Source organism: Castanea sativa, chromosome 3 (genome assembly GCF_040712315.1).
Source record: "Castanea sativa cultivar Marrone di Chiusa Pesio chromosome 3, ASM4071231v1".
Classification (NCBI taxonomy): domain Eukaryota; kingdom Viridiplantae; phylum Streptophyta; class Magnoliopsida; order Fagales; family Fagaceae; genus Castanea; species Castanea sativa.
In genome coordinates, this window is record NC_134015.1 from 11,914,379 (window position 1) to 11,973,598 (window position 59,220).

Sequence of the window (59,220 nt, forward strand, 5' to 3'; positions counted from 1 at the left end):
TGCAAAGGAGGCATGGACCATTCTCTAGACAACCTATGAAGGAATTAAGGCTGTCAAGTATTCGAAGCCTTTGAGGCTCACTACTAGCTTCGAAGAAATCAAGATGGAGGAGGATGAGTCATTTGATGAGTTCTATGCCAGGCTCAAGGACATAGTGAACTCAGCTTTCAATCTTGGGGAAACCATTTCCGAACCCAAGATTGTGAGAAAGGTGCTCAGATCTCTACCCGAGAGCTTTCATGCCAAGATTACCGCCATTGAGAAATCAAAGGATAGTGACAAGATTCCTTTGACAAATTTTGTTGGAAATCTGCAGACCTATAAGTTGGGTTTGTCTAGGCTAAGGAAGTCAAGCAAGAGCAAGAGCAAGAGCATGGAACTAAAGGCCAAGAGCATGGCACTGAAGGCCAAGAGCAGTGGCACTGATGAGTCTTTCGATGATGAAGATTCTAAAATGAATTCCTACATCACCTAGCAGTTCAAGAAGTTCATGAAGAATGCCAATGCAAAGGGCTTCAACAAGGACCGTAGGTAATCAAGTTCTTCACAGTCTAAGAGCCAAGACAAAGGGAAGAAGGATGCTAGGGATGACCGTCAGTACATTGTTCCCTCAAGACCCAAGTGTTTCGGGTGTCAAGGATTCGTTCACATGGAACAAGAGTGCCCCACTTATCTCAAGTCTATTGGGAAAAGAAAGGCACTTGCTGCTACCTTGAGTGACACCAAACTTGAGGATGATTCCAAAAATAAGGATGACAGAATCCTGAATGCCTTCACTGCCACTGTCAATCCTACTGAAGGGATTGTAGAAAATGTGGATGAAGAAGAAAACTTAATGAAGCCAAAATTTGAGAAGATGGATGAACAAGATGACATCCACACAACCTATGTATAGGAATGGCAACGGGTCGGGTTCGGGCCGGGTTTTTGCATACCCGGACCCGACCCGCGGGCTAAGACCCGGAACCCGGACCCGGCCCGATTATTAATCGGGTTTTTTTCCCGGGGCCCATACCCGCCCCGTCGGGCCCCACGAGTCCCGCGGGCCCCGTTTATCTTCTTAGGCCCAAATCTAGCCTAACAAAAATTTTTTTTTTTTTAAGCCCATTAAATTTTTTCCCTAGATTCAAGCCTATTCAAGCCATTTAACATGGCCCAAATGCCAAAATTTGGCATTTAGGCCACATTATAGGGCAACCAAATCAAACCAAATTATAAGTTAATCATAAATCAATAAATCACAACTAAGATTTTAAATCAACAAATCACTTAAAAAGCTACAAAATAAATCCCACAAGTCTAGGAAATTACAAAATGTCTTATCCTTCAACTAACAAATGAAAAAGACTAAGAAATTCTTAGAAAATGTCTTATCCTCCATAACCGGGTTTTTATCCGGGGCGGGTTTCGGATTTTTTTATAAAACCCGGACCCGACCCGAACCCGCTTCGGGTTTTTTAAAAAAAACCCATACCCGACCCTATTCTTTATCGGGCCGGGTAAAATCCGGCCCATTAGGGTCGGGCCGGGCCGGGTATCCGCGGGCCGGATCTAAATTGCCATCCCTACCTATGTAAAGCTATACAAGGTCTCCGAAAAACATGAGAAGCTGTATAGGTTGGCCATCAAGAAGCTCAGTGATGTGGAGATTGAACGAGAACAACTCTCCACAAAGTTTGATGAAGCAAATCAAACTATTGGAGCACTGAGGTTTGAGAACAATTTCTTAACTGAGAAGACCAAGAAGCTTGAGGCGGAACTGTTCTACGTGAGAGCTCAGTTGGAAAGGACTTCAAGTGCAAAACTTGATGAGATGCTCTGCATGCAAAAATCTGCCTCCGGTCAAACCGGGTTAGGGTATGATTTTTCTTCTCCTAATATTGCTTCTTCTAGTAATACTATTTTTGTTTCTCCTGTTAACAATATTGATTCTGAAAATAATGATGCTAAAACTATGATAGCTAGTGAGAACATAAATAAGGGTATATCTATCTTAGGAGCACCCCCTAAGCTTACTAAGAAAGAAACCAAAAACTCTAGGGCTAAGAAGAGTAATGCTCAAAAGTTTAAAGAAAAGAAACAACATCTCTGTCATCACTATGACGCAGCTGGACATACTCGACTCAATTGCTATAAGTGGTTAGCCACCCAACAGAGCACCAACATGATTTCGTTGGGAACCCAGAATCAACTTCCATCCTCTCTTGCTCCTCTTGGAGATCCCTCAAGGCCCTCATGTTCCTTTTGAACCTGAATGGTTTCAATTCTTCCCCCTCACCACCGGTTCAAGGTTTTGCCCAAAGGAAAGGTTCTTCCATGGTGTGGAAGGAAAAGGGCTCCAAGTGATTTAGTCACTTTTTCTCTCTCTCCCTCTTTTGGTTATGTTTACATTACTTGTTTGTTTTGTTTTCTTATTTTGAGACAATCTAGTTTTTATGCATTGCTTTATTTCACATGTTTTTGTTTGGTTGTTTTTCATTTTTGTTTTTGTTTCTTTTTATTCATAAAAATAAAATAAAAAATTGAAAAATCAGAAAAATACAAAAACAATGTGTGTTTCTGTACATTGGTACTTGTGTACCTTGAATGGCCAATGAAACAAAATTTTCTAAACTTTATATCTTCTGTAGCTTAGATGAGCATCTTTGTGCACAACTAAGCAAGCGAGCTTTGTGGTTCTTGTTTGTGATGAGTAAGATTAAATGATCTCTTGTACTTAACACTCGTATCACTCGTTTTAACAAGAATGACTAAAAAATTCTAAGAAAAATGCATAAATAACCATCTCACCACTGTTTCCCGCCAATCATGAAATAACATCAGTATACTTCAGCATAGCAAAAGTGCAATGTCAAAAAGTTTAACATAATTGAGTATTTCTTTTCTCTTTCTTATATACCCATGTATGATATGCTTAATAAAAGAAAAACATGCAAAGAAAAATCAAAGCAAAAATATCAAAATGCTTTAAAACATGATTGCAAGCGTATATTCTAGGAGATGTGCGAGTTATAGGATGTATCTTGAAGGTGATAGTCCTCATCAAACAGTTATGATCGTGTGTAAGTTAAATTGATTTACTCATATCTCAAATCGTCATAACATAGATACACTTATGCAATCTTGCGATATTTTCACACACACTTATGCAATCTTGCGATATTTTCACACACAACATGCAATATTCTCTGCTACTTTTGATATATGTGCAAGTACAATGTGATTTGTCTATCACAAGGTTTACTTGTGTTGATGCATACTCACTAAACTGTCTTAACTTGTTTTTGAAATATAAAATTGGTTAGATTTGTTGTGTGTGTGTGTGTGTATGTGTTTTGGATCTAAATGCATGACATTTTTTTTTCTTGATTGAGAGATGATTTTGAGAGCTTGAAATGCTGTTTGGATCTTTGGTTGAGTAGCATGCTTGATTGCATTCATATCTGTGTTTTTCTCTTCCTTGAAAAACTATTTTTCAGCAATCTCGATAGCTCATCGATAACTCTCAACAGCTAAGCTATCTATCAAGACCCTTCAACTTTTCTTTATCGCATTCTCAATAGCTCTCGATAGCTAGCTCGATCAATCGAGAAACTTTCTGTCTCCTCGATAGCTACCTCGATCCATTGAGCTTCATTATTGAAAAAGTCTCATCAGATCCTTGATAACTAGTTCGATAGCTAAAAAGCGCATTTTGAAACCTCGATAGCTCTCGATCGATCGAGGTTTATGCAGTTCCTATATATATGCACCTCGAGATTTCAGATCCATTCTCCTCGTTTTCTCTTAACTGCTTTAAGTCTTTTCAACTCCCAAACACCTCTCACTCACTTCAAACTTCATTCTCAAGCTTCCTTTGACCTTAATCTTGTTTTTCTTCACTGGTAAGGTCTTTAATCCCATTCTTCATCATGCATTTCATATGTTTGACCTCACTTTTGAGATTTTTGGAAAGTTTTGAGATTTTTCAAAATCAATGAAGTTTTTGCTCTTTGGGATGGGTTTTGTCAAAATGATCTTTAAACTTCATACATTGCATCACATGTGCATTATAACAATGTTTCATGCATTTTAGATGTGTGTTTACTTTGTTGCTATGTTGTGTTCTGGTAGGTTTGGATTAAGCTAAGCCTATGATGAATTTATTTTATCATGTCACATGTTAATGCATTCTCATGCTCTCTCACTATAACACTATCACAGAGCCTCGTGCTCAATTTTTGTTATTCCTCATCAAGGATCTTACCATAGATTTCCCTTCTCATTTCATACTCTCCCTTGTAGATGTGTATAGGGGCACGGCAATCTATAATAAGCTCATCTTCCCTTCGATTATCACTCAGCTCCTTCGCCATTTTTTTGTCTCCTATCCTGAGTCTTCTCACTTCTCGTTTATGTGTGCCATTGATGCCGCTATTGTTAAGCGGAGTTTTACATAGCTTCGCTCGAGGAGGACTCAGACCGAGACAGCTGCTCCTCTAGCTTCTAACGCTCCATCCCCTCCGCTCCTTCATCTTCAGCGGGTGGAGTGACACTTGAGGCCATCATGGCACAGCTTGTGCTCATGGATGCTCGTCTTAACACACTTAGTGATGAGTTCTGTCAGGTTAACACCCGTGTTGGTCGCATCACACAACGACAGGCTATCATGGGTGGTTTCACTATTGCCTCTTCTCCATCTCCACCGATGTCCAAGGATGAGAGTGACGATGGCTCCAGCAGTGATAATGTTGATGAGGGTGATGATGCTGGCTCGCCTAGTGATGATGAGATTTTTCCTTAATGTACTTATCCTTTGTCACTCGTGACAAAAAGTGGAAGTAGTTGGATATGAGAGTAGTCATACTCATAGAGGGAGGGTTAGTTTACGAGATAGGGGGAGTGTTCATGAGTATTCATATTTTTGGGGGATGTGGTGAGTATTTTGATGTATCTTTTTCTTTCCTCTCTTTTTTAGATGCATTGTTTATGTACCTTAGATCTTGTGATCATATTATGATAGCAAACCTTGTACTTGTTGATATATATACATTTGAGTCGTTATTACAATTCTTTCACCTATTCTTCCATGTATTGTTTCTTTTTTCTCTTTATACACATGTTTCTTATTTACTGTATGCAATCTTTTATTTCTGTCTCACATTGAGATACCTTGATAAATTTTGTTTAAAGTGTTTCAGAAATACAAGTTGTCAAAGTCTACTTGCCATTAACTTTCTTCTTGCAAAGTTTTTCAAGAGTTTGTGTTAGGATAGATTTTATTGCACTTAACAAGTGAGTATGAGTTGAGTGATTTATGACTTCTCTCATATGTTCATTTGTTTGTTGTGGTTTTGTCACGGATTGCCAAAGGGTGAGATTGTTAGGACATATGTGATTTCATGTTAGGAACATATGTCAACATTTTATGTATTAGCTAATCCTTTGACAAAACGTACTTTACTTGTAATTGGGTAGATCTAGGATGTGTTTAATACTTTAAGAAATAAGGTTTCGAGTTCAAGTGTTAAAGCCATGCAAGTCTATCCAAGAATCAAGTGAAGAAGTGCTGGATTTTAAATCTCAACATCTAGTATCTATCGAGGTTTAAAAGCTGCTGAAACCCGTGGCTCGACAACTAGCTCGATATATGGCTATCTATCGAGGTTTATGAAACATAGTTTTTCAAAACTGTTTTTCATTCAATCCGTGAGTATGTGTTTGGGTTTTCTTTTCTCACAACCTTAAACATATATAAGGATTATTTTAAGGGCCGTATGAGGTTACATAGAAAAGAGCATAATTACACAAAAGCATAATTTCACAAGTGTGATAAAAAACCTAGTTTGTGCTAGTTCTTGAAGAAGCTGTTGTGTTTGAACACCATAGAGTTTTGTGACCAAGCAACTTCATGAATTTCATCGTGTGAGTATGTGTGAGTATGTGTTTGGGCTTTCTTTTCTCACAATCCTAAACATATATAAGGATTATTTTAAGGGCCGTATGAGGTTACATAGAAAAGAGCATAATTGCACAAAAGCATAATTTCACAAGTGTGAGCAAAAACCTAGTTTGTGCTAGTTCTTAAAGAAACTGTTGTGTTTGAACACCATAGGGTTTTGTGACCAAGCAACTTCATGAATTTCATCGTGTGATGAACAAAAGAACTTTGCAGTCAACATCCTTCTCAAGTTGGTAATCAAGTCGCGTACTGGGATCCGCGCATCTTTTGGTTAGTCACGTACTGGGAGTCGTGCAATATAAGGAGAGATTGTCACTACAGAACAAATCCAATTGGGTATTGGAGTAAGAGTTCAACTGTAGGTTGGTATAAGGTACTGGGATTCTTCTACTTGTAACCGCTTATTTTGATAATAGTAGATTCTCAAGAGTGGTGACTTTAAAATCACCCGGTGGGGGTTTTTGCCATGTAGGTTTTCTTCATTCGTAAACAAATCACCGTGTCATTTAATTTCCGCTGCATATTTAATTACTTGGTGATTTGTTTGTGCTACTTTGTTCATTGCATGTAATTGAACGTAATTAATTCACTTGGCTAATTAATTGGTTAATTCATCACAATAGGGTTTTTGTTTTTGGCCTATCATATATAAAACAAAAAGTCCCCCAGAGAGGGGAGATTGGAAAAATAGCAGAGAAAAACATGGTAGCGCGAGGAACTAAAACTATAAACAAGTCCCATAGTGATATATTCAAGAACCAATCTCCTCGGACAAGTCCGAGAAGAATTTTCTTTCACAATATCGTGGTTGCCTTCTGTTTTTCCTTACTTCCTTGTTATTTTTGGCCCATAGTGAACATTATCTAACCCATAGAAGCCTAGTCTTACAGCCCGCTCTCTACAAATTCATTGTGTTAAGCTATTGGACTTGGGTCCTCCAATCGTTTGGGCTTAGGCACCAAATCCAGTCCCTACAGTTTCCTATTAAATTGCCATATAACTTTCTGAGGCCTTTTATATATAATATCCATTATTAATTTTGTAGATTTTTTTTCATGTGAGAAAATAATTTAATGGCAAATTTTTAATAAGTTTGAAGGAATACCTAAATTGAATAAATATAAAACTTAGGGAAGAAATTTAACAAAAATAAAATTAGAGGACTAAATGAATTTCAAGCAAACTTAGAGATTGTAATTTTTATTTAAGACAAAAATAAAAATGTTCATACTTAAAATATAAAAGGAAATATATAAAAAAGTGAAGGCGAGAAACACGTTCGCCATGTAAAACGTGAAGAATCTGGCCCATGGTGTTAAAGAGTATGATAATGTAATAATTATATTTTAAATACTATAACTATAATATTTTCACAATATTTCTATAATAAATATTATGGTTACAAGTTATTATTAGTAAGTAAAAAAGTAACTTCAATATTAGGTTCAAATTAGAACTAGTAACAACTTATTACCTTTGTTGTAAAAATATTGTAAAAATATTATAGATATTGCACCTTTTTTTTTTAATGCCATACAACATTACAATTAGCCTTTTAAAATTTAAAAAAAAAAATCAAAAAGTCTTGCAACCATGCCCCGAGGAGGAAAAGAAAAATTGGTCCGCCACTTTAAAAAAAAACCATGAAGATTATAAATGAAGCGTACGGAATTGAATCAAATCAGTCAATCCACACAGCAGACAAATTGCTCAACAGCTCAAGTATGCATTATTGGAGCTCAATGATTTGATTTATATTTCGGGTTGGTAAAAATTATTTTTACCAATTTATTTTAATATTTATTTTTGTCACTATTTATGAGTTTTATTGTAATTTTTGATACTATTCATGAATTTCACTGTACTATTTCAGCTAACTTACAGTATTTTCAGTAAAATAATTTCAATTTCAATAAAATTAGCAGATCTCAAGCCCACCCTTCGTAAATGTAATCAAGGAAAAGGTGTCAAGGTGCCAATATATATTTCATCTAAACGTTAGTTCCATTCTCAGAAATAACACAGACTAATGGATCTAAAGTTGTTGCAATCATTGTGGCAAGAGTCGCATGGAGTACTAGCACATACCCTTCACTTCCTTATTCCACTTCTTCTTCTACCTCTTACCCTTCTCCTTCTGCTTAGACTCAATAGAGTTGGAAATCTCAATTTACCTCCATCCCCACCAAAGCTACCAATAGTTGGTAACCTTCATCAAATAGGCTCACTTTCCCACCGCTCTTTCCAAGCCCTTTCCAACAAGCATGGTCCCTTAATGTTCTTGCACTTAGGTTGTGTTCCAACTCTTGTAGTTTCCTCCCCAAAAATGGTGAAAGAAATGCTGAAGAGCCACGATATTGTCATTGCGAATCGGGCAAGAACAACTGCTGTAGATATCTTTCTCAATGGAAGCACAGACTTGGTGTTTGCACCCTATGGTTAGTATTGGAGAAAAGTTAAAAAGATTTGTGTTCAAGAGCTTTTGAGCCCTGATAGATTTCAATTCTTGAGGGAAGAAGAGGTTGATATTATGATCAAGAAGATACAATGTTCATGTCTAGAAGGAAAACAGGTTAATATAAGTGAGATGTTGCTTTCTGTCTCAAACAACATTGTATTTAGAACTGTTATAGGACAAAGAAATGAAGGACAAGATGGTAAGAGAACGTATGGGGAGTTGTGGATGAGGAAAATGGAGGAATTTGCATGTTTCTGTTTTAGAGACTATTTTCCTTTTTTGGGATGGTTAGATGTGCTTTCAGGTGTAACCTTAAGACAGAAAAGGACTTTTAAAGACATAGATGCATTGTTCAAATTGGTGATTAAGGAGCACAAGGACAAGATGTTGACAACAGATGGTGGCCAGTCCGATAAGAAAAATTTTGTAGAAATTCTCCTCCAGCTTAAAGAAGATGGCATCCTTGACTTTGATCAAAATCAAGACAGCATCAAAGCAATCCTACTACTCTCTCTCTCTCTCTCTCTCTCTCTCTCTCTTCTTTTCCTAGCGCAGTGCAGTCTCAACTCTTTGAAGATTGTTAATGTATGTATAGTATTGTGGGCTTGGCCCAACTAGGTTACTTACTTGTATAGCACACATTGTACTGCACTCATATTTGCTTGTATAGCACTCATATGCCTCCTATATAAAGGCACTAATGTATATTGTTTCAGTGAGAAATACAATACTATTGAATTCAGTATTTCTAACATGGTATCAGAGCCACTACTCTGACCTTTTCTTAGCAGTTTTGTCTTTATTGGTGTAACTCCATTCTTAATATTACTTCCGCTGTCACAACAACTGTCACAGCTTTTTGCCGTTGAACCTTCAAGTCTTCCAGACATCGTCTTTAGGTTCCGGACCTGTAGCAGCCGCCGTTGAGGAGTTCGAACACCGCAAAGACCACTGCCTTTTCCGGCACCGCTGTGAATCTTGCTCCGATAAATTTTCTGAAGGTACCATGAAGATCGTCTTGCTCCAATCTACCCGTTCGTGGAAGCCTCACAGCCATCGGAGACCACACGCGCCTCCACGCACCGCTTAAAGAACCTGCGCTGAAGCTCACGCGCTGTCATCCTTTCAGGATGACGTCATCAGTGCCACGTCAGCCCTAGCTGACGTCAGCATCCAGTCACCTGCTGACGTCAGCGACACGTCATCTTGCTGACATCATCTCAAACCGTTGACCGACCGTTGACCGTTGACTTTTTCCAGAGTTGACTTTTTGCAGCGCAGGTTCTCCTTACTCAGTTTTTCGCATAGATTTCATTTTCGCAGTTTGTTTTTGCATATTGTGTCTCTAAATGGATAAAAATGATGTTTTTCTTCCTCGCCCCATCAATACTGTATTGGAGGGGACTAGGAATTACTTATCTTGGTCTCAAGCTATGCGCAGTTTTCTTAAGGGTCACATGCTCTGGCATTATTGTACTGGTGCAATCACTATTCCTATGAGGGGGCAAGTGAAGAAGATACTGCCTTCCTCAGTCGCATGATTGAATGGGATAGTCACAATCACATGATCCTCACATGGATTCGAAACACTTCCATTCCCTCCATCTCCAATTTGCTGGGCAACTTTGATGATGCGAAATCAGCATGGGATATGTTAGCCAAAAGATACTCTACTACTCACGGATCCATGAAATATCAGTTAGTGGTTGAATTGCATCAACTCAGGCAAGAACCGGGGCAGTCCATCAATGACTACTATGATTAGCTTAGCTTCATTTGAGACCAAATTGACCTTTCTGATCCAACTTAGGCATGCTCAAAAGATGCTCAACAATATGCTACTATTAGAGATGAATTTCGTCTCTATGAGTTCTTGATGTCACTCCACAAGGACTATGAGCCCATTCGAGGTCAGCTTCTTAATCGTAGTCCTCCTCCCTTTCTTGATACTACTGTGAACGAGTTAGTAAGAGAAGAAGCTCGCCTTGCAACTCTTCAAGCCCAGGGTAAGTTTAATGTTCTGGCCCTTACTCCTTCTGCTCCACCCATAGAGCAACCTCAGCACTCAGGTGATCCTTCTGGCTCCAGCAATCGTCGCAGACAGACCAACAAAAAGTTCTGCAACTATTGCAAGCGTCCTGGCCACACTATTGAGACTTGTTACCGTCGCAACAAATCTACTGCTGCAGTTGCTAATACTGAGTCTACTCCGCCAATGCCTCCCATTTCAGCTGAGTCCTAGTCTTCTGGATCCACTATCAACCTCTCACCCACTGAACTACAGGAGATCATAGCTCAGGTTGTTCGTATGGCTGGTAATGCATCTCTTTCCATTGCTCTCTCAGTTTTACCTGGTATGTCTCAAACTTGACTTTTTGATTTTGCCTGTTGCAATCACATGACACCTCACTCGTCCTTATTCTCCAAACTTGACCCTGCTCCACATCCCCTAAATATTCACATAGCTAATGGTTCCAGCATGCATGGGAATAGTCTAGGTTTTGTTTCGACCTCCAACCTCTCTGTTCCTAGGGTCTACCATGTTCCTGACCTATCCTATAATTTGTGTTCTGTGAGACAATTAGCTGAACTAGCTTATCGCCTTATTTTTTACTATTCTGGGAGTATTGTGCAGGATCCGAGGACGGGGCAAAAGCTTGGGACCGGTCCTAGAGTTGGGCGTATGTTTCCCGTGGACAATCTTCATCTTCCACTTGTTGCTCCGGTGTTTGTTGCTGCTGTTGTCGCTGCGGTGTCTTTCTTACCCTCTATCTCACTTTGGCACTCTCGTCTTGGTCATGCACTCTCTTCTCGGGTACAACAGTTAGCTTCTAAGGGTCTATTAGGTTCTGTGTCCAAAGACAATTTTGATTGCACTTCATGCCAGTTAGGAAAATAGCCAGCTTTACCTTTTAATAATAGTGATTCTATTTCTAATAGTATTTTTGAGTTAATTCATTCTGATGTTTGGGGACCTTCTCCTGTTGCTAGTATTGGTAGATCTCGATATTTTATTGTTTTTATCGATGATTATTCTCGTTACAGTTGGATCTTTCCTATGAAATCTTGTTTTGAAATTTTGCCAATATACAGTAACTTTGCAAATATGGTTGAAACCCAATTCTCCAAAAGAATCAAAATTTTTCGTTCTGATAATGCTCGTGAATATACTCAATATGCTTTTCAAGCTCTGTTACACTCCTATGGCACTGTACATCATCTAACCTGTCTAGGTACCTCTCAGCAAAATGGTCGAGCTAAACGAAAACTTCATCATATTCTTGACACTGTTCATGCTCTTCTTCTTTCTACCAAAGTTCCTCCCCCATTCTTGGGTGAAACTTCTCGTCATGCTGTTCACACTATTAACCGCATTCCAAGCACTGTCATCCATAATCAAACTCCGTATGAGCGCCTCTTTGGGTCACCACTGACTATCATCACCTTCGCTCCTTTGGATCTGCTTGTTTCGTTCTTCTTCAGTCTCATGAGCACAACAAACTTGAGCCTCGATCTAGACTTTGTTGTTTCCTTGGTTATGGCGAAACACAAAAGGGGTATCGGTGTTATGATCCTGTCTCTCATCGTCTTCGTGTTTCTCGTAATGTTATCTTCTGGGAACACCGCTTGTTTGTTGAACTCTCTCATTTTTGTTCTTCCCTAACTACCTCATCTGTACTTGAAGTCTTTCTAGAGGAGTCTCGTGTTCCTTCTCCAAATCCTCTTGATGCTCCTTTGGACTTCTCTATTCAACCTCCAGATCTTTTTTATGCCTATTCTAGACAGGTCGAAGATGAACAGATTGATGACGAGCTACCCCAACTTGAGCCTGGGTCCCCCGCTCCTGCTCCGCCTGAAGATCCTCCACTAGACCTTCTACCTCCACAAGACATTCCACCTCGTCACTCAACCCGGGTAAGATCCATTCCTACACATTTACTTGATTATCATTGTTACACTCCCATTGCTACACTCCACGAGCCTCAAACCTATCGTGAGGCCTCCACTGACCCTTTATGGCAGATTGCAATGAAAGAGGAACTTGATGCATTAACCAAAAACCATACTTAGGACCTGGTTACTCTCCCTCCTGGACAGTCTGTGGTTGGTTGTAATTGGATCTACAAGATTAAGACTCGCTCAGATGGGTCCATTGAGCGCTATAAGGCTCGTCTTGTTGCAAAAGGTTTTACACAGGAGTATGGGATTGATTATGAAAAGACTTTTGCTCCAGTTGCTCGCATCTCATCTGTTCGTGCCCTCCTGGCTGTTGCTACTGCTAGAAAATGGGATCTTTTTCAAATAGATGTTAAAAATGCATTCCTTAATGGGGATTTGAGTGAAGAAGTTTACATGCAACCTCCTCTAGGTCTCTCCATTGAATTAAACAAGGTTTGCATCCTTCGACGTGCATTGTATGGTCTTAAACAAGCTCCTCGAGCTTGGTTTGCAGATTTAGCTCTACCATCTTTCGCTTGGGTTACACTACCAATCCTTATGATGCTGCCTTATTTCTTCGTCGTACGGATAAAGGCACCATTTTACTTCTCCTCTATGTGGATGATATGATCATAACTGGTGATGACCTTAGTGGCATACAAGAACTCAAGGATTTTCTCAGTCAACAGTTTGAGATGAAAGATCTTGGACAACTTAGCTATTTCTTGGGTCTTGAAATCACTCGTTCCTCAGATGGTCTTTATATTACTCAAGCTAAGTATGCTTCTGACCTTTTGTCTTGTGCTGAACTCACTAACAGCAAGACTGTTGACACCCCAGTTGAGCTTAATGCGCATCTGACTCCCTCGGGGGGAGGGAAACCATTGTCTAATCCTTCTCTTTACAGACGATTGGTTGGCAGCCTAGTCTATCTCACAGTTACTCGTCCAGACATTTCCTATGTTGTTCATTAGGTCAGCCAGTATTTGTCTGCTCCACAGTCGACTCACTATGCTGCTGTTCTGCGCATTCTTCAATACTTGAATGGCACTCTCTTCCATGGCCTTTTCTACTCAGCTCAGTCTCCTCTTGTACTCCGTGCATTCTCTGATGCTGATTGGGCAGGAGATCCCACTTATCGTAGGTCCACCACTGGCTATTGTTTTCTCCTTGGCTCTTCCTTGATTTCTTGGCGAAGTAAGAAACAAACCTTTGTGGCCCGCTCTAGTACTGAAGCAGAATATCGTGCTCTTGCTGATACCACATATAAGCTCCTTTGGTTACGATGGCTTCTTAAGGACTTAGGTGTGTCTACATCCTCTGCTACTCTTCTTTATTGTGATAATCAAAGTGCCATTCACTTTGCTCACAATGATGTCTTCCATGAACGGACTAAACATATCGAGATTGATTGTCATTTTATCCGTTATCATCTTGTTCATGGTCCTCTCAAGCTCTTCTCTGTCTCCTCTAAAGATCAACTTACAGACATCTTCACCAAGTCCCATCCTAAGGGACGCCTTCGTGATTTAGTTGACAACCTCAAGCTGGTCTCACATCCACCTTAAGGTTGAGGGGGGCTATTAACGTATGTATAGTATTGTGGGCTTGGCCCAACTAGGTTACTTACTTGTATAGCACATATTGTACTACACTCTTACTTGTACTGCACTCATATTTGTTTGTACTGCACTCATATGCATTCTATGTAAAGGCACTCATGTATATTGTTTTAGTGAGAAATACAATACTATTGAATTCAGTATTTCTAACAAAGATGAACCCCTAACCCATTCCTTGAGGTGATTGCAGCCTTTAATCCCCCACACATCGAAATTACATAAAAAATAATCCCTTAGAGTAGCTCTAGAATGTTAAGGATAAATACTTTTACACATACCTCGTTATTGTTACCTAAATGCGAAGTTGTGTGAATTTTTTTTTAACTAAGATCATGACTTCAAATGTAACTTAAAAGTTTCAATCTCTTGATCTCATAAGGCCTTATACAAACCACAAGTATCGATTCTTCCACCATACCACTTAGATAATGACCTAAGGTCCTTATATACATATCTCATAGTGTAGAAATTTTAATTAGGCTTCAAACATTAGCCAATAAATAAAAATTATCCCTTTACTCTTCTAATGTTGTGCACTCTGTTTAGCGCATTCTTATTCCCCAAAACAAGAAGGTAAACCCACTCCTTTCTCAAACTATTAAAATAAAAATTCAAAATTAATAGTTTCCCAAACAAAACAGTGATTATCTCTACGAATGACTACTTACCTTTCATTTCCATTTCTTGTTGGCTTTCCCTTTACCTTTCTTTTTTTTTTTTTTTTAAATTTAATCTTTTTGTTGCTGAGCTTAACTTTGATTTTTTCTTTTCTTTTTCTTTTTGTATTATTCACTTTGTTTTTCTTTCACATATAAACTTAATTTATTACGTCAGATTAGGCAGCCACCTGAATGCTGCATGTTCAAGTACGGCAAAGTAGGTCCCTTGTTTTTGTCGTATGTAATTGATTAAAGGATAGGTGAATGGATTGATAAAGATTAGAGAGCTTTTTCTTTTTTTATTTAATCTAGACCATACCCTTTTGTGTGATTGCATTGCTATAATTCTGACATGGTAGAATATTGAGTTGTAGATTTATGTAAATATGACAAATAATTAATCACATTCTATTATATAAGATAATTATTAAAAATTTGTGTGATAAAATATGTGGCTTTAGAATTACTTTTTTATTTTTATTGACTTCTATCTACACTTGTTTTTATTGGTAGCCCTTTTTTCTTATAATAAAGATTTTAACCAAATCTTAATGTCTGTGTGAAAATCACTAAATATATAAATATAAAATATAAATAGTTTATAATTTGCATTCGTCATTCATTGAGTATGGTGAATTAGTTCTTACTTGTACAAAGTTTAGAGTATAAGCCTATAAGGTGATTCTGTTAGTTAATAAAGTCACAATTGCGCTTTTTATAAACCGGGTTTTATTGTTCTATACTTTAATATTTCTTTTATTCTAGTTAAATTACTTTTTTTTTAAATATAGTTTTTTAAAAGAAGTTTTACAAATAAATGAAAATTCTCTAATTAAAGTACTAAATTTTATTAAAAGGCTAGCTTCTTTTATAAATACATGTATTGCTTACGAAATGTTACTAACAATATTTGTTATAATTACTTCAAAGTTTATCAAAATTAAAATTGATAAAATTTTATTTAAGATAAAATATGTCACCAAAAATATTATGTGATTTAGTTATATTATCAATTGAGATTAAAATATTAGCTAAACTTAATTAGAATTTTTGTATCTCAAAAAGCAATAAGAAGATATTTTAACAAAAAAAAAACTATAAAAAAAGAACTATATAAATTGCAACTCATTAATACTTAAATATAAGAAAATATCCTACATAAAATTTTCTCCTTAGGCAACAAAATACATCAAATCGGCCCTACAAACGACTAAACCAAGCGTTAGGTTTATTCATACACATACACATACAGACAAATATAGACTTAAGCTTTTTATTTGGTCTGAAATTCAGGATATGTTTGTGGGATCAACTAATACTTCCATAACAATAATGGAGTGGGCAATGGCAGAGCTCATGAAAAAACCAAATATCATGAAAAAAGTACAATAAGAGGTCAGAGAAGTGGTTGGAAGGAAATCAAAGAATGTCAATCAAATGTGCTACTTAAAATGTATCGTCAAGGAGACACTTCAATTACATTATCCTGTTCCATTCTTGGTTCCTAGAGAAATATCTGCAAATGCTAAACTTGGTGGCTATGACATTCCTTGTAAAACAAGAGTGTATGCCAATTCTTGGGCCATTCAAAGAGACCCCAAATTCTGGGACAGGGCTGAGGAGTTCCTTCCAGAGAGATTCAATGCTAATAATAGCAATCCGATTGATTTTATAGGCCAAGGCTTTCAATATATCTCATTTGGAGGTGGAAGAAGGATATGCCCTGGTATGTCATCTGGACTTAAATCAGTTGGGTATGTTCTTGCCAACCTCTTATATTGGTTTGATTGGAAGTTTCCTGGTAGTGCAATAGGAGAGGAGTTGGACATGAGTGAGGTATTTGGGCTTAGTATTCATAAGAAAGTTCGTCTTTATCTTGCCGCAACTCCTTACTATTCTTAAACCTATGAGTCTATAGATGTTTGTGAGCTACTAAGCTTCAAGTATCAGTCTAGTTGCCATGTTCTTGTATAAATCTTTTACTTTTCACGAAATTATGTATTCTTGTATTGCTAAATAGCTTTTGGAGCTAATATATATTAGAATAAAGGTTCCAAATATATTAAAAAGCTTCATTTAGGTTAAAATTGTCACAATAGTAGTAGTCCTTTCCGCATGGAACCACAACAAAAGTATTTTTTCAACACTGAGAAAAATACCTTTTATAAGCAAGAAATGAGAGGAATTCTCAATTCAATCCACAGTATAAATCCACAAATATCTTGACATGAGTAATTACATGACCATAAAGAATAATGTTTTTTGGAGCAATAATTGATAGCTTTGTTGAAAATATATATATATATATATATATATATATATATATATATATATATATTTCTCTTACACTCATTTGATATCCATTGTTTTACTTAATATCCATAATTGAAGCATTAATGTATACCTTTTAAAAGGTAAAATGGTAATGTCCACAATTGAGGAATGAAAGGTTATGGCTGCACTATTGGCAAGGGGTTCTCCAATTTTTGTTAGTGAAGAAACTGAGATTTTGGCTTGTCGTAGGGCGATATGTTTTGCTATCAAAGCTAGGTTCAGGAAACAGGTTATCAAAGGCAATAATGTTTTTGTAATGAGAGCTCTCTCAAGGTCTGATAAGTAGTTTTCTCAGCTTAGACATATTCTACAAGTTTAGGGGCTTCTTAGTTAGTAATGTTTGATGTGAAGCTAATTCTGTTGCTTACATTTTAGCTCGTTATATGTGACTATGATATTGTTTGGTGGGAGGATTCTCCACCTCTCGCCGAGAAGTCTATTTTTTTATTTAGCTCATTTACTTTAAATAAAATCCAATTTTGTTTTCCCAAAAAAAAAAACATAAAAGTGGATGTAAAAAAGTGGAAATGAGAGAATAATATTCCCAAATATGTTACATAGTGATTGCATCCTCGTGAATATATTTTATAATAGAAGACAGAGTTTCTTAAAGCCAAACTTCCTCTCAAGGCCGGTTGTATGCCTTTGGCTAACGCATGTACAACTTTAATCTAGTGAGTACGTATTGGAAAGTAATCTGTTTAAATTGTTGATATTCAATAGGGTGATCACAACTTTACAACATAACAATGATGCATCCTCATACAATCTTACTAAATTTTCTACTTTATCTCCTAGACCTAGAGTAATAATGGTGATAATTTTTCATAAAGTTGATTTCAACAATGAATATATATATATGACTCTACCAAGGGTAAAAAGTCGTGTTTGTTTCTAACTTTAAACTCTTAAGAAGGAAATAAATCATTCCTGAAAAGAATGTCTTTTTTTTTTTTTTTTGACCAGTAAAATCAAGTTTTTTTTTTTATCTTTAATGAGAATTGTGTCATCATAACCTTCTATTTAGGATTTATTTATTTTTAATTGTATCACACAGGGCGCATACATTAATAGTGTAATATGGGATGGAATCATAGGCCGAGCTATTAAAGGCTCAAGACAAGCCTAAAATGAATTTTTAAGTCTACACAGGGACCCTTGCACAAAACAGCTTCCCCTATTTTTCCAAAATATTGGGCCCAAAATTTTTAACATATTGAAATCTGTCACAACACCAAACATGCATAGAAGCTCAATTAAATTTGCCGCGCAAATTGGGCTTGAAGGCCCAAGAAGCCCAAACCTCAATTCATCTAAGGACCGGGCCTAAAGCCTGTTGTGCTCCTCAAGAAAGCCCAAATTCCTTCGCTACATAAAATAAGCAACCCAAGGGGCTCATGGTGTCTACCCAAGGACTAAAAAAAACTGTTCATAACACTGTTTATGAGCTTATTAAAATTATATAATATTTGTTACTTTTTGTGTGTATATAATGTAGGCTTACATGTACAAAGTAAACATATAACTATCCTTTAAAAAAAATTTTAAATTTTTTTTTTTTTTAAATCTCAAACAAATTTGGTGAACTTGAAAAAAAAAAAAAAAGGGAAAAAGGCAAGTTACTAAACCAAAATACGGTTCATAACACTATTTATGAGCTTATTCGCTCGTTTTATATATAGAAAAAAGAGCAAAAATCGATGACTAAAAAAAAAAAAAAAGCGATGAACAGTACATATTGAACAAACCAAAAGTACTTTAGCTTTTACACATTCACCCAACAAGTGTCACAAGATTTTCACAAAACATTTATTTTCAGTTGTGGTTAGTCACAGTTTCATATTTTATTATTTTATTTTGACTTATAAGAAATTGACATCTCAATAATTGGAAAAATATTGTAAAATTTGTTGTGTCAGTATAACAATATATATGCGGGTCCTTATTAAATGTACATAATATTTACTACTTTTTGTGTATATACAATGTAAGCTTACATTACAAGTACAAAGTAAACATATAAAGATCCTAAATAAAAAAATAAAATAAAGCTCAAACCAAGTTGGTGAATTTGAAGAAAAAAAAAGAGGGAAATACTGTTCATATAACAATATATATGCTGGTTCTTATAAATATTTAAAAGAAAAAAAATACAAACGGAATACAAAAAAAAACGTTGTAGCTACTGTAGTTACAGTGCCACTTGAACAAACAAAAGTGACACTGTAGCAACTGTTCAAAACTTTTTAAAAAATAAAAATAAAAATAAAGACTCAATAAACAAAATGTGTACTGTAGAGCTTTTAAATGTATATAATATTTGCTTCTTTTTATACGTATATAATGTAAGTTTACATTACAAGTACAAAGTAAACATATAAAAATCCTTCAAAAAAAATTTAAAAAAAAAAAAAAAAACTCAAACCAAGTTGGTGAACTTGAAGAAAAAAAAAAAGGAGAAAAAGACAAGTCACTAAACCAAAAATACTATTCACAATACTATTCATGAGTCTATTCACTTTTTTATATATAGAAAAAAGAGCACAAATCGATAATTAAAAAAAACGATAAACAGTACGTAGTTTTTACACATTTTCTAACAAGTGTCACAATATTTTCACAAAATATTTATTTTCAGTTATGATTGATCACAGTTTTATATTTTATTATTTTATTTTGACTTATAAAAAATTGACATCTCAATAATTATAAAAATATTGTGAAATTTATCATGTCAGTGTAATAATATATATGCAGATTCTTATAAATATTTTTTAAAAAAAGTACGAACGGAAGACTTAAAAAAATAATTAGTTGTAGCTATTGTAGCTATAGTGCCGGCAGAACAAACCAAAGTGGCGCACTGTTTAAAACTTGAAAAAAAAAATATATAGGACAAAAAAAAGGACTCAATAAACCAAAAGTGCCACTGTAGGGGGCATTGACTCTACAGCTCAAGTATGCATTATTGGAACTCAATGATTTGATCTATATTTCATGAAAGTAATAGAAGAAAAGGTGTCAAGGTGCCAATATATATTTCACCTAAACGTTAGTTCCAGTCTCAGAAATAACACAGTAGTGGTAATGGATCTAAAATTGTTGCAGTCATTGTGGCAAGAGTCGCATGGAGTACTAGCACATACCCTTCACTTCCTTATTCCTCTTCTTCTTCTGCCTCTTTTCCTTCTCCTTCTGCTTAGACTCAATAGAGGTGGAAATCTCAATTTACCTCCATCCCCACCAAAGCTACCAATAGTTGGTAACCTTCATCAACTAGGCTCACTTCCCCACCGCTCTTTCCAAGCCCTTTCCAACAAGCATGGTCCCTTAATGTTCTTGCACTTAGGCTGTGTTCCAACACTCGTAGTTTCCTCCCCAGAAATGGTAAAAGAAATGCTGAAGAGCCATGATATTGTCTTTGCGAATCGAGCAAGAACAACTGCTGTAGATATCTTTTTCAATGGAAGCACAGACTTGGCGTTTGCACCCTATGGTGAGTATTGGAGAAAAGTTAAAAAGATTTGTGTTCAAGAGCTTTTGAGCCCTGATAGAGTGCAATCATTTCAATTCTTGAGGGAAGAAGAGGTTGATATTATGATCAAGAAGATACAATGTTCATGTCTAGAAGGAAAACAGGTTAATATAAGTGAGATGTTACTCACTGTCTCAAACAACATCGTGTTTAGAACTGTTATAGGACAAAGAAATGAAGGAGAAGATGGTAAGAGAAGGTATGGGGAGTTGTGGATGAGGGTAATGGAGGAATTTGCATGTTTTAGTTTTAGAGACTATTTTCCTTTATTGGGATGGTTAGATGTGCTTACAGGTATGACCTCAAAACTGAAAAGGACTTTCAAAGAAATAGATGCATTATTCGAATTGGTGATTAAGGAGCACAAGGACAAGGTGTTGACAACAGATGGTGGCCAGTCCAATAAGAAAAATTTTGTAGAAATTCTCCTCCAGCTTAAAGATGGCTTGCTTGACTTCGATCTAAATCAAGACAGCATCAAAGCAATCCTACTGGTCTCTCTCTCTCTCTCTCTCTCTCTCTCTATACAAAACAGTGATCATCTCTAAAACCACTTGTAGCAGTGGAGCTAAAATACTATATAGCTATTTTAACTCTACCAAAACACAAAAATAACCATATAGTAGTAGAAGTAAAGCTATTTATTTTTAGCTTTATTCTATGGATGTGCACTATAGCTTAGAGTTAAAATTAAAATAAAAAATTATTCTGTGCCTGGTTGTGTGTGTGGCTGTGATGGTTATGTGTCGTGAATATATTATTTTATTGTAGTAGATATTTTATTTTATTGTGATGTTTATATTATTTTATTGTGTTGAAAGCTAAAATAGATTCACAACTGTAACATGTGTGTAGGTAATTAAAATAGATAAAGTAATTTTTTGTAGTGTCAAATAACTAAATTTTTAAGTCCACATATAAAATGGTATATTCTCTCTTCATTTTGATTCTGAAAAAAATAAGCAGTAAAAATTTTGTTTCAGTTTTTTTTAGGTGCTCGGTGCTCCTCAACCACTTCTTACCTTTCATTTCCATTCTTGTTGGCTTTCCCTTTACCTTTCTTTTTTCTTTTTTATTTAAATTTAATCTTTTTGTTGCTGAGCTTGGCTTTGATTTTTCTTTTTCTTTTTCTTTTTATAGTATTCACTTTGTTTTTCTTTCACATATAAACTTAATTTATCACGTCAGATTAGGCTGCAGCCACCTGAATGCTGCATGTTCAAGTACTGCAAAGTAGGTCCCTTGTTTTTGTGGTATGTATTTGATTAAAGGATAGGTGAATGGATTGATAAAGATTAGAGAGCTTTTTTAAAAAAAATAAATAATAAAATCTAGAATATACCCTTTTGTGCGCTTGCATTGCTATAACTCTGATGTGATAGAATATTGAGTAGTAAATTTATGTAAAAGTGACAAATAATTAATTACATTCTACCTCATAAGATAATTATTGAAAATTTGTGTGATAAAGAGTGTGGTCTTAAAATTACTTTTTTTTTTTTTTCTTTACTTCTGTCTGCACTTGGTTTTATTGGTAGCCCATTTTTCTTATAATAAAGATTTTAATCAAATCTAAATGTCTGTGAAAATCACTAAATATATAAATATAAAATATAAATAGTTTATAATTTGTATTCGTAATTCATTGAGTATGGTGAATTAGTTTTTACTTATACAAGTTTAGAGTATAAGCCTATAAGGTGATTCTATTATTTAATAAAGCCACAATTGTGCTTTTTATAAACCCATTTTTTATTGTTCTATACTTTAATATTTCTTTTATTCTAGTTAAATTACAATTTTTCTTGTAAATATAGTTTTTTAAAAGAAGTTTTACAAATAAATGAAAATTCTCTTATTAAAGTACTAATTTTTATTAAAAGGCTAGCTTCTTTTATAAATACATGTATTGCTTACAAAATGTTACTAACAATATATGTCACAAAAAATATTACGTGATTTAGTCATATTATCAATTAAGAATAAAATATTAGCTGAACTTAATTAGAATTTTTGTATCTCAAAAATCAATAAGAAGATATTTTAACAAAAAAAAAAACTATAAAAAAAACTAAATAAATTGCAATTAATTAATAGTTAAATATAAGAAAATATCCTACTTAAAATTTTCTCCTTAGGCAACAAAATACATCAAATCAGCCCTACAAACGACTAGACCAAGCGTTAGATTTATACATATACACACACATACAAACAAATATAGACTAAAGCTTTTTATTTGGTCTGAAATTCAGGATATGTTTGTGGGATCAACTGATACTTCCATAACAACAATGGTGTGGGCAATGGCAGAGTTCATGAAAAAACCAAATATCATGAAGAAAGCACAAGAAGAGGTCAGACAAGTGGTTGGAAGGAAATCAAAGGTGGTTGTAAATGATGTCAATCAAATGTGCTACTTAAAATGTATCGTGAAGGAGTCACTTCGATTACATCCTCCTTTGCCATTAATTCCTAGAGAAACATCTGCAAATGCTAAACTTGGTGGCTATGACATTCCTTGTAAAACAAGAGTGTATGTCAATTCTTGGGCCATTCAAAGAGACCCCAAATTCTGGGACAAGGCTGAGGAGTTCCTTCCAGAGAGATTCAATGCTAATAATAGCAATCCGATTGATTTTATAGGCGAAGACTTTCAATATATCCCATTTGGAGGTGGAAGAAGGGTATGCCCTGGTATGTCATCTGGACTTAAATCAGTTGAGTATGTTCTTGCCAACCTCTTATATTGGTTTGATTGGGATTTTCCTGGTAGTGCAATAGGAGAGGAGTTGGACATGAGTGAGGTATTTGGGCTTAGTATTCATAAGAAAGTCCCTCTTTATCTTGCTGCAACTCCTTACTATCCTTAAACCTATGAGTCTATAGATGTTTGTGAGCTACTAAGCTTCAAGTCTCAGTGTAGTTGTCATGTTCTTGTTTAAATCTTTTACTTTTCATGAAATTATGTATTCTTGTATTGCTAAATAGCTTTTGGAGCTAATATATACTAGAATAAAGGTTCCAAATATATTAAAGAAAGCTTCATTTAGGTTAAACTTGTCACAATAGTAGTAGTCTTTTCCACATGGAAGCACAACAAAAGTATATTTTCAATACTGAGAAAAATACCTTATACAAGTAAGAAATGAGAGGAATTCTCAATTCAATCCACAGTATAAATCCACAAATATCTTGACATGAGTAATTACATGACCATAAAGCATAATGTTTTTTGGAGCAATAATTGATAGCTTTGTTGCAAAAAGAAAAAAAATGAAAAAAAAATCTCTTCCACTCATTTTATATCCATTGTTTTACTTAATATCCATAATTGAAGCATTAATGTACACATTTTAAAAGTTAAAATGGTGGTAATGTCCACAATTGAGGCATGAAAGGTTCTGGCTGCACTATTGGCAAGGGGTTCTCCAATTTTTGTTAGTGAAGAAACTGAGATTTTGGCTTGTCGTAGGGCGATATGTTTTGCTATTGAAGCTGGGTTCAAGGTACTGGTTATCAAAGGTGATAATGTTTTTGTAATGAGAGCTCTCTCAAGGTTCGATAAGCAGTTTTCTCAAGTTAGACATATTCTACAAGTTTCGGTGCTTCTCAGTTAGTAATGTTTGATGTGAGGCTAATTCTATAGCTCACATTTTAGCTCGTTATATGTGACTAATGATATTGTTTGGTGGGAGGATTCTCCACCTCTTACAGGGAAGTCTCTTTTTTTATTTAGCTTATTTACTTTAAATAAAATCCAATTTTGTTTTCCCCCAAAAAAAAAAAAGTGGACGTAAAAAAGTGGACACAAGAGAATAATATTCTCAAATATGTTACATAATTATTGCATCCTCGAGAATATATTTCATAATAGAAGATGGAGTTTCGTAAAGCCAAACTTCCTCTCAAGGCCGGTTGTATGCCTTTGGCTAACGGATGTGCAACTTTAATTTATCTAGTGGGTACGTATTGGAAAGTAATCCGTTTAAACTATTGATATTCTACAGGGTGATCACAAATTTACAACATAACAATGATGCATCCTTCATATAGTCATACTAAATTTTCTACTTTATCTCCTAGACCCAGAGTAATAATGATGATAATTTTTCATAAAGTTAATTTCAACAATGAATGTGTGTGTGTGTGTGACTCTACCAGGGTTAAAAAGTTGTGTTTGTTTCTAACTTTGAACTTTTAAGAAGGAAATAAATCATTCCTGAAAAGAATGTCTTTTTTTTTTTTGACCAGTAAAACCATGTTTTTGGTTATCTTTAATGAGAATTGTGTCTTCATAACCTTCTGTAGGGGTATTGGGCCCAGTAATTTATAATGGACGGCCCAACAAGGTCTTTTGGGCTAGAAACCCAAATCCGAAAACATCAAAATAATCGTGGAGTATTTAAGTGTCCCATACTGTCCGAGGAGTAGATTTGTCCTCGGAATGTTAAGCCGAGGATATACAGTATACGTGAAGGACAGTAGAAAGAGCGGTGGAATGTCTAAAGTAATATTTGTATCCACACTTGAGAAATACTATTAGAAACTATCCTCGGAAGCAGTCCGAGGAGGAATTCTCAATCTTACTCTTTGCAAACGATTCTTTGTTTTGTCCATTGGGCCCAAAGCCTGTTCTTTTTGTGATTGTCTAAAGCCATCCTTGAAATCTAAATTATAAACCCATCCTCTACAAATTCATTGTGAAGAAAGGCCTTTCAAGCCCATTTTCCTCCTAGTCGTGGTTTGGGAACTTGAATTGTGTCCTTACAATTGGCGCCGTCTGTGGGAATTTAGTCTTCAAGGAAGTTTAGGACATCATGGTAGGGTCAGGACCACAACGCAGTGCAGAGTCCGTGGGCTCTCAGCGTGAGGATCACTCCTTGCATCCTGATCACGGAGAGAACCGAGAAGGAAGTGTACATACTACACACACCATCAGAAGTGCAAGTCATTCGCAAGGAGGAAGCAGAGCTCCTTATGAAAGAAATGACAGGGCCATGCAGAAGGAGATTGACGACCTAAAGAGGAGATTGCGTCACGAAAGGCGAAGGAGAACTCCTCCAGTCTCTGACCCCTCTTCGGAGGGATCCGAGGATAACCATTATGGGCAGAGATCCAGAACTCCCCCAGGAGCATATGTCTCTGCCGAAGAAGACAATCTGCATGGGGGGCGCAGCAGGAACTACCCCCCTAGGGGCTTAGGAAATGACGCAATGGGAAGAGCATTACACCAAATCTCCAGATCACCCTTCGCGCGCAGATTGGAAGAAGGAAGGTTGCCTCTGCCGCTTCACACAACCGGCCTTCACTCTTTACAATGGTCGACGGATCCCGTGGAGCACGTAAGCCATTTCAGCCGGATGGCAAGGCATTCCAGAATGAAACTTTGTTATGCAAGATTTTTCCTTCTAGCCTAGGGCCCGTAGCCATGAGATGGTTTGACGGCTTAAAGGCAGCTCCATTGATTCTTTCAAAGAGCTTACTAGAGCATTCGGTTCTCGCTTTATCACGTGCATAGAGTTCCTCGTCCATTGGATTCTTTACTATCCATGGCCATGAGGGAAGGGAAAACCCTCGAAAACGTATTCGGACCGATATTGGGAAATGTTCAACGAAATCGACGGAGACTTTGACGACGTAGCCATAAGGACCTTCAAGGTCGGCCTACCAACGGAGCATGACTTGAGGAAATCCTTGACGAAGAAGCCTCGTAAGAAGCGTACGTCGACCGATGGATCGCATCGACGAGTACAAAAGGGTTGAGGAAGATCAACAGGAAAAGGCAAGGCGAAGGTTATCCCACAAGAAAGGAGGGATTTCGTGTCGGACCGATACAACAACAATAGGCCTACGCGGGATTTTTCCGCAAGGCCGGTCACATACCCCCACAAGTGGTCAACACCGTCTTCGGAGCCGGTGCAAAGGAATGTCTGGAGAAAATAAGGCATGAGCCTTTTTTCAAGTGGCCAAATAAAATGGCAGGAGACCCTTTGAGACGCAACCAAAATCTCCACGCCATTATCACCAGGAGAGAGGTCATACCACCGAGGACTGTCGCACTTTGTGGAATCATCTCGGAACAATTGGTTAAAGAGGAAAGCCGAAGCGCTCGTACCAACCCAACGGGCGAGGAAACCAATCAGAGTGGCAAACCACGACGGTCCTTCATCCGTACCTCCTCTAGGTACTATCAATGTCATTTTTGCAAAGACTGGCAGGACTCGCTCACTCCTTTCGTGTAATGTTAGTTGCTCGAACATTTGCCGAGGAGTCACGGGATCAGCCGAAGAGATTAAGGCAAGTATCCTCGCCAAGTCCTAAGTTTCTCCGAAGAGGACAAGATGGGGACCATCCAAGCCTCATGATGATGCCTTAGTGGTAACCCTCGAATAGGGAACTATGATGTAAAGAGGGTAATGGTTGATCAAGGTAGTGGTGCGTATCATGTACCTGACCTATTTAGAGGCTTGAAGTTAAGAGTTGAAGATCTTATGCCATATGACTCACCCTTGATAAGCTTCGAAGGGAGAGTCGTCGTTCCAAAGGGACAGACATCTCCCTGCAATCAGTGTCCGAGGTGGTAGACGTAGATTTCATCGTGGTCGATGCTTATTCTCCCTATACGGCTATTGTGGCAAGACCTTGGCTGCATGCGTTAGGGCTGTTTCCTCAACCTTGCATGTCAAAGTTAAATTTCATTCTCGGAGACCAGGTGGTGGAGTTACTTGGGAGTCAATCTGTGGCTCACTTGCTGTGTTACGCTGATCGCGGCCGACCAACTCCTCACTCGGCTCGGCTAACGAGAGGCATAGCAATCAAAGTCTCTTCCCATAGCCGGGTAGATGAAGCGGTATGTGAAGAATTGGAGAGAATTCTCATGGACAATGATCCCGAGAAGTTCTTCCAGGTTGGAGTTCAATTGCCGCAGAAGAGAAGGCGTAACCGATTCGATTTTTTGAAGAAAAATATGGACGTGTTCGCTGGAACACGTACGAGGCCCCCTGGGGTTGACCGAACTTCATATGTCATCATTTAAGGGTCAATCCAACCGTAGTGCCGAGGAGGCAACCACCTCGAGGTCCTCAAAAGAACATTCCGAAGCCGTAAAGGAGGAAGTGCTCAAACTCAAAGCGGCTCTGGCTATCAAAGAAGTGTTTTATCCCGAATGGTTAGCCCATACGGTGGTGAAGAAGAAGAATGGGAAGTGGAGAGTTTGTGTAGACTTCACATTTAAACAAAGCTTGCCCAAAGGACTCATTCCCGATGCCTCGAATTGATCAATTGGTTGACGCTACTGTTGGACATCCTCGGATGAGTTTTCTTGATGTTTTCCAAGGTTATCACCAGATACCTTTAGCCGTCGAGGACCGAGAAGACCGCATTCGTCACTCCTACGGGAAATTATCATTATAAGGTAATGCCTTTTGGTTTGAAAAACGCAGTGGGCTACCTACCAAAGGATGATGACGAGGATGTTTGAGGCACTAGGAAAACTATTGAGGTATACGTGGACGATATGGTGGTAAAGAGTAAAGAAGTTTCTGCACATCCGGAAGATCTGAGCAACACTTTTCAAGCTAAGAGAGTATAAATTGCGCTCAATGCCTCTAAATGCTCTTTCGGTGTGGGGTAGACAAGTTTCTAGGATATATGGTGACTCACCGGGAATTGAAGTGAATCCCCGCTCGTGTTAAGGCAATAAACAACTTACACCCACCTCGGAATCCTAAAGAAGTGCAAAGGCTCACAGTATGACCGCTCGCTCTCAACCGATTTATATCTCGGTCCGCGGAAGGATGCAGGCCTTTCTTTCAATTATTAAATAAATGGAAGGGTTTTGAATGGACCGAGGAGTGCGCAAGAGCTTTCCAACAACCTAAAAGAATATCTCTCGCGACCACTGGGTATGTCTCAACCGCAGGTTGATGAGATTCGTTTGCATATATTGCGGTGGCTAACCATGCCGTTAGTTTGGTTCTTATCCGAGATGACAATAACATCCGAGACCGGTTTATTATGTAAGCAAATCTCCGTACGAGGCCGAGCCGAGTTATTTGCCACCGGAGAAAGCTATCTTGGCGGTGGTACATGCCGCACGAAGACTTCCCCATTACTTCCAAGCCTCATACGGTTGTTGTTCTTACATAACTCCCTCTTAAATCAATTTCCGAAGTGCAGACATGGGAAGAATTGCCAAATGGGGAACTCGTCCTAGGAGCTTTCGATATCAAGTATATGCCCCGCACCTCTATGAAGGGACAGTCATCGCGACCTTGTGGCGGAATTTTGCCGAGCCTTCGTTGGAAGACTATCAAGAAGGCATGGGTAAAAATCGTAGGCATGATTTCGTGTGAAGTGGCCTCCATTATGGAGCGTCCATGTCGATGGAGCAAGAAAGAGGGGATCGGGTGTCGGACTAGTTTTGATATCCCTGCAGAGGGAATTACCTTTTGAGAAATCTTTGAGATTGGGATTCTCGCCACCAACAACGAAGCAGAGTATGAAGCCGTCCTCGCAGTGGATGAACATGGTTCATAAAATGGGAGGAAGGACGGCTGCGTATGTTCTCGATTCACTATTGGTGGTAGGCCAAGTAGAAGGCAAGCTAGAAGCAAGGGATTCCAGAATTCGAGAATACCTAACCCAGGTCAGGTATATGCAATCTAAATTTGAGTCATTTCTACTATTGCATGTATCCAGATGTGGCAACACCCATGCCGACTCATTAGCCACGCTCGCGACATCCTCGGCACAAAGTCTACCACGAGTTATCCTCGTTGAAGATCTCGTTGAAACCCACTCGGACGGATAGTAACTCCACTCAAATTCTTCAAATTAGGACTGGGCCTAGTTGGATGGATCAAATAGTAACATTTCGAAATGACATCTTGCCTGGAGAAAAGGTCATAAAGCAGAGCATAAAGTTCGCAGGAAAGCCACTCGTTTCTCGGTTATCCGAGGACCAAAATTGTACAAACGTTCCTTTTCGGGACCATATTTACTATGCATACACCCCGAGGCAACGGAGCTACTTTTGGAAGAGTTACACGAAGGATTTGCGAAGTCACACAGGAGGAAGGTCTTTAGCTCACAGGGCCCTTACTCGTGGCTATTGGTGGCCAAATATGCAGAGAGAAGCGCAAGATTATGCAAAGAAATGCGACCAATGTCAAAGGTTCGCTCCAAATATACATCAACCAGTGGAGTCCCGAATCCTCTATCTAGCCCATGGCCTTTTGCCCATGGCTTGGACATTGTTGGACCCTTCCCCAAAGCAACGGGAAACGGACGGTGGCTTCTCGTGGGAAACGATTACTTCACCAAATGGGTTGAAGCTGAGCCATTATCAAACATCGTAGACACTAAGCAAAAAAGTTTGTATGGAAGAATATCGTTACCAAAGTTCGGCATTCCTCTTACTCTCATTTCAGATAACGGTTTACAATTTGATAGCAAAGCCTTTCGGAAATACCGCTGATCTTGGCATTACGAATAGATATTCCACTCCGGCTTATCCCCAAGGAAATGGGCAAGCCGAGGCCGTCAACAAAGTAATAAGCGGACTCAAAAAGAGGTTTGGGTGACGCCAAGGGGACGGGTGGAAGAACTGCCACATGTCTTGTGGACGTCTAGAACTACACCACGAAGATCCACAGAGAAACACCCTTCGCCATGACTTATGGGGCAGAGGCAGGCAATCCCCTTAGAAACTGGGTTCCCAACCCAGAAGAAAAGCTCCTTTATTCTAGATGGCAATGATGATCTGTTAATGAGAAACTTAGACTTAGTTGAGGAACGGCGAGAAAGCGCCATGGTTCAACTAGCTTATTATCAACATAAGCTCAAGCAGGGGTATGATTCTCATGTGAAACTTCGACCTCTTGGACCAGGTGACTTAGTACTAAGGAAAGTTTTTGGGCACGATGAAGAATCCTCGCGTGGGGAAAATTTGGGCCCAACTGGGAAGGTACTTATCGTATTACTTCGGTAGCAGAATAGTGGGCCTACAATCCGGAGGATTTGGACGAAAATGTTGTACAGCAACGTCCCTGGAATGTAAATAATCTACGAAGGTACTATTACTAAATAAAAGGCACTTCGGCCGTTCTTTGTTGTAAACTACATTATATTCGTTATCTTCATTCGTCGAAGTATCAAGCCGAAACTTGGTATGCTTGGATCCTCGACCACATACCTCGTCTAAATTGATATTCTTTACTAAGTGTTAAACGAACCTAAGTTACGTCCGTCCTGGATCACCTCGCTTTGGAAAAATTAACATTTTTAAATTTATTCGTCTAAGTATCAAACCGAAACTTGGTATGCCTGGATCCTCGGACCATATACCTCGTCTAAATTGATATTCTTTACTAAGTGTTAAAACGAACCTAAGTTACGTTCTGGTCCTGGATCACCTACTTTGGGAAAATTAACATTTTTAAATTTATTCATCTAAGTATCAAGCTGAAACTGGCATGCCTGGATCCTGACCACAATACCTCGTCTAAATTGATATTCTTTACTAAGTGTTAGAAACGTAACCTAAGTTACGTCTGTCCTCGGATCACCTACTTTGGAAAAATTAACATTTTAAATTTATTCGACTAAGTATCAAGCCGAAACTTGGTATGCCCTGGATCCTCGACCACATACCTCGTCTAAATTGATATTCTTTACTAAGTGTTAAACAAACCTAAGTTACGTCCGGTCTCGATCACCTACTTTGGGAAAATTAACATTTTTAAAAATTTATTCGACTAAGTATCAAGCTGAAACTTGGTATGCCTGGATCCTCGACCACATACCTCGTCTAAATTGATATTCTTTACTAAGTGTTAAACAACCTAAGTTCCGTGTCCGGTCTCTGGATCACCTACTTTGGGAAAATTAACATTTTTAAATTTATTCGTCTAAGTATCAAGCTGAAACTTGGTATGCCCTCAATCCTACCACATACCTCGTCTAAATTAATATTCTTTACTAAGTGTTAAACAGAACCTAAGTTACGTCTGGTCCTCGGATCACCTACTTTGGGAAAATTAACATTTTTAAATTTATTCGTCTAAGTATCAAGCTGAAGCTTGGTATTGTTGGATCCTCGGATCATTTACTTAGGAAGAATTAATACATCGGATATTTGCATAGACCATATGCCTTATCTTTACATAGTTCAAACTAGAGTTCCAAAACGAAGAAACAAATACTCAAAATGCATCACTTAATGCAGTTCTCGGCATAATTAAGCCTTCCTAGGAGTATCAATTTCAATTCAAGCTGTTGTTAATAACTTTGGTAAAAGACAAAGAGATGATATTTATGGAATGATATGATCAGAACAGAGCAAAAAGTAAGAATCATCCAAACAAGTAAAACAAAACATTCGTGCTTATATTAAATTCAAAGTAAGTACTTTTTCAATCACATTTAGAAATTACACTTAGAGATAAAACAAAATAAAAAAAAATAAAAAAATAAAAAAGGGGAAGGAAGACAGCAGGCATTCATTGTTTCAGCTTGATCTTCAGAGGGCCTTTGGGGTCTTTAGGAGATGGAAGTTGGACCGAGGACTCAACGGCAATTCCTTTGCCTTTGGGATCATCTGTCAAGGGTATTGGATTAGCTTGATCACCCAACTCATCCTTCGAAGATACCTGAAGGTCACTTGAGGGCTGTACGTCTTCAAGCGCCTTTTCTTGTACTGGATCAGCTTACTTAGAAGCATCTTCAAGAAGAGTCGAATCCTCAACCAAATCAGCCCCCTTATCCTCAGATGATCCCTGGGCAACTTCTTGGGCAACTTCAGGAATGGAAGAAGCGCGAATTGCGGGAGGATAGTAACACTCTCTCTCCAAAAGAGTGGAAGAGGCATCAACCCTAGCTTGGGAAAGTGCCTCATTCCACACTTGGAGGCAGTAATGCCTACATACCTCGGGAACCTGAGCCTTGAAGGTTTCAGTGACCTCCTTCACGCCTATATCATAACCGTCTTGTTCGGCTTGGTCCCTTGAGACCTCGGCCTCTTCTTTGCTTTCTAGCTTTTCTTCTCCTCAATGGCTTCTTCTTTGCTCTTGATGGCTTCCTCTTTGGCCTTCACGTACTGCTCGCATCTTTCTTAAGATCCTCTACGAGCCTTCGTGCTACTAAGAGATTATCCTCGGCTTGGCGAAGCATTAAGCATCGATCCTCGGCCCGTTTAGTCGTCGTATTCGTACTCAGCCTCTAAGCCCGCCTTAGCACTCTCAGCCTTAGCCAATTTTGCCGTGACCTCCCTGCAGCTTCTTCTTATGAAGGTCCGAGATCTTTGGGCGGTTTCACGCCCGGATTCCTCGGCCCTCAAAGATTTATAGGAGTTGATGGCAATCTCCTCTCGCCCACTAGCGGCGGATCTGAACGGCCTACGAACAAAACATATAAAAATCAGACATATATATATAGGAAATAAAAACAAAGGCCAAAATTTTAGAGAAAGAAAACTTACCATTGCAAGCTCCTTCTTCAAAGTCATGAAGACGGTATGGTCCCTTTTCTTTCTCACTCAACCATATCCTCTGGGAGTACGCCGCTCCAAAGCATCCGCGACGCATGCAACCGTCCCTTCATCGGAATTCCTAATGGACGCATCCACAGTAATGGCCTCGTCATCCATAGACATATCGTGAGCCATAAAGGGGCGCGCACGGCCACCTATTGGTCGCTCTTCTCTCCGACCTAGTCCGTATAGTGCGGGCCTCGCTTTGCACCCTTTTCCACCCTCGGGCTCCTTGGAAACAGAGCCCTTCCCCGCCTCCACCACTTCCTTTCCTTTCGGCTGATCTCTTTTTCTTTTGAGATCGCCTATGTTGGTGCGTTGGGTTTGGGAGGATAGGAGGAGGAGGAAGCCTAGCTTCGTGGCCTTTGTCGCACCCTTTTTCGAGTCCGAGGGCGCACCTCTTTTGGTGGTTCTTGACTCGGGGCCTTATCATTGCCCTCAAGGACATCCTTTAGACTGGGCTTAGTCTTTCGTTGAATGCCCATAGTGTCAAGTTCTTCGTAGTAGCCTTTAAGATATGGGTAGGAGGTGCCGAGGATGGAAGTTGAATCTTCAGGAGAATAGGTTGATTTTAAAAACCTCAAAATCGTCCTCGAATCCGATACCTCAACTATCTCTTCTTCTTCTTCCTTTACAGTGGAGTGAGAAGGTGCGGCTTCACCAAATGTTAAATTTGTGGAGAAAGGAACTGTGGGAATCCCAACCGGAACAAATTGTGGTGGTTGGATTGGTTGGGTGACCAAGGTGCCTTGAGGAATGGCACCCTCCGTAGCAAAAACCCTCAACAGGAACACCGATCCGAGGAAGACGAGGATCGTGGGCTTTGATCACGCACTTCGGCGCCTGAAAGGCTTTGGATATTGGATTGTAGCCGAGGATCAGATGAGCTCGAGTCGACCGTCGCATGCACAAAAACCTCACTTGTAGGATCCTATCCAACCGTCCGAAGTCAACGAGATTGGGATGACGATCCGCGGCGTGTGGATCCGAGTTGTCCAAGTAAGAGAGGGTAAGAATAAGTAAAAAGACAAGAGGATAATAGTATGTAAAAGAAATTTCACCTCTGGAGTCCCTTCCCTTGTTACAGGGCGAGGCCGTAGTGCCAATTTCCCCTGATATGATCGAAGTCGTTTTTTAGGCCCTTATTTGATTCGGGCGGCATTGAATTAGCCTAACTTACCTCGGGTATCTAGATTTTAGGTAATACTCATCTTTTTTGCTTAGGTAATGGAGGTTGTAAACCCAGTTCACGTCGTGGTGAGTGAGCCCTAAGTTCATCTTCTCATTTAAGGCGTCATGGAACCTAGGATCCTAAAGACATTTGGGGCGCACTTGGGTGGGAGCTAATCTAAAGGCCCTAAAGTAATCCCTAGTCACGGTTCCCATGGGATTTTCATTCCCCCTTCGATGAACGCGATCATCGGGATTACGACTTTCCCGTTTTTCTTTTTGTATAATACTCTTCCTCGTTACAGTACGTAATGTATACATCCGAGGGAATTTTGTAATTAGCCTTAATCTGATCTATTTTTTCGTTAGAATCTACCAGGGAGGCGAACCTGCCCATTCTTTTTTAAAGAAAAGGGGGGTGGGAAGAAAACTAACTACGCCGAGGATGAAAGACACAGTGAAAATGAGAAGACGGGAAGGAAAAGAAACAAAAGAAACAAAAAGTTGATAAGGAGGGGAAAGAGTATTGAAGAACTTACTTTTAAAAGAAGAAAGCACGTCACCTCGGACAGAGTACTTGAGAGAAAGAGAGAGTACGGGGAGATGGAAAGTGTGGCAGGTACGTTATCAGGTTTCTGTAGTGTGAGGAAGTTTGAAGAAAATTAGTATTTATATGTCAAAAGGTGTTTTGAAGCGGGCGAATTCCCGCCTCAACACAGGAATCGCTCTCAACCATTGGATATGTGTCATATCAATGAAACGTGGGGGACATAGAAGCGCCAATAATAAATTCGGGGGCGTTTCGCATACCGAAGCATCGGGAACACGCGATGGGTAATTCAGAAGTTATTTCCGTTAGTAATATTCCAGGATCCTGCAGGGTGAAAAGGTCTTTTAAATCGAGATCCTATTTTCCTCCCGAGGTGAAAGAAAAATAAAGAATCTCGAGGGGCTATTGTAGGGGTATTGGGCCCAGTAATTTATAATGGACGGCCCAACAAGGTCTTTTGGGCTAGAAACCCAAATCCGAAAACATCAAAATAATCGTGGAGTATTTAAGTGTCCCATACCGTCCGAGGAGTAGATTTGTCCTCGGAATGTTAAGCCAAGGATATACAGTATACGTGGAGGACAGTAGAAAGAGCGGTGGAATGTCTAAAGTAAAGCTGCTACTACCGCCCATATATTAAAGACCCTGTAATTGATACGCTGACAATATAGATGGAAGGATGAGACCTGAGTATAGAGCTTGGAACTTGGTCCCAAATCCCAGCGGGCTTTAGGGAAGAATGGATGGGACAAGTATCCAAAAATGAGGGTCGCGGCCATAAAGTGGAAGATGATGAAGAGAAGAGGAGGAGTATAAATAGGAGGGAAGGCATACGAAGAAGAGAGAGGCTTTTTGAGAAAGAAAAAGTGTATAATAATCAATATTTGTATCCACACTTGAGAAATACTATTAGAAACTATCCTCGAAAGCAGTCCGAGGAGGAATTCTCAATCTTACTCTTTGCAAACGATTCTTTGTTTTGTCCATTGGGCCCAAAGCCTGTTCTTTTTGTGATTGTCTAAAGCCATCCTTGAAATCTAAATTATAAACCCATCCTCTACAAATTCATTGTGAAGAAAGGCCTTTCAAGCCCATTTTCCTCCTAGTCATAGTTTGGGAACTTGAATTGTGTCCTTACACCTTCTATTTAAGATTTATTTATTTATTTATTTTTAAATGTACCCCACAGGGCACATACATTAATAGTGTAACATGGGATGGAACCATAGGCCAATCTATTAAAGGCTCAAGACAAGCCCAAAATGAATTTCTAAGTCTACATAGGGACCCTTGCACAAGACAGCTTCCCCTATTTTTCCAAAATATTGGGCCCAAAATTTTTAACAGCTTGAAATCTGTCACAACACCAAACATGCATAGAAGCTCAATTAACTTTGCCGCGCAAATTGGGCTTGAAGGCCCAAGAAGCCCAAACCTTCAATCCATCTAAGGACCGAGCCTCCTGTTGTGTTCCTCAAGAAAGCCCAAATTCCTTCCTTACATAAAATAGGCAACCCAAGGGGCTCATGGTGTCTGCCTAAGGACTAAAAAAAAATGAAAAAAAAAAAAAATTCTTTTCCACTCATTTTAGATCTAGAATTCCTTTTTGCTTTTCGGTTTTTGTCTCAATTTTTTTTTTTCAAATTTTAACAAATTTTTTTTTGGAAAAAAAAGTTTAACTTTTTTTTTTTAATCACACATTTAATATAAAGGAAAAGTTAATTAATGCCCTAATAAGGACATTGGTTTAGGGTATACTTCAAAAAAAAATTATGGGAAAAGAAAAAAATATAATTAGTTTTTTTGATAATTTTTTATATTTCTCATAAAAATTGTGTTAAAATTTTTTATTAAAAATTAGCCTAAAGACACCCATTAAAAGGCCCCGTAATATTAAAGTTATTATATTTTTTCTTATAAACACTATACAAATAAGCTATCACATCAAGATAAAAGATGACTTTAATTCATAATTGAGTCTAACGGTTGTTTTTGAATTATTAATTAACTATTTTAGAAAAAAAAAATTAATACTACTTATAAGACATTTTTTTAAAACTAATAACTTAGACATTGTTAACTGAGGACTTCTTTTTTTTTTTGATAAACTGTTAACTTAGGACTTTGGTAACTTATTCTAGTGGATACCCAATAAAAACTAAAAACCACTCCATCTGCTACCCTACAAAGAGCCACACAAATCAAATTGACACAAATCAAATTGTCCCGCAACAAGAAGCCCAACCAACCAATCTTTCAAAAAAAAAGGCCAACCAACAAAATCGCCTACCTTTTCAGCTTACAAAGACCTCTTAAAATTCCAAAAAATCCTTATACTGTGGGCCCCAAAAAATTTGAATTCTAAAAAAAAGTCCTCCACTCCATCACAAACACCACTTTCTCCCTCTAAAAACACACATCACTATCTCTACTCTAATCATCCACATATATATATTATACATCTCAGATCTCCACCATATAAGCCCTAACAAAACCCTAATCCTCAAATCTTCAATCCCATTTTCCTTTCACCACAGCCTCAGAAAATGGCCAAAAAGAAAGTGACCCATCAACCCAAAGACTCCCAAGAAGAAGCCCCACCTAATCAAAACCAAATCCAAAGCCAAAATCAATCCCAAACCCACCAACCAAAACCCATGGATGACTCTACTACTGAAAAGGTGCAGAGCTTAAAGTCACTCAACTCTCTGCTCCTCAAAGAAACCTTTGAGCGTAGACAGCAGGTTGAGTCCTTGGAGCAGGCCAAGGAGGCTTTGGAATCCGAGTTAACTCGGTCTGTAATGGATAAGAATGTGCTTGAGGCTGAGCTGACTCAGGCCAGTGATGAGAGTATTGGGTTGGAGTTGGAGAAGGTTGTGGTTTGTGCTTTTTGGGAGACCCAGATGGGTGAAATGGGTGTTGGGTTTGATGGGTTGGTGAGAGAGAAGCTTGAGGTTGAGAAATTGAAGAGTGAGAGAGAGGCTGAGATTGGGTTTTTGAAGAAAGAGGTAAATGAGGTGAGGGCTAGTCTTGAAAATGAGAGAGATAGGTTGAGCCGAGTGTGCCGAGAGAGGGATTTGCTTAAGACTGAGATTGATGGTCTGGTTGAGGAGAGAAATGGGTTGAGAGGAAAAGTGGTTGAAAAGGAGAAAAAAGAGAGGAAGATTGAGGAAGAGGTTGGGAAACTGAAGGGAAAATGTGAAGGACTAATGGTGGAGAAGGCGGAGATAGAAAAGGCGGTTGACGTGGTTAAGAGGGAGAAAGAATCAGTTCAGAGGAAATTGGAGGTGTCGGCGAGGTTGATTGAGGGATTGAAGAGGGAGATTGATGGTGTTGAGAGGGAAAAGGGTGAAGTTGAGAGGCAGAGAAGTGTGAAAGAAGTGAAGATTGGTGAATTGGAGAAGGAGGTTGGGGAATTGAATGAGTTCATAATGCAAATGCAGAGGGAGGAGGAAGTTTTGCGTGCTAAGGTTTCGGAGTTGGAGAAGAGGATTGATGAGGCTAAGGATAAGGAAAAGGAGATGGTGATGGAGATTAATTTGTTGGTGGAAGAGAAGAGGGAGAAGCAACAAAATATTGAGAAGTTGAAAGATGAGAGGGATTCTATTCAGAGGGTTTTGGATAGCACTAGTAAGGTATCAGAGGATAGGCAGCAAAGGATTGGGGATTTGATTCAAGAGAAGAATGAGATTGAGGAAGTGAAGCTTAGCCGAGAGAGTGAGATTGTTGTGCTGAATATGGAGGCTGGTAAACTCAGGGATGTAATTTCTACATTACAGGAGTCTTGTAGAAATGAAGAAGAGAAAAACAAACAATTAGTGTCTGAAATTGGTCACTATAGGGATGCTTGTGATCGAGTTACGCTTGAGAGGGATCAGGTGCAAATGGGTTTTGATGAGGAGAAAAAGAAAGTGAAAAACATGGAGGTAGTGGTTTCGGAGATGGAGAAGAGGATTGAAGGTACTGTGGAGGAGTTGGGGCGGGTGAGAAATGAGCGTGAGAATCTGATTGAGAGAAATAAAGCAGTGGACAGCCATGTGGAAGATTTGGTGAAGGAAAAGGATTTGGTGCGCAAGAGCCTTGTTGAGGCCCAACGTGGAATCGACGATTTAAAGGCTAAAATGGAATCAGCGAGCATTAATTCAGAGCGGGCATTGAGTATGGTGAAGAGCACCGCGGCATTGATGTGTGATTCAAGAGATGATAGAGATGGTAAGGAAGAAGTGATTATCAATGGGCAGAAGCTAGAGGAAGAAATTCAGCCATATGCGGCAGAGTTGGATGCCATTAGTAATGCTTTCAAAAACAAGGAGAAGATCGTGGAGGATATGAAGAAACAGGTTGAGTTTCTACAGAACTCTGTGGCAAATGCACATAAGAGGAAGAGTTTCTGGACTGTGGTTTCTTCTGCAACTACAATTTTTGCTGCAGCATCTGTTGCTTATGTTGCAAGAGGACGCTGAATGCCAAACGGTTCAAGTTTTGGTCTTCTGTTATTGGGACCAGATGCTTTTGTATCTTGGATCAACTAATCAAGTCCAGTTGACGAGAAAACTTAATGTCATTTGGGTACTTTCAGACTACTTATGATAATAAAGTGTCTCTTAAAGCAGTTGAAATTACTATCTTGGCAAATTGTTTACTGCTCTTTCGATATATGAAACATCCTCTTATCAGTTTATATGTTACTTTCTTATAATGTTAGCATCTGCTCTTCATATTATGCTTTCTTTTGAGTTTATACTGTTTATTATTCTTCACTGCTCTCCTGCTCCTTGGCTATGTGAGAAATATAAAAAAGAAAACGGAAAAAATGCATGCTAGAAATTTGGTCTGTTCAAATGTAATATGCCATTATACGCATGATTATGAAAGAGGAGGCTACATTATCTTAAGCTACTGGTCAGTTCTTTGAGTTGTATTGTTGTTCAAGTTTCAAATTTTCAATGTTACAATTGGTTAGATTTCCTTCTTGATGCCTTTTTTGGGTCAGTAAGTGGTGTTATTTACAATATATGTATGATGCAATTACTTTTATTGGTTAGCAATGAAAGTACAGAGATTCTAGGTTAGGCATATAGAGAAATTGTCCTGGTATACAATTAGTTGGGATTGTTATAATACATATCCAATAAGAAAATCTAGGATTGTTATAATGGAACTTAAAATTTTGTTCTGTTAGGAGTGTTTTGTACCCTTGGTGCTTTTGTTGCGGTTGCTTTTTTTGCATGTGTCTGTGCTCTTGGAGCTTTCCATTAATAATAACTCTCTCATTCACCCAAAAAAAAAAAAAACTTAAAATTTGGTGAAAAATTCTTCACCTTTTCATCTAGTGTTGAGATATATGCTTTTATGGCTTTAGCCATGCAAACTATGATGTGTGACACAAAACTATGGTATGTTAGAGAATACAGATGTCTCAGGTATCATCAAACAGCTTGCACTTCAGGTACACAATTGGTCGCAACTCTCTTGAATTCTTTCAAGGGTTGTGTTAACGGGCACCGACAGGTGTCCGTTAGTAACAATTTTTTTGTAACTTTATGGCAGCTTTTTGCAACTTTTGACACTTTATTATTTTTTTTTAGTATTTTTTTTTGATAACTTTTTCACTTTTTTTATATAAGATCCATAAAAGGAAACATTAACAAGCACCGTCGGGTGCTTGTTAACATTTCCCTTCTTTCAATTATCTTGTCATACAGTCTATATCTTGTCTGTGTTTTCTCTGTGGGGTTGGGGGGAAGAATAATGACAGACGTTGGAGGACCATGTTTTTTAGCACAAGAGTGTAACTGTTGTGCAGGAATAAATAGGTGTTGATAATATGTTGCCATAAAGATGGATGCTGTCAAACTTGGTTTCACTGTTCTATATGTTAATGAATGCTGCAATATGGATTTTGTCTTATAATTTGATTGAACTGGAGGAGTGTATTTCTTGATTTACAGAAGATCAAAGATGGACTTTCGTCATATGGAATATAGTTGAAACCTCTAATTAAAGTTCTTTTTAGGTGAAAATCCAAATTACATCCTTTAAGTTTTTGGTGGATTTTCATTTAAGCTCTTAAAACTTTAACATTCAAGTTTGTCATTCTATCCATTGCCATTTATAAAATTGATACTATTCACATATGTGATACGATGTCCTTTTATTGGACTTATAGCAATCTTTTAGATGGCAATGAACAGAACAACCAATTTGATAGATATGTTCTTTGTAAGGACTAAATAGCAAAAATTAAACTTGGACGAAAATGACAATTCACTTAAATTTGCGGGTTTAATTTGGATTTTTATCCTTCTTTTATTACAAAGCCTTATGTTCTTTTTTCTTTTTTCATCTGAGTTTGCTACTGCTATCTTGTAGATATCTGCTTGTGTTGTTGTTAGTGCATTTCCAGTAGCCTTTTAGGGTGTTGTTTGGCAGGTTTAGGGCTTGACTGTTGTTTGATGTGTAAGAGAGAGGGTGAAGTAATAACTGGAAGACAAAAGACTTGAGCTAATAACTGGTAGAAAATTGTGGTGGGATAATTATAAAATGCTCCCGAGAGTACTATAAAATAAAAATGTGTATCTTCTTGGTTTCAATTAGCTCTCTGATTACGTAAAAAACCAATTGATGTCTTAGTTTGATGATAAATAGCACAGTCATTAGGAGCGGACACCATTGGTTGAAATTCCAACAAAGAAAAATGCGTATTTTAAATGAATAATGAGTTTTCTCATTGAATTTAATCAGTGAAATTCACTATTATGTAAGAGGAGAAAATATGCACTTATTGTGATAATTATTTATTGTACTCTCGATATATTCTATAGGATCCTATTAATGAGTTCTTAAGGGCACAAGTTAATGCTATTCTTGGTTTTAATTTTGACCTAATATTAAAATTACATTTTTGTCTACTAATAATAGCTTGTTACATAAAATTTATTGACTTAAAAGCACAAATTCATTGTGGTTATGTGTATATTTTTGGATATATGTATAGAGTTTTGACTTTATTTTTTGAAAGTTGTATAAAAACATTATTTAGTAGAGCATAATGCATCTTCTTGACCCTTTGTTCTTAAGGCATTCGTTCCATTGTATAATTACCCATTGTAGCTGAGGCACATAGGCAGAGCAATTTGTGAACATTAAGTTTTTGCAATACCATTATACCTCTATAATCAGCATTTGTTGCTAGTGTTGCAAATAGAGTAACTGGTTCAGTCATCTCTTCTTCTTTTTTCTTTTTTTTCTTTTCTTATAATGTGTAGGCAAGGTTTTAAATTGAACTAATCTACTTATGAATTAATGATGCTATTTTGTGTGTGTAATCTTGTCTAATCTGAAAAGATTGTCTTCTGATTGGTACTGAAATCATAATTATGTTTTCACTTTGGGAAATGCAGGCCGTGTAAGTATTTTAGCATATGGGGGGAAATCCACAAGAATCCAATGGATCTTTAAGCCCTTAAAAAATTGTTGTAAACTTGTAAAATTTCTCTATATGGTAAATGAAATTTTACAACTTTTCTTTAAAAAAAAATAATAATAATAATCTGGGATTTTCAGCATCACATCTTGGTTATCTTGGAACAGATGTAATAGGCATATAGACTATATAGTACCAAGATAATAGCTCCTACTTTCTGCAGTTACCTTTATTGGTAAAAATATTTATTGCATCAAAAAGAAGAAGAAAAAAAAAGGGTCTGAATATGCACACAAATTGTCAAATTGTAGTACTGAATTACTGACAGAGTACCGACAGCTAAATAAAGATATCCTATATAATTGTAAATTCATTGTTCTTCACCATGCAAAGAATTCAGAAATATGTCCTCATTTTCCCTTCTAATAATAAAGAAAAAGAGGAATACAGCTATGTTGTCAATTCAACTGTCACATTTATGTTTCATCAAATTTTGTTATGGCATTATTCCAACTTATAAAGGCTCAAATTCATTAGTCATTACCATATGATGTGGCCCAATTTCCTCTTCAAGTTTAACATATTACAAAACTATATGCTCTACCTTCCAGCTGGATTTTTGTTTTCTTGTTTATTAATTTACAAATGCATTGGTTTATGTAGGTTAAAATACTAAATAATTAAAGAGTCATGTTAATGATTGCCCTTAAGACATTGGTTAACAATCCATTTCAATAAAATTTTAATACCACTTTTATGGAAAATGAAAAAAACTGTCAAAATATTAATTGCTTTATTTTATTTTCCCATAAAAACTTTCTTTAAATGGATTATTAACCAATGACCTTAGGGCATTTGTTAGTATTTCTCATAATTAAAACAACTAAAATATCAAGGATTTTGTTAATGTGTGCCCTAAGGGCACACAATAATTTTCAGTTTTGAAAAAGATTTTCTCGAAAACTGAAAAATATTGGCAGTTTTTTCAATTTTTGAGAAAATATTTCCATAAATAGATAGCTTAATGTGTGCCCTAAGGGCACACATTAACTGGACCCAAGTATCAAATACCAAATAACTTATTAATGCTATAAATGCATGACAAGCAATGCAACTTGGACAGGAGGTAGAAATTTGAACTCAGCCAGCTAGACCAAAAGAAAGGTATATGATATCGGCCCTCAGTCCCAAGCTCTGTTTTTGGCCAGGCAAACCACATATGATATGACCCAAATTTTTATTTTTTCCTTTTATGTAAAACATATGACCCAATTGGACTTGGTTCAGCCAATTTCAGTGTCATCTGATAGCTCATAAATTTTATTAGGAGTAAAAAACAAGGGTCCAATGATGAACACTAACATAAAAACAGCTAATATAGAAAGAAACAGATTAGAAGATCTTGGATGCCTAGGAATGTGATTCTAGTAGAGTTCCAATGTTTGAGATAATCATAGTGATAGAGGTAGACCTAAAGATCTATTTAGGGACACTTAAGTGTCCATATGATATGGCTTAAATTTTGTGACTTATTTAGCTTATCTTCAAAATTTAAACGTGTATTACATTTTAATAAGTGAGGTTTGAATAAATTGTGCCTTGCATAAGTAAAACATTAAAAGGTATATATTAAATCTAATAAGGTGACTTTAAAGTTTTTTTTTTTTTGGTGGATAATTTAATAGTTACAATGGAGAGTAGAGATTTGAACTCTAGATATCTCCGTTGAAAATACTAAGATGTGTCAGTTGAGTTACAAAACTCTTGACTGACTTTAAAATTAAACAAATGAATACTTTGTTTATTCTATTGACCTTTAAATATACTTTTTTATTAACTAAACATAATATTAATTGTAGGGATAATCCTATTTCATCTTAGGCTTTGGAGTTAGCATCATAAATATAATGCATTAACTATGAGAGGACAATTCATAATTAGTTGAAAATTTCGGCCTCTACATTTTTGTAACAAAGGGTACTTCATTGCTTGTTCTTTGTTTCTTTTTTTTTTCTCAGACATTTACCTAATTCATTTCCATTGTTTCTTTTCTTTTTTTGAGAAAAAGTTAAGCAAGTTTCCATTGTTTCCATGGTTGGAAAATTAACATGAATCACTCAACAATATGCTTCCAAGTAAAAATAAATAAAATGGACCTCACAAGTTCATTAAATAGGGCTGCATGTCTTTGTCAAAAGCTTAGCTGTTCGTTACCATTGTACTAATATTCTTTTTATCATTGTGAAAGCAAATCCCAACAGCTTAAAGGGTTAGTTCTCATGTGGCCCCTTAGAGACATCCAAATCCCAACCACCTCTATATTGAGTATTTCTCTTTCAAAGCAAGCCAACTTTTGTATTTATCTAGCATCCCAAGCTCAAACTTACTCATTTAGAACAGGGATTCATTGATTAACAAGGTTAAATCAATCAGATCTATGGCAAGAATAATATTAAATGAGTTTGCTTCCATTCATTAATCAAATTGTATGGATACCCTTTTGGTTTTGAACTGTTATTCTTTGTGTAGGATTTCTACGTGAACAGCTATTTGAATCAATAAACAAAGCCTTCACTCATTAATCTTTGGTTAAAATACTCAGTTCCTGCTCAATATTTGGACCTAATGAAAGCCACACCTTTAATATTTTAGGCATAAGACATTAGATCTTTTATATCACCCTATATAATAATGCCCTTTAGTCAGTTCTTCAAAATAAAATAAACCTACAAGCACCTTCCATTTTTCATTTGAGCTGCAAATGAGTCAGGGTCTTTACTAGCAGCTTGAAACCTAAACACAGATTCAGTTTTATTTATGCTTGTTAAGTTAATTAATAAAGAAAGATCAAAAAGTTTAAACTTGGGTGGACTCGTCAATAATCAAGCCAAGTTTGAACAAAACAAAATTAAACTTAATTAGAAGCCCTGTGAGGAAACTTGCAAACAAAGCAAAATAAAATTGATGACCCAAATAGGAGAAATATAAATATTATGTATAAGCAAATTCATTGTCTCATTTGATATGGCTCATTGAATTCGTTTCTAAACTTCGAATATTTCTATGAGCAGTCAAACTTATGCTCCTTGACATCAAATATTTCACCTAATCATGCTTCTTCTTTTTAATTTTCTTCATTTTTGATACAGCTACCGATTAGTACCAATAGTTAGGCCTATGCTTGAAGATTATAATATAAACTATCAGAATCAAAACAAAGGCAAAAGAACACCACAAGGCATAGGCCATCATTAATTTGGCCAGGAAATATTCGTGGAGGTTGAACCTATGAAGCCACTTTCACATAGTGCATTGATTCAACCAGTATCCTCCCATCCACTGTTCTTAATCTTTAATACAAACAGATCTCAGTCTGCTACCAAGAATTTAGTATCCTTGATAACAGTTGCTCTTGACCAATCACAAGATCTGTTGCCTATACAAAGTTCACACTCCTGTAGAACTGGACAACTCCAATGCTGATTGGAACCCTTTGGAAAGCATAATCAAAATGGTGCCAGATATGGCAGTGGCCTTAGAATTAACATCCTAGCTGAAACAGGCAGCTAGGATTCTATTCCCATTTCCGTCCTGGCATAGGAAACATGAGCCCCCTCTACTTACATCTAGTGGTGCCAGCTGCTTATCTGAGACCTAGGAGCTGCCAGTACTGGTTTTAACATAGGATGTCTCACCAATCCCATTCTTCTCTCACTCTCTGGAAATTTGATTCTGTTGTGACCCAAAAGAGAGATTCCCTACAAATATGAATAGGGTTTTTACTGTGGTTTAGGACAGCGAATGAGTGACAGTACAGTTTTTCCTCTTGTTGAAAACATGAGGCCATGTTTTCATTTCAGCCTGTTTTACTACAGAACTCTTATCACATGTACAATGCACCATCTTATCGCCAGAATGTATCGGGGATTTATATGCTCCATTATCAGTTCCATCAAATAATCAGCAAAACATCAGCAAATCCCACCATTCATGTAATAATGCTAACGAAAAAGCTCCCAAAACCCTCTGTACAGATCTAAAATTTTCCAACCACACAGCAAAGGCTTGAAATAAGTTAATTAACTCGGCCTTGTCTTACTCTTATGTCCCATATCTTGTTCCCCACACAAGCACATTGCTAAAGGATGGACGAGTACATAATTCACGCTTTCATAACATTCAACAAAATATTCAAGGAACATACATAGGGAAGCTTAAGTCGAGCATTATCAATTTTTTAAAAAGGATTCTATTTACAGTTGCCAAGTACACTGTGAAACATGAACACAAACATAGAAAACAACCCAAAAATGATAGGGAAAGTAAAGAATTAAATGACAGAGGAAACAGTAAATAAGCAAACTCTCACAAAGAAGAAATAGTAATAAGCAAACACGTTATATAAACTAGAACATATATATGAACATACAGGATCACAATACCACGGATGTTTTCCCATCCATGTTTATAAGATTAGATATAAATATATATTTATATATAACATTAGCTAGGCACCGATCCCCGGTTGATCGGCCACCAAATGTATACCCCTACACTCCTGTCTTCTCCCTTTCATTGCCAGAAGCCAGAATGGGTAATCTTAAATTTGGTGGGTCTGCTAAACTTAGTCAGGTGGCTCCTGCCGCCATGAAAACTTCATCAAACCAATACCATCAAAGTCCAGACAAAAGGATTTCCACCACAAAAAAACATTCAGGTCGAGCTACATGCTGAACCATACCTCTGCACCCAACAATCAAGCCCAGCATCCACATACAAAGAAGATAACCAGACCCAAGAAGCAGAATCCTAATACCACGATGAATAAAACAGTAAGTAGTATTACTACACAATCTTATATACTGCACACAACCACTTAAGTACCCCCAACTGGAATGTCAAGCATTTGTTACATATGGCTGCCTGTAGGTAAAGTTAAGTCTATTAACAGTCAGAACACACAAAGTTATTTATCTCATCCATGACAGTATAAAAGTGGTTGTTATTAGGCAACAAGTAAAACCCAATTGTTGCCTGCTCCAGATATAAAAGTTTTACCACTTGGCCAGCCTTCTCAAGCCCCTTGGCATAAGCCAACTGCCAGTCCTGAGTAAGGTCCAAGCTAGCCACCACAACAAGGCTCTTCGGGAACTTAATTCCTTCCAGACTTTTACCCTTAGGACCAAATGGGTTACATGCTGGGTGGTCTCTATCTTCCCCTTCAGGGAGATATGCTCTCCAATACCAATCTCGGTCTCGGGTCGTAACAAAGTATTTCCCATCTAATCGCGTCTCAGAGTCAGTTCTCTCTAGCCCACCAAACATAGGGTTGAGTAATATATTGCCCAATACTTCAATGTCTGACTCTACTGCCTGTAAAGCAACGTGATGGACAATGTTACCACCAGAACTATCTCCGGCCAAGTATATATGAACTTTTGAGTCCTTACTTTGCAGCCATGACCTTGAACTAACCCACTTAAGAGCTGCCCATCCATCATCATAAGCACATGGGTACCTATTTTCAGGTGCACGGCGATAATTCACAGAGACCACAACAGCTTTACAAATGCCCACTAGCCTGCGACATAGAGCATCATATATAGCACTGTTTGCAGAGGAGTGAGCAAAGCTTCCACCATGAAAGAATACTATGACTGGGACAACCTCAGCAGTCACAGGCTTCTCAAGATCAGCAATATTTAACTGAGGTTCTTCACCATGGGCTTGTCTATAGATCCGGATATAGAGGCTAGTACTCCGGTCTAAAACAACATCAAATGAGAATACGCCATCAACAGGCTTTGCATTGGCAGGAACTTTCCGATCAAGGAATTCTGCTAAGTGCCGGTTAAAGGTGCCATCAGGGCGGCGTAGAAGATTGTAAGCTAACTTGAAGTTGGAGATGAGAACCCACGTATTCAAGGGTACAACCATCTATACAGACCATGAAAAAGAACAAAAAAAATGTTAAAAACATCAAAAATTCAGAGTCAAGAGTCACATGAACAAAAATAGGATATATCCCCAACTGCAGCAAATCCCCCATGAAATACATCAAACTAACTTTTAGCCAAGATTGGCAGTTATTAAACACAATAGGTTGAAAAATGAATCGATTTTTGACATCAAAAGGCTAGATTGGCAGCAAAAGAGCACAAAGTTATTTGTCAGAGTATTCTCTTTGTCAGATCAAATGATGTTCTGTAGACCTTAGCTAAAGTAGCAGTCTAGCATATAATGAAATTTCAGGAGCAAAATCGCTACCTCAAAAACCCATAGCTCAGAACCTAATCCAACTAAAACAAAAACTAAATTAAATTTGGAAAATCCCATCAAACACAAAAGGAACTGCTCCAAAGCCTAAGCAAAAAGTCCTTGAAGAGAAATATTCCAACTTTCTACAAACAAAATCATAAACCCATCACCAAGAACTACGGAGATAAACTAGTAATAGTAAAACAAATACAATAAGTCAATAACAAACGCAAATTTAATGTTCAAAGCCACAAACAATCTGACTTTCAAGAACAAATACCATTTCTTATGTCAAAGACCCACACATAACAGCTCTAAGCCCAACCTAAACTTAGCAAAAACAACATTCAACTTCCCAAGAACAAAAATCAGAAGTCCCAGAATCCGATATTCAAACAAACCCAACAGAAAAGCTTCCACTTTTAGACACATGATCATCAAAACTGTGACTATAACAACACAGATGCAATCAAAACAATCAAAGTGATAATCAAAATATGAATTCAGATAATTACCTTGGACTCATTGAGGTTAACTTCATTACTCCCAGCCATCAAAACTTGACCTTCAACTCAAAAACACTAGTAAAAGTTTGCAAACAGCAAAAACACAAAGAAACACCCCAAGTTATAGATCCTTTGAGAGAATCAGAGCAAACCCACTTCACAAAAAGCCTCACATATTTCTAAACACCAAAAGCTAAACAGAAACTAGCAACCAAACCGACCCTTTAATCCTATATCCACTTTTATATATATATATATATAAAATATATGTCTCTCTCTTTCTTTCTCTAAGATCACTTGCTTAACCCATTACCTTACAAACAAATATAGCTCCTAATCTCAGTGTTTTTTTCCTTCTTTTATAAGATAATGTTAAATCTCTGGGTGCAATAAAACAGACAGAGAGAGAGAGAGAGAGAGACACACACACAGAGTGTTGTGAGTGAGTGTGTGTGTGTGTGTATGTGGGGATGGGGGTGAATGATAAGAATATATGGTGCACGTTAGACAAATGCTAACGTACAACATAGGCGAATGGAGACGAGAGAGAGGACAAAGTGAGTGAGCGGCCGAAAGAAAACTGTGTTGCTGGGACCCACCTATCTAAACTATAATTACTTATTTTTTCTAAGTATAGCTTTTTTCCTTTTTTGTTTTTTGGTTTTTTTTTCCTTTTTTGAAGAACTACTTATAAATAAGAAATTGCTAAAACTTTTTGGTCGAAATTTAATTGTGTCTCTGAAAAAAATTGGTTTTTAAATTGACTCAACAATAAATTTTATCAGTTAGATTTTTTCAACCTTTGTCCATTGACTCAATTTAAATTTTTTTTTTTCTGAATTTATTTGCACTTTTTTTGAGTTTTATTTTTTAAGCCAAAGAAGCTAATGGAATTAATTTATCTTAATTCTCAAGTCTTTTATTTACTAATGCAAGATTTTTTAAATCTTAATTTTTTAAGGTATATACTTTAAATAAGTTTTATAAAAAATAATTAATTAATAAAAAAACTCATAAATTTGGTTTTATATTTTATCAATATTTTTTCTATAAATAGAATATTATTCAAAGCAACAAAAAAAACACATTACAATTCTTACGCATAAAAAACATAAAGAAATCCTCCCTATGCATAATATTTACATTAATACTCTTTTGCTATGCTATGAAGGTAGTATTTTATATTTGATGCGCTTGCTACATGCAACAGTTGTCTCACAATATGTAATTTTATGTGTAGCATTATAGGAATGGCAACATGGCGGAATGGGTTTGGATTAAGGTATTCCATACCTTTCCATCCGAGAAAAAAAAAAAAAAAAAACCATGCAAAACAAGTCAGAGGTATTTTCCTATCTCTAATAAAATCACTTAAACATTAATGAAATATAATATATATATATATATATATATATATATATATATCATTCGTCACTAAAAGTGAAACAAGGTGAGGTAACAAAAACTCATCTCTATCATATAATTTCCTCAAAGCGAAGAAATTTATACGAAGTAGAATGAGACGGGACAAGTCAAAAGAAACAGAAAAATATTTTATATTCCGAACAAAATAAAATGATTCTCAATTAGCCATGTAATAAGATTAATAAATTTTAAAAATTAAAATAAAAAATTATTAAAATTACAGTTAAGTCTAGACATGACAACTGTATTTTGGGCCATGGCTAAAATTATTATTATTATTGCTATTATTATTATTATTATTGGTGAGAAATAAAAAAGAATAGGGAACGGAGGGGACAAAACAGGAGATTTCAGTGCGTGCGGCCGACGCCAGGGCACGTGAGGACAAACGGAGTCCGTCAGAGGTTTAGGTGAATGACAGTTGTAACCTTGCTTGTGGCTTTATTCTACGGAAATACCATTTGAAAGGGAGAGCCAGTTTTGTTTGTACCTATTGTCTTTTTGTAATGTAATTGTGGGGTTGAGATCAGGTGCAATACATAGGGTATTGCAACTGATACAACTCACCCCCTTTCTCTCACAAATTTTTTTTTATTTTTTACCTTTTAACTTTACTTTTTTAACTCTCTTTTAACATATTTTATTTAATGGCTGAGATTAAAAGTTATTTTTTCAACTTTCAATCTCAGCCATTAATTACAATTACATCAAGTATTGCACCTAATTTGAATCCGTAATTGTGGGACTTGGGTAACTTGTTTGGTTCTAATTCTTTTGGATTTTGGAATGTCATGACTCATGGAAAGATCTTTATAAAATTGGAAAAATTATTGTGTACTCCTTCCGAGTACCATAAATACGTATTCCTTCCTCTCACATGAATAGTGGGTCTCACTAATTAAATTCATAGTGGAACCCACCATTCATGTGAGAGGAGGGAGTACACATTTATGGTACTCCGGGAGTACCTAATAATTTTTCATAAAATTGTACCATCATTTTAACTATTTCTTTTTTATTTTTACCCTTTTAACATAATAGATTAACATTAAGGCCCCTCTATAGATTATTGAGGAAAAAGCCATCATATGACACTGTTGTGATATTATTAATCTAGAGTTTTGGATTAAAAAAAAATCATAAATCTACATAAATCATATATTCAAACACATCATAAATCTATATATTTTGAATACATGATTTATCAAGTGGTTTAAGAGCATAAAAAACATGCAATTCAACAGTTAGATTTTCAAAATATGTAATAATATTTATTTTATTAAGTAAAATAAATTTTATAGATAAACTTTGTCCCATATGTATGTATATATACATGTGTGTGTGTGTGTTTTAAATTTACTTCATGATATAATTTTGTTAACATACAAACACAAAGAGAAAATTAAGTTGATCCTAAGTCAATTTTCATCATACAAAAGAGCATGACTTAGGACCAAGGCCACTCAAGTTTATGGTATCTTTGCTTGGAAACCTTTCTTTGAATCTCACTTAAAGCCTGACTTCTTCTTCTTTTACTTTTACTATTGCAGGGTTAAGCGTGCTAAACATTTTGTCTATCTAATGATAAACTTGTTCCAGTTTTAATTCTTAGAAAATTTTAACACAGGTGGTTGTCCATTTAACAACAGCTTTTTGCTTAAATCCATCTTATGTCTCACATTTTACCAAATAAACAAATAACCTACAATTTTTTTAATACAAACTAACTTAATTCTTTTTTTCTCATATTTAAACAAATAAGATACCGAAAACTACATGATGTCAAAAATAAATTAAATGAAAGGAGAAACTTAGACCCAATCATTTAGTTGGAGCATCCCCAATAAGGTTCCTAAATTGACTAAAAAGTCAATTTAGCAACCAATTCCCTAAAACTGTATTTACAGCAAAGAAGCTCAAACTCAAAACAATAATAATAATTTTTAAATGTAAGGTATTAAAAAAATAGTATTTTAATGTATTGATGATTGTAATTATTGTTTATTATATTGCATATATTATTTTATTGTGTTATTTATATTATTTTAATGTGTTGAATGTTAAAATAAAATGGTTAATATTAAATATATAATAATTAAAATTAGGTATTAAAATAAATAAAATAATATTTTAAATGGTTAAAAACTATATATTTTAACAACCTTGCTATAAATGCTCTCTTGGCATATTGTTGTTGAACTTGAGCACTACCCAACAAACAAAGTTGTAAGAAATTTTTTTAAAAAAATGATTAAAAAATCTTTCTTTTCAGTGACTTAAATTCATTATGGAGATCTAATCAAATCCTAAAACAAAGCCAAACGCCAAGAATGCTCAGTAAAACTCTGGCACTACATTTCTGTTATAAGTGAAAGGCCAAAGGCAAAGTGGCGCATCATCACTTATGGGAATACGAGTCACTTTTCTTGCCTAATGTTAACATCTTATCAGACAATACAAAAGCATGTAAAATTGTACCCTACTGCTTACTCTTTCATGCTTCTTCCCTTTCCTCTTTTTACCCACAATGACAAAGTTCAAATTTCAGTTCCATTAATAGAGGGTGTTCACTGTTCCGTGTCTCTTCCCTTGTCATTTGTCAGTCTTGTCAATCGTACTAATGACTAAAAGTGTTTTTTTCTTTTTAACAACTTATTTAACTGAGATTGAAATTTTTTTATTGAAAGTACAGTACTATTTCAGCTAACTTTTATCTTTATTTACAGTACTTTTAGCAAAAAATTTCAGTCTCAACAAAATAACCGGATCTCAAACAGCTTATTGAAAGTAATATTGAAAAAGGTAAAAGTTGATTGAATATTATAGTAAGACTCATGAATAATACCAAAAAGTATAGTGAAAGTTACGAATAATAGCAAAAATATACTGAATAATAAAATAAGCTGGGAAAAATAATTAGACAAAGCCAAACTAGTTATACATGAACTTTTATAGGCAACTTATTCTCAATTCATTAAAGATTAGGCTCTCTCTCTCTCTCTCTCTCTCTCTCTCTCTCTCTCTCTCTCTCTCTCTCTCTCTCTCTCTCTCTCTCTCTCTCTCTCTCTCGTAATGTCACAATACAAAAAAAAAAAATCATAACAATGGAGTTGTCAAGTTTTTAGCAATTCTTACCTGAATTCACCACTTATATTGCCTTTTTTACCTACTATTATCAATCTATCCTATATAGTTGTGAAATATTTTGTTAAAATTTGTGTGCCTATAGATTTTCTTCTCAAAATATGACAAATGATTTCACATGGGCTAATTTTATCTTTAGGCAGGTGGGCTAGTTGCAAGTGTCATGTATTTGCTAAACATATACTTTTTTTCCCGTTGGGCTAAACAATTATTTTTCTTGTATATATATATGGGGTGAGAGATTTATATTTTGAATATTTCTATTAAAAAAAACCAAAAGATGCATGTTTGTCTTAATATTAATAAAAACATACTCCTTCCGTCCCAATTTTTTTGTCATGTTTGAAAAGTCAAACTTTTTTAGGAAATATCATTTATTATCTTGTCTGCCTTATAAAAATGTATAAGTTTACAAAACTACTCTTAAATAAATTTATCAATATCAACTTTTTTTAAAAAAAAATTATTCTTAGTGGGGCAACTAAAAAGGTGGCTCAATAAGATTGATTTTTAAAATATTTGTTAGCTTTTTTTTTTTCCAAATAGTTTTGAAAAAAAAGTAGAGGTATAATAGGAACATTAGTAAATTAATTAAATTTATTTTTAGAATATAGGAAAATATTTTGGGACATCCTAAAATGGAATAGAGGACAAACAAATCGGGACGGAGGAATTATTATTTTATTCTAAAAATAAATAAATATCTCACTCGCTTGATTATTTCAAAAAGAGAAAAATTTAAGTGAATTTTCTTATGATAAGAGCAAATTTTAAGTGAAATTCCTTATGATTTATATATTAGATTGGTTGAATAAATAAGTGAAATTGCCTAGTTATATTGATTATTAAATAATTTGGTTGAATTTAGTTATCTTTACGAGAAGATGTGTTGCATTGATTATACACATTATTGAAGTCAAATAGAAAACTTAAAATATAGTAATTAACCAACAACTTTGTAGCTCAATTGACAAATATCCTAATATTTTTAACGAAAACATTAAGATTTCAAATTCTTCCACTACCATTGTAACTATCAAACCATCGAAAGAAATTATACTTGAGCTTTTTCCTCTTAAAAATTTAAAGTGATATCAAACATTGCATGATGAATAATGCTAGAGATACAAACAATTTTGCAAAAAAAAAAAATACAAACTACTGATATGATAAGTAATTATTGTTGACCACCACGCACCCTTGGTACGGTGGTCACTCCACAAGTATAAAAACTTGTGGGGTGTGGGGAGCAAGAGCTGGGATTCAAGTCTCCGGAAGGGAGTTTTACACACATTTACACTTAGATTAGGCTATAATTCTATCTTGTATAAAAAAAAAAAATGTAATTATTGGTAAATGAAAAAGAGATATTAATACTGGGCCTAAATGAAAATCAATAAGAGATTGACCACATCAACATTTTGTAAAAATATTAAAAAATTGTTTGTGACTATAATATTACTCTTACATGATTACATTGAATTGAAAGAAATTAAAGTAAGCATAAGTAACATTTTATGAGGTATTAAATTAAAATTTATAATGTTCAACATAAAATGAAATAAGAACAATTAAACTTGCCAGAAATATATTACATGACAGAAATATATTACAAATTGACTTGTAATTAATAACATAAAAGTAATTTAAATATTTATTTATATTGTTAATGTGTTTTAAATCTAAATTATAATCACATTAGCTTAACAGTGGGTTCCAATTAGTTCAATTGGTAAAGTCTTTGATGGTTGAATAAGAGATTTATGATTTAATCCTCACCTACACCAAAAACCAATTGGTATCTTAGTTTGATGATAAAGAGCTATTATCAAGAGCGGACGTTATAAGTTAAAGCTCTCTAAAATAAATCACATCAGTTTACAATATTTTTTTATATAATATATTGGTAATAACTTCGACAATTTTTAACCTTAAGGTTACATTTGGGATGTGATGAGAAAATGTCGCTTCTTTTACTATTTAGCTTATTTTTGCTATTATTTATGAGTTTCATTACGCTTTTTTATACTATTTATAGATCTCACTATACTATTTTAGCTAGTTTTTAACTTTATCTACATTGTACAGTACTTTTAGCAAAATATTTTTAGTTTAAATAAGTTATTCTCAAATAAACTCTAAATTTGTTGGCTGATGTGTTTTTTAGGGGTGACACATGTTTTTGTTGTTTTGACAAGAATGGTGACACATGTTATCACGAAGGATTCTTCCCATCACAGAGGAGAGGAGAGGAGAAATACCCAACATGACTTATCGTATGTTATTTGTTTTGGCCACGCGTTTAAAAGAAAACCGTAAATCGCGAATTTTGATGTTGGTTTCAAAAGCTGAGAGTGGGAGCCAAAAAAAGAAAATGCCAAAATCAGAGCTTGTACATGTACAGTACTACAGTGCGAGGTACGTGTTAAACTCTTCATTTACGTTGATAAAAGGAAAAGCTCAAAATTTTGATATTTTTCCAACACAAAGTACAAATTCGTACTTCAATAATAGTATCGCAAAGGAAAATTATTGCAGAGGATTGTGCTGTCCACATTTTATATATATATAAATAATAATTTAACAATAATAAATGCATATTTTGAAAAATATCTTGTAATCTGGTCATCATTTATTAATAGCTTGAGACAAAAATGATTTAAATAAATAAATTGGTCTATTTGAAAAAAACAAAAAAAATCTCATTTACTATTTATTTTTTTGGTCTAAGTAAATAATTTATATATATAACAATAATAAGTGCATATTTTCCAAAAATATCTTGCAATCGGGTCATTATTTATTGATAGCTTGAGACTAAAATAATTTAAATAAATAAATTGGTTTATTTGGAAAAAAAACTTATTTACTATTTATTTTTTTGGTCTAAGTAAATAAGTTTAGTCAAATGCAAAAGAATGTTATGACCCATTTGAAGAAAATAAACCACTTTTTGTCTTATATTTATGCAAAGTGGCATTGATTTTCTTTTAGCCCACATGATTGAGGAGGAAATCAAATAAATCTTGACTCATTTCAATATGGAATCAATCGAAGAAACGACCCCTAAATTGAATATTATTACAATCTTTTTCTTTAAATTTTACTAACATGTAATTCGTCCAATATACAGAATTTGTTAAATGTTATTGGTATTTTTTTTAAGAGAGAGATGAAGTACGTCAAATTGAAGTAGTTTAGTTAGTTTGTGTCTCTTTTCTGTAAAAAGACTTGAGTTGTGTTTTGGGTATTCGAAGACTATTTTCTATTCTATTAGCAACAGTAACGTGTTATGATTTAAAATTGAGTAGAAATTTATTGTTTTAAAGACCTTTTAACATTCAAAAGAGGTAAAAGATGGAGAAATATTAATTTTTTGTGTTTCATGGGAAGATAGACAACTTTTGTAGATAAGTGTGAGGCAGGTAAAAAAATCTCTTTAGATCGAGATCAACGGGTTGGAGAGAGAGAATTTGGAGGCTTTTAGGGATTGTGGAGCAAAACTATGGACAATCTCTTCAAATTTTGAATCCAATAACTCACTTGACTAAAAAAAAAAAAAAGACACGTGGCGTAAAATTCTAATTGAGAATTTAATTAGATTCTATCTCAAGTTTAACTATATATATATACACATATTGGCATACTATTGGGAGAGATGTTATATAGGCAATCTCCTTTGTTTTCTAAGTAGAGACTAGAGACTACATTCTAAAAGAAGTAAATCACATATCTGTCTTGATAATCCCTAATAATGAGAGAATGCTTCAGTACATTAGTACAAACTGATAAGCATGTGTAATGTATAAAGACATTTTGGAGCCATTGAAAAATAGGTTGAAAAAAGTTATGAACAAGTACATGGCAAAACACTTTCATTCCTAGAAGGAATACTTGGGAAAATAGTACAATTGACCAAGAAATGGAAAACGCCTATAATCACATGGAATGGAACTTTTTTAATTCGAATAATGAAATGCTTCAAGCTTCCAAAAGTATATGGATCTACATTTTCTATGTTGTAGCTCTCAATATATTTTTCTTGAATTTTATAAACGAGAGCCCTTTTGTATTCTAGAGATGGTACCCATGTTACAATCACTAGTCTACGATTTACAAACGACCTCTCTAGGGGCGAAACCATGATTCAAACTTAGGGGGCCGAAATTCTTTGTTCAAAAATTTTAAAAAAGTCAAATATCATTACTAGAGTTTGACAATGTTGCATTATTAGCATTAATTTATTAATTATTATTTGTATTCGTTTTTTTTTTAAATCAATAATAGGATTTTATAATTAACAGTTTTGTAAGTCAATTGACACGTCTTGATATTTTCAAGGTTAAACTAATGTGTGGATGGAGCGATCAATATGTGGCATAGGAGTTATCTCTATGGCTATGAGGGTGGAGTCATTTGAGAGGGGCATAGAGTTCTCAAGTGAGAGGGAAAATTTGGGTAAAGGTTATTGAGATTTTGTGATTTTTTTTTGCTAGGATTTGTAATTGATTTTTTATTGTTTTTGCTTAGACCGGATTTATGATTTGTCCAAATAATTTTTTTGGGAAAGGGGGGCCAAGTATATAAATTTCATTAATATACATACTAATATATATTTTTTCAAAGGTTGAGAGGGGAGGGGGGGCAATGGCCCCCTCAGCCTTTGAATAGTTCTGTCACTGGACCTCTCCATCTTTGAGCAAGTGAACATGGAGAATGACTTCTATAAAATTTTGCTTGGAAATTGATATGAAATTGATATGAAATGCATTGAGTCATCAATTATTGTAGGAAAACGACTAGGCCAAGTTCCCCCCGTTTGTGGGCTTGACCTTGTTATGATCCTAGTGTCTCACGTTGGTTAAGTATAAGCTTAACTATGTGTTTATAAGCTCTTGAGCACCCTCTCCTTGTAAGCCGATTTTCAAATGTGAGTTCTACCTATGGGTTTGTAACATTTGGTATCAGAGCCAACCATCACCCTAATTAATCAGGTGTAGCTCATTGAGTATGGGATCAAATGAGTTGCAGCTTTGTAGTCGGGTCCCGGAAGAGGCGACCTAGAGGCTAGATTAAAATTGCTGATAGTTGAGTGGAACCACCAAAAAGAGAAAGGGCTACTAACGGGTCAGTGTCGCTAGAGTGAGCCGTCGTGAAAGTGAGCCATTATGGACGTCGGCTGCGGAGTGTGGTAGTATGTTATGATCCTAGTATCCCACATTGGTTAAGTGTAAGCTTAACCATGTGTTTAGAAGCTCTTGAGCACCCTCCCCTTGCAAGCCTGTTTTCAAGGGTGACTTCTACCCATGGGTTTGTAACAGACGTAGCTTAACTATTTGCACCAATTAGGATATGAAAAGAGTAATATTTTGGATTTGTTTAGGATCCGCTTATTTTACTAAAACTTTTTTTCTGAAAGTACCATAAATAAAGGTAAAAGTTAGTTGAAATAGTACTATAGGACCCATGAATTATACCAAAAAGTGCAGTAGAGTCCATGAATAGTAGCAAAAATAAGTTGAATAGTAAAATAAACTGACTTTTTAATTTAAAGCCAAATGCACACTTCACCTCGTTAGTACTGCAGCATATATAATAGATCTCTTCCTTATGTCTCTCTCAATCATTCTTCTTATCTAGCGAGGGTTTGTAAGCTGTGGATTTCATGTGCCTTGCTCTAGAAGCAAGTATCACCAAGAACAATAACTATTTAATTAGGTC

The 59,220-nt window shown here is 36.2% G+C and overlaps 3 protein-coding genes and 1 pseudogene across 3 annotated transcripts; 3 read left to right on the plus strand and 1 right to left on the minus strand.

Annotated features, from left to right (window-relative positions):
• Positions 1-7,970: 7,970 nt before the first annotated feature.
• Positions 7,971-16,521, plus strand: LOC142628519 (phenylacetaldehyde oxime monooxygenase CYP71AN24-like; annotated as a pseudogene).
• Positions 16,522-19,991: 3,470 nt separating this feature from the next.
• Positions 19,992-23,530, plus strand: LOC142627385 (phenylacetaldehyde oxime monooxygenase CYP71AN24-like). Its single transcript, XM_075801230.1, has 2 exons — positions 19,992-20,982; positions 22,744-23,530. The coding sequence occupies exons 1-2, from the start codon at positions 20,041-20,043 to the stop codon at positions 23,359-23,361; spliced, it is 1,560 nt and encodes a 519-aa protein (XP_075657345.1). The 5' UTR covers positions 19,992-20,040; the 3' UTR covers positions 23,362-23,530.
• Positions 23,531-37,139: 13,609 nt separating this feature from the next.
• LOC142627985 (uncharacterized) lies at positions 37,140-39,421 on the plus strand. The gene has a single exon (XM_075801901.1). It carries the CDS (start codon positions 37,287-37,289, stop codon positions 39,201-39,203), a length of 1,917 nt encoding a protein of 638 aa, XP_075658016.1. The 5' UTR covers positions 37,140-37,286; the 3' UTR covers positions 39,204-39,421.
• Positions 39,422-46,545: 7,124 nt separating this feature from the next.
• Positions 46,546-49,394, minus strand: LOC142628009 (gibberellin receptor GID1C). The gene is made up of 2 exons (XM_075801936.1): positions 48,940-49,394; positions 46,546-48,103 (listed from the first exon to the last, which is right to left on the minus strand). Exons 1-2 carry the CDS (start codon positions 48,976-48,978, stop codon positions 47,111-47,113), a joined length of 1,032 nt encoding a protein of 343 aa, XP_075658051.1. The 5' UTR covers positions 48,979-49,394; the 3' UTR covers positions 46,546-47,110.
• Positions 49,395-59,220: the final 9,826 nt, after the last annotated feature.

Excerpts from the sequence above, each read along its gene's own strand:
- LOC142627385 (XM_075801230.1), top strand. The coding sequence starts at position 20,041 with ATGGATCTAAAATTGTTGCAGTCATTGTGGCAAGAGTCGCATGGAGTA. Across the intron at positions 20,983-22,743 it reads GCATCAAAGCAATCCTACTG|GATATGTTTGTGGGATCAAC; the intron begins GTCTCTCTCTCT and ends TCTGAAATTCAG.
- LOC142627985 (XM_075801901.1), top strand. The coding sequence starts at position 37,287 with ATGGCCAAAAAGAAAGTGACCCATCAACCCAAAGACTCCCAAGAAGAA.
- LOC142628009 (XM_075801936.1), bottom strand. The coding sequence starts at position 48,978 with ATGGCTGGGAGTAATGAAGTTAACCTCAATGAGTCCAAG. Across the intron at positions 48,104-48,939 it reads TTAACCTCAATGAGTCCAAG|ATGGTTGTACCCTTGAATAC; the intron begins GTAATTATCTGA and ends TGGTCTGTATAG.